At 36.6% G+C, this 72,089-nt stretch overlaps 1 long non-coding RNA gene across 2 annotated transcripts; it reads right to left on the bottom strand.

Annotated features, from left to right (window-relative positions):
* Positions 1-21,926: 21,926 nt before the first annotated feature.
* On the bottom strand, positions 21,927-54,037 carry LOC144340050 (uncharacterized). Of its 2 annotated transcripts, XR_013415779.1 has the most exons (4): positions 53,927-54,037; positions 44,096-44,250; positions 25,512-25,580; positions 21,927-23,283 (listed from the first exon to the last, which is right to left on the bottom strand). It is a non-coding gene; the product is annotated as an uncharacterized LOC144340050 (long non-coding RNA). The 2 variants fall into 2 exon arrangements; XR_013415780.1 differs by lacking the exons at positions 21,927-23,283; positions 25,512-25,580 and adding an exon at positions 37,461-37,722.
* Positions 54,038-72,089: the final 18,052 nt, after the last annotated feature.

The following is a 72,089-nucleotide window of genomic DNA, read 5'->3' as shown; positions in this document are numbered from 1 at the left end:
CGTGGTAGTGACTGAGTTCTTGCCCTTGTGGGACTGGATTCTCAGGGGAATGGATTAGCTTCACCAAGAGAGGGTTATTATAAAATGAGGATCTTCCCCCGTGTCATCCCTCTTCCCATATGCCTGCTTCCCTTTGACCTTCTCCATCAAAGTTTGATGCGGAACAAACGTCCTTCCCGGAAGCCGAGTAGTTGCTGGCGCCCTGCTTCAGCATCTTCTCTGCAGAACCTGAGCCAAAGAAACCTAATTTCTGTATAAACTACCCAGCCTCAAATATTCCTTAATAGCAACTCACAATGGACTAAGACATTAAACTTTCTCAAACACAAAATCACTTTCTTTTTGGAAGTCTTACAGTAATATAGTGCTGGTATTGTTCTTCTATAGACTAATAGAAGCATTCAGCTAGACACATTAAAAATGGTTTCTAGTATTCTTTTACCTTTGGCTTTTAGTGATGTATTCATTTGTCAAAGCAAGAAGTTCTCTTGGAATTAATTAAGTCCCACTGTTGTTTTGGGAAGCTGGAAAGTGGGCTCTCATACCAATATGCTCAGATTACCTTTTAACCAGGAAGCCTGTTCGTCTCCTTCCAATCCCTGTCCCCCACTTTTCTCTTTTTCTTTCTTTCTTTTCTCTCTTTTTTTTTTTTTTTTTTTTTTTTTTTTTGAAACAGAGTCTCGCTCTGTCGCCCAGGCTGGAGTGCAGTGGCCCGATCTCGGCTCACTGCAAGCTCCGCCTCCCGGGTTCCCGCCATTCTCCTGCCTCAGCCTCCCGAGTAGCTGGGACTACAGGCGCCGCCACCACGCCCGGCTAATTTTTTGTATTTTTAGTAGACACAGGGTTTCACCGTGTTAGCCAAGATGGTCTCTATCTTCTGACTTCGTGATCGCCCGCCTCGGCCTCCCACAGTGCTGGGGTTACAGGCGTGAGCCACCGTGCCCGGCCCCCACTTTCCTTTTCTAAAGCCTCACAGTTGGTACGTACATACTTTTACCATTGTGAAACCCACAGAGCTAGAGCTGTTTCTTAAGTGATATAGCATTCTTTATTCCTATGGCTTCTTCTGTCTCCTAGACCTCTGTTACAGCGGTGGCAATACTGCTCTGTGTGTCATACATAAAACTCAAGACGTTTTGGTTTCACAAAAGATAAGCACACATAACGTGGGAGAAATGCCCTCATAAAACTTCCTTTAAAGTAAGAAAATTACCAGTTTTGTGTGGAGGAGGCAATGAAAAGTGAAATTGTATGGTATGGCAACACAAACATCTTAGGAATATATTTAAGACGTTTTTGTTTTTTAATAACGTTCTTTAATAATGTTTTCTGGTCACGAAGAAATATATTTAAGAAGCTTTTGTTCTTTAATAATGTTCTCTGGTCAGGAAGACCATGTAGGTTGGAATCAACATGGTTTTGGCCACACCTCATTCCAGACACACCTAAGAGTTCTGTTCCTCCCTCATTTCCCTCTTCTATCTGCTCTTTACTCTGTCTTGTGATATCCAACTTTGTATATCTGTGCTAAGAACAAAACACCTCTTCCTAAAAGTGACCAGCGTAACCCTACAAAGTGATCAGGAGATAAAAGTGATTTCACTCCAGCATGAACTTCTTTCCTTAGACAGCCATTGTATTTATGTAAGGTGCTCAGATGTGCGCATTGTTTAATGTGACAATTGTGTGTACACTTCTTGTCCAGGGAGTGTCACTTGGTATTTGTTCGTGTGTGTTTTAAATTTCTAACAAAATATTTTTAGTGATTGCATAAGAACATATCATTTTGGGACTGATACCATTTACTTAGTGCTTTCAGCTTCTGCCTAGGATTTGGTATCATTTACTTAGTGCTTCAAGCTTGTGGCATGATATCATATAATTGCATGTGAGACTCGTGTGCAGTGAATGAGTTCTTACTTTCACTTGGTTAAATCTGAAAGACAATCACTCTTGACAACATTATCATCACTGAATAACTACACCTCGTTTTCAAGGATGGCATAGAGGTGCCTACTGATGAAAAGAGTTATACCCAGAATCCAGCTGTCAGGGACTGCTGACTTCCTACTATCTCAGGTGATGGTAGAAAAAATATTCCTACCGTCACCTGCTGCTCCCTCTGCCAGTCATTTGATGTGCCATCCAGGGCTCCGCAGCCCACGCTGTTGACAGCATGATACTGGGAAGAAGGGAACGTCCATGCCAGCAGTCCAAGGATCAGCAGGGGGAAAAAAAAAAAAGCCCAGAAAATTATAGATGAGCTATGCAGAACAAAAACAAGAAAATACAAAAACTCTCCTTGTAAACAGTCTGAGCAGCGTACTGTTGAGCACAGAAGTTGTGGGAATGCGTTTCCTGTAGTAGGATTGTCATTCTGTGGTGTACATCTGTATTTCCTATGTTTCACTGTTCTGTGGCAGTTTTTCACGTTAAATACTGCTTCTTGACTTTCAGAACAGGAAATCAGCATACAGACAAAATACAGAAGAAAATTTCAACTATGGAAAAGAAAGTAAATATTTTCAAGTTTGGCCTCTTTAAGAACACATTGTCATGTGTCAGCACTGTGGACAGAAGTTGGTTGTTTCTCACTCTTTGTTGGTTTTGAATAAATCTGCTATAAATATTTGTGTCGAGGTTTTGTGTGTGTGTACACACAATCATTCAAATCAGCTGTGCGATACCTAGGAGCATAGTTCCTAGAGAGCACGCTAAGACTGTGTTTATATTTGTAAGAAGAAAAAAAAAGACCACCCAATTGTCTTCTAAAATGTATCATTGTGACAAAAGATTATTACTCTATTAAGAATGTATAAAGTATCTCATCAAAGATTAGGGAAAAGATACTGACTTAGGTAACCTGGAAATGAATGGAGTCTGTAAATCTAAATGCAAAAGAACTGCACGTACGCACTAAACTCTAGTGGGAAATGTTCCCCACATGGGTACAGGCTAAGGATTATGAAACCACTACACATATACACCAAAATTTAACAATTAGGCAAATGGAGGCAATCTAGAGAATCATGTTTCTCACACTTGAAATGTGAAGTTGTAAACAAGCAAGGGAGGATGCGTTCCCAGTAATGACTTCAACTCTAATCCATTACCACCTAGATCATTCCAGCATCCTCCCGTGCTTGCTTATAACTTCACACTTCAAGTGTGAGAAACATGATTATTAATGTAGATACTAATAGTTACATTGATAAGAATGTGTAAATGTAAAGACTGGAATCAACACATTGTCTTGCTCTGTCAGCCAAGAGGACCTTGGAGCAATGCCACATCAGAACAGCATATCTAGTGCCCGGATCTTAGTTTCTAATGTCACTCTCCAACTAAAGGGTGCAGAGCTTTTTGGAGAAATGACTGATTCTAGGACAGGGTAAAGGATATATAAGATGGGACTGAAAAATATTTTAGTGCCAGAATAAAATGGCCTTCTTGGAAAAAATAAAGAAAAAAATAACAGAACGAAATGCACAATAATGAGGGAAAGACAAAGGGAAACAGGGCCAACTGAAAGAGTTCTCAATGGCTAAAGCTGGGATGATGTGACAAATGAAATAAATCAGTACTGGACTGTAACACAAAGTATAAAATAAATACTTATGAGTTCATGATAATATAAATTATTGAATAAATAAATTATGGAAAATACGCAAATCTCTCTTGTAAAACCATGAAAAATAATTCATGGGAATACTCAGCCCTTAAATAAATGGATCATAACTCCTCATTCCTTAAGTATGGGTTGCACATAGCGACCTCTTTCCAAGAATTACCATATGGAAAGGCAGGGGCAGGGCTAGGGTAAAGAGTAAGTTTATATTGAAGAAATCGGATAAGCACTATCTCTGCCAGGTGAGCAAGGATAATATCAACAGTGATAATTAATATTGATTGTATTTATACTTGCTATGATACAATGAGAACAGCACTTCACTTCTGTGGTCTTCCTCCCGAAAATTCACAATAAAAAATTAACCAGCCGGGGATGGTGGCTCACGCCTGTAGTCCCAGCACTCTGAGAGGCTGAGGCAGGCGGATCACCTGAGATTGGGAGTTCAAGACCAGCCTGACCAACATGGAGAAACCCTCTTTCTACTAAAAATACAAAAAATTAGCTGGGTGTGGAGGCACATGCCTGTAATTCCAGCTACTCGGGAGGCTGAGGCAGGAGAATCGCTTCAACCTGGGAGGCGGAGGTTGCGGTGAGCTGAGATGGCACAATTGCACTCCAGCCTGAGCAACAAGAGTGAAACTCTGTCTCCAAAAAAAAAAAAAAAAAAAAAATTAACTAATTAACTGAAATTACATTTTAAAAGAAAGTTAATAAGGAACATATAACTTGCAAAAATGTTTATTGCCATTTATATTCTACCATAAGGGCCATAATGAGACACAACAGTGATAAGATACAGATCTAGTGGGGAAACGTCAGAAGCTCTTTTAAAGTTTATAGTTATATTGAGCAAACTATAGCAAAAGTCATGGTGTAATTCACCTGTCACTGCTAACTTTACAGTTACCCAACACTGTAAAGCTGAAGTTTTTTATATAGAAAAACTGAATGTTTTAAAAATTAATTTGGCTTATTTTAAATTCCAAGGTTTCTTGTGTACACATTGAAGGTACATTACTAGTATTTTTAAATATGTTGACTCAAACAACAAAAGAAGTTTGCAAAGAATTAATATGCAATTTTATATCAGTGCCTTTGAAGACTGCAAGTAGAATATAAGTTAAGTTAGTGCCAAAAGTCATTTGATTTTAAGTACAATTTATGTCATCGAGTAAAATTTGTCAAAGTATTAACATATGCTTCTAAGAGAAAATACCTGATATTATTTTGAATGCTATTCTAAATATAGTTAAGAAATTCATTGTTGGAAAATAATATTGTTTTTATTATGGTAATACTAATAAAAGTTTTGATGGAAAACAACCTATGGTAAAAAGAATATCCTTGTTAATACATTCAAGAAGACAATATGAAACACACATAATCCATGGTTGCATCTAATGAAGCTGTGATAATCTACTAAATGAAATAGAGACCATGGACAACGAAAGTTTAAAAGATAATAATGTAGATAGTCTATGTATTATGTATATAAAGTTAAAAAATTATATATATGCTTTCATAAGTTTAAAAAGATGTCTTTTAAAAATATATAAATATTTGTATATATATGTTAACATATATTTTTAAATAAAGTACATATCTTGTAATTAAGCAGCAGATAAACATAAAAATAAAACCTTCATTATGGCACCTCTGATTTGGATGATAAATAATATGAGAATTCATTTTAGAGAAACCAATATTATTACCAATGTTAATTTCATTATATTTTATTTATTTATTTGTGTGTGTGTTTTTTTAGTGCTGATTGCCAGATTAGAAGTTGGTTGGATTCAACGCTTTATCCCAGAGAGTTAAAATTCAAATATCTGTACATCCCAGGTTTCAATCCTTCTGGTAATTTGTCTGTTCTAAAGTCTTGCTATTTGAATTAAAATATCTTAACTGCTCTCCATAGTCTGATCTTTGACAGACTAACCAATGCCGCGCTCTTAAATTATTCCTGGCACCCAGCTGCCGTGACCTCCTTCATGCTCAACCCAATCTTCACTTCAGGTCACCCTTACAGAGTCTACCACCAAATTAGGATAGACATCTATTTGAAGAAATTGAACATCACATAGATGCGGCAAGATGAATAAAGATGCCAGGTGACAAATGGCATGTGTTTAACATAGTCATGTGCAAATAGCAGGTGTTCAGCAAATGCTCACAGAATAAATGAGAGGCTGAATCTGAAGCACTAACTGGAAATTGAAAAATTGTTATTCCAAATAATAGGGATGTCAGTGTGTTTAAAGACATATGTAATATCATTCAAAAGCAAATCTATTCCACATAGACATATTCTTATTTCAATCTTCATAAAGTGCTCAACATCATTTTATGTGATTCTCCAATATATTCATTACCTTTCTGGTTATTTGTGTGGCTCACTTTCTTGTGATTTTCCTGGTTAAAATACATGTAAAGCTTAAAATATAGCATCTCTAGTGATCATTGGATGATCACTTCTGTTTTTTACACTGCATTTGCAAGCAGCTCTTAACATACACTATAAAAATACTCATATTTCAAGTATTTCTAATGGAATTTATCTTAAGTATAGCAGTTCCCCTCTTGAGGATTATAACACTATTTGATTTAATTAAACTGATCAAATTAAAGCAAATGGTGGCATAAGCCCTAGAGTGATGTATATTTCAGTTATGCAAACGGCCACTGGAGTGCTTATAGTCTCCATTTGACATACTTTCAGATCTTACTTTGTAATGGAGGGTTCAGTTATACCAAATGAGAGAAATGCTGACAATCTGAGCTCTTTTGTTAATTTAATATGCATTTCTTTATTGCTAAATGAATTTATTTATAATTATTATATTACTGCCCTAAGTTACAACTTTATACCTTGAATACCTATATGCATATGTGAGTTCAAAAAGTTGAGAAAAAATTTCCAGGTGTTGAAGAGGGTGTATTTTGTTTAGTTTCAAGTATATTGTGAAGGAACATATCTACTTAAGCTGATAAAATAATTGGTCACCTTCCAAATCTTAAACATATCAAAAGCATTAGAGCTCTGACTTTATTCTCTTTCCAATTTTTTGAGATCGAAATCAGTGAAGATGCTGTTATTTTGTCTGTGTTTAATATTTAGTTTTTTTCCTTAAAGTTTGAATATTTCAGAAAACACATGATTCATACAACTTTGAAATAATTCTATCCTTTATAGTAAGTATTGAAACAAGCTGCAGTATTAACTTGCCCATAAATGTAAACCATGTTTATTGCACTGGATCTCCACATTACAGTCTTCTACCTATATTGTATGTACTAGTATATAAATTATAAGCAGTATAAATACCATTTCTAATATCTATAACTTTTACGGAAATTGTACTAGGCTGCAGATGCGAAGACTGCTTTTATTTTCTAGCTTAACTTCAAGAATTAACTGCCTGTATAACTAGAAAAAGTCATTATATTTTCATTTCTCAATTTCTTCATATATTAAACTAGGAGAGTAAGGGCAGGGAAGATACATTAAAAAGAATGCAAATGGGGAGGACAATGACCACCAAGCACCCTAGAAAATGACAGAGGAAGAAATAAAATAACAAAGATTAAAGTAAATATCTGAATTATGACATAGTATTTCAGTGAATGTTGATGCTGATGAAGCTACAGTTATGAATCTTGTAGATTTACAAAACATTTGTATTCATTCTCTACTACTTTTTCATAGACGTCTATGACATAATCAAAGAAGAAATGTATTAACCTCATTTTAGAAAGGAGGATAATATCAGTTTGAAAAGTGAAACCACATATTAAGTTATAAGCTAGAGACTGGAAAACAGATTTTTATCGTACAAAGGTTGTTTGAACTGCTCGTTCTCATTAGCTGATTAATCTGGTATAATTGAAAATCGTCTCGTTTATTCACATGAGCAGAGGGCAGTCTTTCTCTGTGCGCATGACTGAAGAACTCCAGCCTGCCTGTTAGGTAAGTGCCAGGTGAGTCTTATAGATGCTGGGATGATGAACATGTGAAGTGTCCTACCTAGAGCAGGGGTAAGAAAAAACTTCTGAGACAACAAAGTAACTGTCATTCCAGCACCTTAAAGACAGGAGCAATGTTTGAAGTGATGGGTCACATATTAGGCTAGATAGGAAATAAATTGGTTTCCAAAAGTAGTAAATAGACCAAAAGTGAAGGAAGAGATAGAAGACTTGGAAATTCCAATGAAATTATAAAACAGTTATAGTGAAAATAGCAGAAAGAAAAAATTGGAAAGATATATGATTGCTAACAAATAATGGGATATTGATCTTTAAGGGTTAGGAATGATCACTATATGGGCACACCCATCCACAGTACAAAGTGATTACTTCACCCTGTGATGTGAGAAAAATTGCAGTGGGTGCTTTCTTTCTCTTTCTGTTTTTTTGATTGTGTGTGTGCATGCATGTCTTGACTGCAGGTGGTGCATTTTTAAATTATTTACAAAAGCTATGTGAAAGCAGCATTTATGTGAAATTGGTCAAATATACACAATGTGAGATAGGTTGGTAAGAAACTGAAATTGTTAAATTGCATCACCCTCTTCCATCCAGTTAGTTAGCCAAGGTAGAAATTTCTACTTCCATGCACTCAATTGCTATGTCTTCCAGATTTTGATTTGTAAACATTTCCAGAATCTGTTCACTTTTCTCAATTCCAGAGCAAACTACCATCATCTCTCACTGAGATAAGCACTTTTCTACCTGACTTAACTGCCTGTAATCTTGCCCTCTTCCATTTACTTGTTCCATATGCAGGAAGGGTCTTCATCCAAAAATGAGAGAGTAAGTTTGATATATCACTGTATTGTTTAAAAATTTTATTTACCCATTTTCTTTAATATAAAAGCATTCCCTCTTCCACGTGGATTTACAAGGTCCTCCATATTAACCTGTATCATTACCCTCTTCTAACCACTGCTCTCCTTACATTCTTTACTAGACTGTGAACCTTCCAGTTTCTTGAATTTGCCATACTCTCACTTACCTCGCAATTTGCTCATATACTATATCCCGTGCATGGAACTTTTTTTAATGATATGCTCCCTGTAAACCTTAAAATACCTAAGTTTCCTCACAGAACTCTTCCCTGGATGCTGGACTAACTTGATTATAGTAATTTATTTTCCCACAAGGTGTTGTATATTTCCTTTTATAAATCCCATCAGAATTTTTTGACTTAACACTTCTATCAAATATATTGTTAATTTTTTGCATATTTAAACTATTTTGTCTTTTTTGTTATCATTGTCAAGTTATCATATTAGAATTTCAGTATCTTCATAAACTTGTTTTAAACTCCAGAAAAATCATGAAACTATATCCACTGGATGTATTTCCCTAATCTCTTGAGACACTAGGAAACTGTAGAGCTGAGATTCATGCTGATGTTAATGTATCGTCCTGAGCAATGTTCTTTCCATAACAGTATGTTGTTTCCCAACCCAAAACATTTAAAGAAAGGTAAAAAGAAAACAGATAAGCAGGGACACCTTCTCAACATAGAAATTATAGGGGACAATGAAGACTTGCTCTTGTATAACTACATGCTTTGCTTCCAAAGTTCTTACGACGAATGTAGCTGTCCACTCAGTGACAAAACATGCAGTCTTACATCTTCTCTTTCAGGTTTTGCTATCTTTTTTATGGTCTTTTTTTTTTCCATGTCAGATATTTTAGAATGTTTAAATAAAAGAGAAAGATATCTGAAAAGTCTTGAAGGACAATGTAATTAATGAAATCCTTAATGAGTTAAGTTTTTACAACTGTGGATTCCTGCGACACCCTATTGAAATACCCAATTAAAGGATAATTAGGATAAATTATGGTGAGAAAGGAGATAACCTTACATCTTCAAGTACAGACCTTCTTGCTTCATATAAAACTTTCAAGGTGACTCTTACAGCTTCTTCCAAAGAGCAGGAATTAAGTACAAGGATGAGATCCATTTTAATATTAACAAATTTAATTTAAAATACATCATTTTAAAGCTAACGTGATTAGAAATATATTTTACAAGGTTATATGTTAATAAAATTTCTTGAAATGAAGTGGAAGATATCTGTCACTTGTTTTCTCAGTATTCACGTGACCAATTCATTACAAGTTTATAGTAGTCATAGCTCATTCATTCACTCGTTTATACATTGGGTGTCAGCTGTGAACCATGGCAGGACCAAGACGTCTGTGCACCATATAAATTTAAATTTAGTCTTTTTAAAAAATACATATCTATTAAAATTTTTCTCACATTTTCTAACCATTAGTAACAGATCACACTGTAGGAATAAATTATCTAAATATAACTAGCCATGAGAGATATCAATTATTTGGAATTGTATTGGATATAATTTTAAAAATTCTTAATTGCATCAACCTCTAAGTAAAACTCCAATATAAATTTCACTAGCCGAAATTATTAATAGCACCCTTCTAAATCATTAAAAACAAGGAAAGGAATGTATCTTCATATAAGATATTCATGCCTACAAATTTATGATATGTCTTATATTCATTCATGAATTAATAATCAGGCAAATCAAATAAAATAAGTTTAGGCATGCATATATTCATATGTGCTTATATATGTATGTTTGTTTATACATATATGTGTATGTAAGTGTGCTTTGTAAATGCATACATTTATATTCAATATATAATAATAGATCCAGATGATTTACATTCAAATCTGGGCTCATTTATTATCTTTGTGGCTTTACACAAGTTGCTGACATGCTTTGGTCTCATTTCTCTTTAAGATAAAAATAATACTAATTCTTACCTTGGAGAGTTGTTGTAACAATTAAATGAATAGATATATTAAAGTAATTAGAATAATGTCTGGTACACATCAAGCATTATAAATAATGGCAATTATATTGTGTGTGTTTTACTATGGCTGGACATGTGTCCACACCCAATGGTGACAGGGAGATGGAGAAGGAATGCTTTTTGAGATATGGAATTCTGAAGTCTTTATGATGTTGAGAAAAAATATCCCAAGGTATCATCCAAAGTTTTGTCTTAAGTTATTTAATAAACTGTCTTGTTTTAAGTAGAATTTGTGTGCAAACTCAATCATAATCAAAATTAGGAATTTTAGGAAATTTGATTATGTTTTACAAAACAGATTTTATATATGTTTATATGTTTATTTTATATATGTATATATGTTTATTTTGTATATGTTTATATATATAAGATGGCGTACCAGATTTTATATATGTTATAAGATAGTATACCAAATTTTATATATGTTTATATATAAGATGGTGGACCAGATCAATTGCTATTTGCCTTTTCTCCCCTGACTTTCATGTTCTTTTCTACTGACTGAGAGACATTTTCTTATAAGTGAAATTTTAAAATCATCTTTAGATTATTATAATCCTCAATCAGTCAATTTGTCTCTGAAATTCTGTCTGAAAGTCTTATTTACTCTCTGATAGCTGTATTCATCTTCCATTGTTGTCACATTTTTAGCTAGGCATATGGCCATTGATAATAAATATTATTTTTCCCAACCTTCCTTGCATCCAGGCATATCTATATTACTAGCTCAAGCCAATACTATGTAAATGGTCATCTGGCATCTGGCCATCTGGCAGCACTTGAGAGATGCTCTCATGAGCAAGTTGAGACGTACTCTTCACAGTCCTTTTCAACTCCTCATCTTTCTTGCTTCCAGAAGAACATATATGAGAGCTGTCTTGAAGCTGAGAGCCACAGAGTAATTAAGTGAGTGAAGTGTCTTACTGTAGGCAAAGTGCTAGATAAAATGAAAAAAAAAATAGCAAAGCATATTTTACCTAGTCTAGGAGCTTATTGATCTCTTAGCCAAGGAAATTATTTTAGCTAAAGAAAGAAAAATCAATATTAGCCTTATGGTATTTACTCTGCCTGTTGTCTCTGCTGGAATACTTTTGTTCCAAATATTCTCATGGCTAACTCCTTCACCTATTTTTAAGTTAGAACCTAAGACACTCTGGTACTCCTGTTCCCTTTAACTAGTCCTGCTCTGCCCCTTTCTTATTGTACTTATTACCTTCTGAAACATTATTTAATTTATTTATGTGTCATGATTATTGTACCTACCCTACTGAGATATAAGTTCCATGAGGTAAGATTTTTCTTTCTTTTGTTCATTGATGTGTTCCACATGCCTAGCACAGGATATAACACATAAGCTTCAATTAATAGTTTTTAAAGGGAGGGAAAGTAGTCAATCTAGATAGAGAAATATGTATATAAAGACAATGAATTAAAAATATTTTACAAGGACATATAATTAACCTTAGAATGGCTGCAACATGGAAAGAAAATAGAAAAGCAATATGAGCTGAAACTTGAGATATTGGGAAGTTCAAATAATGGATAAATTTCTAGGTCTTCACAAGATTCAGGGCTTTTAAGTAACATTAAAAGCCAATGGGGGAAGAATCATGATTGGACTGTTGGCATGAAAACCACTGAATTGATAAATAGGATTTACTTAATAAGGAGAGAACTGTAGACAATGGATAAGTATGCATAGCGGTGAAGAAGAGTTCAATTCAACAGTGGACTGGCTCAGCTACAGTGTCAAACTACAGGTATCAAGGGAGTAAGTGTGTAAACAGACCAGAAGTACAGGTAGTTATCAGAGAATAGAATGTATGAACTAATGATTTTGGTAACTTTGAATTTCAAGCGATGGCATTATCCAGGGTTTGGCTCTGGAATGGGGAATGTGGCTCAAGTGAAGGGAAGGAATTTGTGGAAGGGACATGCCAGTGGGAAGTCAAAGAAGTGGGAGATAACTGTGTGAGTTGAATCTTGGGCATTTACGTAACTCACACTATTTTTAAGGAAATGACTGGTACAGGCAATGAAGACCCAATACATTAAAGAAACAGGGAGAAAAGTGGCCTTATTCAAAATATCTGAGTGTGATATGAAAAACAAAATACATCACGCCTGTAATCCCAGCACTTTGGGAGACCGAGAGGAGTGGATCACCTGAGGTCAGGAGTTCAAGACCAGCGTGGCTAACATGGTGAAACTTCATCTCTACTGAAAACACAGAAATTAGCCAGGTGTGGTGGGGGGGCGCCTGTAATCCCAGCAACTTGGGAGGCTGAGGCAGGAGAATTGCTTGAACCTGGCTGGCGGAGGTTGCAGTGAGCCAAGATTACACCACTGCACTCCAGCCTGGATGACAAGAGCAAAACTCCATCTAAAAAAGAAACATATATATATATTTCTTTTAATACATATATATTCTTTTAAAACATATATATTCTTTTAAAATTGCTCTTTTCAAATATATATAAATATATATAAATAAAAATAACTATATAAATATATATAAATATATATATAAATATATATATATATGAAAAGAGCAGCTTTAAGGGAAAAAAACAAAACAAAACAAAAAACAAACAAACAAGTTTATAAAACCAGAAAATAGAAAGCCAAATTAACAGTTTTATATTTTGAAGAAAATTACAAATCATCACATTTTACGAAACAAGATGTCAAGAGTAGGTTACTAGAATAATCCAGTGAGATGGGAAAGGAACTTGTGAATACCACAGAAATCCATTTAGGAAAGAAAATGCCACACTGAACAAGAACAGACTGAATCATCAGGAGAGAGAAGTAATCACTGACAAGAAGAAGATTAATAATTTTTACAACAGAATTTTAACATAGCCATTGTCTCCACTTTCCAGAGGAAGAAACCAAGGCCCAGACAAGAAAAGGATTGAACAGCAAGTAAATCACAGAGCACTTCTTACCTGGCTAAGTATCCATTTTTAATTCAGGTAAAGTCGTTTCACTGTTAAAGCACTTGGTTTGATGTTCAGGCTTTTCAATTAATTAGTAACATTCTCTAGGGATTATGGTGAGAATGCAGTAAACTAAAATATGTGAAGCCCTTAGAAAGTGACTCACATTGCATTCAGTGATGATAGCAGATGTTATCATTTTTGTTGCCATTAATTTACTACTATTGTTATTAATGAGTCTCTGTTAAAAATTATCTCTTTAAAACCTAGTTTTATAATCAGTAAAATGAGAAAACAATGCGTATTTTTGGTAAATGAGGGAATAAAGCCCACCTTGAAAAATCATAGTAAAGATTAAGTGTGATAATGGACGAGAATGTTCTGAAAAGCACTTCACTTGGGAGGCTAAACTACTCAGTAAAATGTTTGACTCTCATGCAGTTGAATTATGCTCTCCTTAGAATAATCTTTCTGGACTCTTCAGTACATAGTCTACACCTCTCTATTCAGTTGTAAAATACAATTCCAAGGCTTGAATACAATATTTCAGAAGCTGCTGGTGTGGTCCTTGCTTGTGCTTGATGTCATCTCTATCTCCTAGTGCAGTTTCACACCACATTTAGCAGCCACAGCAAGCTGCAGTTTCATATTGAAGTCATGCTCAATTAAAACTACCTGGTCTCTTGGTTTTTTTCTCACCAACTTTTTGTCTTTCCTTTCCTCTGCCTGATGTTTGCTAGGACTATTACAAAGGAAATCTTACAGAAGCTTGTGTTGAAACATACTGGACAAATTATTTTCACTACATAAAGTAAATTGATACGTGAGGTGTGCACTTGTGTTTGGACCAGAGTTAACACCCGGTTGAAGTGTGGACTCTTTTTATCTTTGGAGATTCCTGTTCTGTGTTCATTCTTAATACTCCATCAACAAAGCTAAGTCATTTCTCACTTATAGCTGTTAAGGTCACATGGCTACCTATCTGATCCTTTTTCATGGACTCATCTTTACCCTCACTGGAAGAAACATCTCGTATTAAATTGTATACTTGAAAATAACGTTGGAAACTGTACATCCAAAACCATCTTATGAATGGAAAAAATATGTTTTCCTTAAAATAATTTCACAGAAGGATTTAGGTTATTAGTAAAGTAACTCTTTTTATTATTAGAAAATGAAAATATATACTGTGGAAGCATTATGGTGAGTGCTGCAGTATCCATACTCAGACATCTAGGTTACTAGCCTCTCTGCCTCAATTTCCTCATTTGCAATATAAGGATAATAATAGCACCTCCCATTTAAAATTCTTTTTTTGTTGTTGTTTGTTTGCTTTTCTATTTGAGAGGGAGTCTTGCTCTATCACCCAACCTGGAATGCAATGGCGCAATCTCAGCTCACTGCAACCTCCACCTCCCGGGGTCAAGAGATTCTCTTGCCTCAGCCTCCCGAGTAGCTGGGGCTACAGGCACGTGCCACCACGCCCAGCTAATTTTTTGTATTTTTTTTAGTAGACATGGGGTTTTACCGTGTTAGCCAGGATGATCTCGATCTCCTGACTTCATGATCTGCCCACCTCAGCTTCCCAAAGTGCTGGGATTACAGGCGTGAGCCACCACACCAGGCCTAAAATTCTTATGATAAATAAATGGTACAAATATCCAAAAGTGTTTATGAGTGTGCTTAATAAACACTAATGTTAATTATCATTATAAAATTTATATAATTATTAATGTCTGAAGTATGCATGCCACAGTTTTATATGACTCAAATATTATTATTTTCTTCTTAATATCACTTATTTAATATTGAAGGAGAAGTTTTAGTAATATTTTTACTGGCAATTTTTACAAATAAGTAAGTTCTTTTGAATACTATGTCAATTTATGGAAAGTAGCATTGCACACTCTAAAGAATATTTGTAATTTCTAGGTCAGAAGGAAATCAAGGGAGGGCTTAGTGCCCACAGTTATCCTTACATAACTTCTCTGTCTTCTCCACAACTTCGATCAGTCATGCATCAATTTGCTTTTGAAGGAAGAGGAAAGAGTTTGCATTTTACAATGAGAACATATCAGCACTTGTATTTAATTTACATAGTGAAGCTTTAAGTATTTTTAAAGGAAACTGAGAGTAATCTAATTGAAAAAGCATCTTCTGACATTTCGCTTTCTGCAAATGCACATTCATCGTGATGATGGATGGCTTGCTTGAAATGATAACTAATTTGGAATTCAGTTGGAGAGAATATGTGCTAACTCCACTAAAAGTATCGCTTATATGTTCTCTATTCCTCTTCCCTCATTTCTTTATACATTACAAAATACCTGACATTTTCTGACCAGAAACTTAGCATTGCTTAGACAAAAAAATTTCATCAATTATAACATAAGGTGTGGGTGGTGTGGGGATGGTCACTGAGGTTTTCTTTTGTTTTTTGTGGGTTTTTTTTTTTTCTTTTTTTTTTTTTTCTTGAGATGGAGTCTTGCTCTGTCGCCTGGACTAGAGTGCAGTGGTGCGATCTTGGCTCACTGCAACCTCAGCCTCCCGGTTTCAAGCAGTTCTTCTGCCTCGGCCCCCCAAATAGCTGGGATTACAGGTGCCCCCCTCGCCTGGCTACTTTTTTTTTGTATTTTTAGTAAAGACGGGGTTTCACTATGTTGGTCAGGCTGGTCTCGAACTCCTTATCTCATGATCCACCTACCTTGGCCTCCCAAAGTGTTGGGATTACAGGCGTCAGCCGCCACACCCGGTCCAATTTTCTTGATTATGGTATTTGAGTGTACACTAGAAGGGTAACAGGCAAATTTAAATCCCAGTCATTTTGTGAGGGAATTTCAAAGCTTCCCTGTTATTTTCAGCTTTGAAATTTTTTCCTCACATCTAAAGTAAGAAGGAGATAAAATATATTTTCCCTGGTGAAAACGTTCCCCATTCTGAGTTTGAATGAACATTGATGTCCTCAGTAGAAGCTCAATAAATACAACTAGAATGAAAGGAATCTGAACATAACAGACCATCTGTAATAAACCACATGAATTTGTTCTCATACTAATAGATTTTTCTTTCCTAGTGACAATCTCAGAGGATATTCTTTTTTGTTGTTCTTTTCTTTCCTTTTCTTTTGTAAACAACAAGGCCTACTGCCTTTTCTCTTAGTGTTTTGATTTTATTTATTTTGATTTATTTTATTGGGGATATAAGTGTCATTCTACAGTCTCTACAATGTATATGATATGTAATATTTGTATAGTTGATGTCCAGAGTCTACTTTCTTGCAGTCGTTTCAGCCCAGCGAATGTAGGTTACTGTCATTACAGACTCATGGCATTTATGCAAAGACGCAGAAGGTGTCACATATATACATTACTACATGGCAAGTATAATGAATGATATTGGTACCTGTCCCACTCCCCATCTCCAAGCTGCTGTGAGAGTTGACTGATAACAGCTCACAGATTCTCCCTTGTATGAAGGGTTGCCCTTGGCCAGATGGGAGACACTTGCCTGGAAAATTACAACCTCCTGAAAACCCTCCTGTAGACCTGCTTTGCATTGGAATACAAGACTGTTCTCTTGCCTCCAGGTGGGACTGTCTTATCTCTTAAGTGCTAGTGAGATCTAAGACTACACTGCTGTTTAGCATTCTTACATTCTCCATAGCATAGCCTTGTCCCTTACATCTCTTCTGCTGAGAGTACTCCAGCAGTAAGACATTGAACAAAATTCCTTATCTCAGGTTTGCCTCTGCAAAACCCAACCCGAGCTAGCAAGGAACACTTCCTTATTTATAATCATGCAAATATATTCTACTGAGGTTCACCATCATTCTATCCTTTCTACATTTTATTTTTATTTACAATCACATATTCATGCAGAATATTATAGTAAATTCATACTCGTATTTATATTCTCATTGAATGTTAAATTAAAATCACTTAATATTTTTTAAAGATATTTAAAAACTTCTTTACATATATAATTTATTTTCTCTGTCTTTGGCTACCACTCTAACACTCGAAAACAAACAAAATATCATGGAATATTCTACAAAATTAATTTCTGAAGCATTAATATAAATAACTTAAAAAGAAAACATTTCTAAAAGTTTAAAATCTTTTTTTTTTAATCGCAGAAAGTGGGACTAAAATAATCAAGAACATAGAGCTCTAGTACTTATCTGTCATAAAGACATAGGCTTACAACACATTCTCCACATGTGGCATTTCTCCATTCCAAGTTCCACAATAGAACTCTAAATCCTAGATTTCAACTTGCATACCAGGAACCACACTACTGAGATGAGTTTCAAAATGGGTTTTGAGTAGATTTGAGTCAAGGATCATGGAGAAAGAAACAATCTTTTTTTATAGTGCAATATCAGGATTTTTAAAATTGTTATTGTTTTTTAACTTTGATTTTAAGTTCAGGGGTACATGTGCAGGTTTTTACATAGGTAAACTTGTTTTATGGGGGTTTGTTGTGCAGATTATTTCATCACCCTGGTATTAAGCCTCATACCAATTAGTTATTTTTCCTGATCTTCTTCCTCCTTGCACCCTCCACCCTCCAAAAAACCCCAGTGTGTGTTATTCCCCTCTATATGTCTGTGTGTTCTCATTATGTATCTCACTACTTATAAATGAGAATATGCAGTATTTGGTTTTCTGTTCCTGCATTAGTTTGCTAAGGATAAAGGCTTTCGGTTCCATCTATATTCCTGCAAATGGCATGATCTCCTTGTTTTTTATGACTGCATAGTATTCCATGGTTTTGTGCCACATTTTCTTTATCCAGTCTATCACCAATGGGTATTTCGGTTGATTCAATGTCTTTGCTATTGTGAATTGATCTTAAGCATTAAGAAGGGATCTGTCAGTTTCAGTGTGACTTTACATTTCTATGATTACATATAGGTTATGGCTGTCATACTGTACTACTTTAAGATATTTAATTTAGAAAGAATGCAACATGCAGCTTAGTGGAGCTCTTATAAGTAATATGATCTTAGCCTGAGCTTTTCAGGTTCTAGAGGTTTGCAGGAAAAGGAGACAGGGAGGTTTTGGCAATATCACTTGTGCTCTATGAATTTAAAACATTTATACAGTTTTAATAAACAAATCTATTTTTTTTTTTTTTGAGACTGAGTCATACTCCATTGCCCAGGCTGGAGTGCAGTGGCGCGACCTCGGCTCACTGCAACTTCTGCCACCCGGATTCAAGTGATTCTCTGCCTCAGTCTCTGGAGTAGCTGTGATTACGGGTGTCTGCCATCGTGCCAGGCTAATCTTTTTTTATACTTTTAGCAGAGACGGGGTTTCACCATGTTGGCCAGGCCGGTCTTGAACTCCTGACCTTGTGATTCACCCACCTCGGCCTCCCAAAGTGCTGGGATTACAGGCATGAGCCACTGCACCCAGGCACAAATCATCTTTTATATTTGAAAGAATAGAGAATAAACAAATTGCAAACCTGACTTCTCAATCCAAACTTGTAAGATCTTACACAAGTCAGTTTATAGTTCTGAAATTTAATTTTCTTTTCTTGTTATAAAATGAAGGACTTACTGTTAAATGTGCAAGAGAACACATGCATTTAAATTAATTTCCTCTCTAATCTCCACTAAAATGTCACTGAAAAAAATTAACCCGTACCCAAACCCCCTAATAAAAATGTAATTCCATGAAGACAAAGAGAACAGGAAAAGAGATGACCCTCTACAAGGAATGTGATTTAAATTTTGGTAGCCAAAACACTGATGCACAAGCAGTAAGGAAGTAGACAGGAGAAAGCTGTAAATTAGGCTTTGAGTGATAAAGGTGGTGAAGTCAAAAAGAAATCAAGATGCAGAAGGTCAGGAAATTAGAGTGCTAGGCCTACTTTTGCCTACAAATACAGTTAAATCCGGTTGCTTTCCAATTTTGAGCCTGTTTCTACTCCCATGTTTATCCAGCTTGATTCTGACATTCTCTAGTTTTGAGGTCGAAAAGAATCTCTAGGGGCAGAAGAACAGTATCACAACAAAACCTGGGGAATGAATGAAAGTAGATGTAATAAATGTCAAATCTCTATAATAGTTTATAGTTATTGTAGAATGCTGATAATTTATATTTATATACTGGCTGGGCTTAAGACTAAATGCTTCCTGGTTAAATTAATCAACCTGAGGGAAAATTCCTAGAGATATTGAGATTTCTTGCCTACCCCCACGTATTGCAATGGAACCACTGGGTTCTCAACTGATATGCTTAAAATACAGCTCAGTAATAGGTAAGCCTGAGCCATGGATGCAGGTTTTCAATCACATCTTTTGTGCTTTATTGTTGAAAAATATTGATAACATCAAATAGAGGGTCATTAAATCTATGAAAATAAAGGTTGTGTCTTTAAAAGAGAACACTGGAACACTGGAGAAAAATAAAGGATATTCAGTGGGGTGGGGGGTGGGGGATAAAGCTATTTAGAAATAGCTGACACTGCAAAGGCATCTACAATAAGGGTTGAGGTAACCTCCCTGGGTTGCAGTGGCAGTTGGGGAGAGGCACAGGGTAAGGATGACTGCTGCTACCCTTGCAGCCTTCTGGTGCTATAGACCACAGACAGCATGTGGTATGAACACTGATGGACCAGAGTGAAAACACAGCTCACACACATGTGGAAAAATCAATGACAATATAATATAGGAAACTAAGTATAGTGTTCACACAGGGAAAAAAAGTGATCAGATGTCTGTATTAGTTTCCTGCTATAAAGTTGGCCAGAGGTAGGACTGGGATTCTAGTGAGTATGTAACTAGAAAAGCTAATGAAGAACAGTAAAACTTACAGATGACACAAAGGTCCAAGAAGGACTCCTTGGATTAAGTCAGGCTTCTAAATTAAGAGTTAGGAATTTTCATTAGCTGAGATACAGCAGATGGCTTTCAGAATGAATGGATGTCAATGAGTAATTGTTGCAAATGATAGAAGTGAAATGACAGCTGCAAGACTGAGTGTTCTTATCTGTAGACTCAGACAGATTCAGAAAGATGACATCCAATATCTTAGATTGCTCTCAAGAAAAGCCACCATAGCAGCATTAGAAGTGAGATTTAGAATTTGTATGCTCAGAGCATAAAGATCCTTAAATCAGTCTTAAAGCTCCAAAATGATCTTCTTTGATTCCATGTCTCACATCCAGGTAACGCTGATACAAGAGGTGGGTTCCCATGGTCTTGGGAAGCTCCACCTCTGTAGCTTTACAGGGTACAGCTCTGCTTCTGGCTGCTTTAATGGGCTGGAATTGAGTGTCTGTGGTTTTTCCAGGTATACGGTGCAAGCGATCAGTGTATCTAATATTCTGGGGTCTGGAGGACAGTTACCCTCTTGCACTAGACAGTGCTCCAATGGGGCTCTGTTTGGGAGATTCAACCCCAGATTTCCCTTCCACACTGCCCTAGTAGAGGTTTTCCATGAGGGCTCTGCCACTGCAGCAAACTTGTACCAGGACATCCAGACGTTTCCATACATCCTCTGAAATCTACATGAAGGTTCCCAAACCTCAATTCTTGACCTCTGTGCACTTGCAGGCTCAACACCATATCGAAGCTGCCAACAGTTGGGGCTTGCACACTCTAAAACCACTGCATGAGCTGTACCTTGGTCACTTTTAGCCATGGCTAGAGTGGCTAGGTTGCAGGGCACCAAGTCCCAAGGCAGCACACAGCAGAAGGGCCTTGGGCCTGGCCCATGAAACCATTTTTTCCTCCTAGGCCTCCAGGCCTGTGATGGGAGTGGCAGCCACAAAGGTCTCTGATGTGCCCTGGAGACATTTCTCCCCATTGTCTTGGCCAATCACATTTGGCTCCTCATTCCGTATGCAAATTTCTCCAGCAGCCTTAAATTTCTTCCAGAAAATGGGTATTTCTTTTCTATTGCATCATCAGGCTGCAAATTTTTTCAACTTTTATATTCTGTTTCCCTTTTAAAACAATTCTTTTTTAACAGCATCCAAGGCGCCTCTCGAATGCTTTCTTGCTTATAAATTTCTTCTGCCAGATATCCTATGTTATCTTCCTTAAGTTCAAAACTCCACAAATCTCTAGAGCAAGAGCAAAATGCCACCAATCTCTTTGCTAAAACAGCAAGTGTCACCTTTGCTTCAGTTACCAACAAGTTCCTCATCTCCATCTGAGACCACCTCAGCCTGGATTTCATTTGCCATGCCATTATCAGCATTTTGGTCAAAGACATTCAACCAGCCTCTAGGAAGTTCCAAACTTTCCTACATTTCCCTGTCTTCTTCTCCACCCTCCAAACTGTTCCAACTTCTGCATGTTACCCACTTCCAAAATTGTTTCCACATTTTTGGGGTATTTTTATAGCAGCACCCCACTCTACCGGTACCAATTTACTGTATTTGTCTGTTTTCTTCCTGCTGATAAAGACATACCCAAGATTAGATAATTTATAAAGAAAAAGAGGTTTAATGGACTCAGTTCCACGTGGCTAGGGAGGACTCGCAATCATGGCGGAAGGCAAAAGGCACGTTTTACATGGCAAGAGACAAGAGAGAATGAGAGAACCAGGTGAAAAAGATTTCCCCTTATGAAACCATCATATCCTGTGAGACTTATTCACTACAACAGTATGGGACAAACTGCCCCCATGATTCAATTGTCTCCCACCGGGTCCCTCCCACAACACACATCAAGATGAGATTTGGGTGAGACACAGCCAAATGATATCACTCTCTCATCGGAAAACTCTAGAGGTTAAATGTGGCATGAAACCAAGTAATGAGCCTCTTTCCTCCTTCCTCTCACTCCAACAGTTGCAGTATCACCTGGCAGGTAGGTCATGAAATCCATTCTGGCTAGAGCCTACTTTTGGTGACCACACCATCTTAAGGTCTTGAAGGCTGCTCCTAGTGGGGGACTCCATGTAAAGAAAAGTAGGATTTCTGGTTATTATCATTATAAACTAAAAACAATTAGGAAATTTCAGGTGAAGACTATAGAAATTACTACCATCATGATATAGTCTTGTATAAATCCTGCGTTTAAGCAAAATCAGGAAAACTCTGTCTTTGAATGACATCAGAAGACTGTGATAATAATTATTTAAGTGTATTATTTAGTAAGTCTTTAAATATATTTTAACAATACATTTTAGATAAAAACAGGGACCATGACTGCATCCATGTGTACCCTGGGCCCCAGTGGGATACTTTTCAATCCTCTTCCCAATCCCCAGACTTCCTCTGTACATATGGTTCACTGGATTCCCCCAAGGATACCTGATAATCAAGTTTACAATGTTGTCCCTGGGCTACGTTTCCAGGCCAGATCCAGAAGGGTGGTTTGGAGAATAGTTCATGGCTAGTGTGGCCACTGTGGCTGGCAAAGAATTTCTTCCTGGGATCACATGAGATTCATCACTGGGATGATACTGACACACTGATTTGGGGTGACTCTCACCTAAGTCAGAATCTGGAAATGTTCAGGATTCTGATCTACCAGTGGTTCAATTCTGAGCCTTGAACATGAGCCACATGTGTAAGCTGTGATTTAGCTCTGATCCATCAGTGTTCCAACCACATTGCTGTCTGTGGTCTATAGAATAAGATGGATGCAAGGATAGCAGTAGGCATCCTTTACCCTGTGCCTCTCCCCATCTGCCACTGAAACCCAGAGAGGTTACCTCAACCCTTACTGCAAATGCCTTTGCAGTATCAGTCTTCCCACCAGGTATGGTTGTGCTTGTTTCTTCTGAAGGTTTTGAGACATGTCTTGCTCTGCAGCACTCCAGTCCTTCCAGTCAATGTCCTTTCTTGCTTCTGGTTTATGAGGTGGTGTGGTGACATCATGATCGACTGGGTAGATATTAAGTTATGCAGAACAAAGTATAGGCATTCATTATGCAAATGGAATTGCTTTCATGTATCTATCAATGGATGCCCACTTATCTTTTCCATGGATGGCTCAACACTGAAAGAGATTATACTCTAAAAATAAAGTAATCTCAGGCTAAAGAATTCAAGGACATATATGGCAGGAAGATGCATTGCTTAGATTTATGTTGTCAAATCTAAATAGTAAATTTAAGGTAACCAGAAGATAAACCATCTTTCACATTTTCCTGCATACTCTAGGTGATACTTGCATTAGTGATTATCATCAACAAACCATTGTAATGATCTTTTATGGAGTCATTTGATGCCAGTTTTAATGGTTAGCATAGATGATTCAGTATTGTGAGTAGCAGTGTAACCAGCATTAAATAAATGGCATCAGGGCAAAAAAAATCATATCGTTTAGAGGAAAGGGATTTATCTTGAATAAAATTAATATAACACAACTACCACAAATGAATAGAAATTTAAGGAAGGCAGCAGAAAAAAAGTAAGAAAAAGCATTAAAAGAAGACAAAATGATCTCAGGAGGAAGAGAAGGGAGATTTCTCCATTGTATCAGGAGAGAAAGCAAAGGATGATAGCAAGTATTTATTCAATTGGAGGTTTCATTGAAGGAAGTTACAGGACATCTTTTTTCCTGGCCTTCAGTTTTTCTCTGTGAATTAAAGATACAAGCACCTACTTCTAGATTGTGGGAAATGTTTAGCTTAGAGGTACCTGGTCTCCAAGGAGAATTCCAAATGTAAAATTTAGCTTTATAACTTAAGTGTTAACACAATGAATAATTCATTTATAAAATATATCCACTGGAAACTTGGCTGTCAGGGAATGTGTATGAATAAAAATTAATGTTTTAATGTTTATATCCTGATTTATATTAAAAATTAATGTTTATATCCTGAGGATATAAACAAGTGACTGTGTTGTATTTACTTATTATAATAAAACTCTAGGAAAAATAACTATTTCATCCTCAGTTAAGTTGATCAAATACCGAGATTCCATTATGAGCAGGGAACTTTGTGTATATAAGGACGAAGCATATTAATGACAGGTTCTGTCCTTAGGAGACATTATTTTGGAGGAATACAGACTATAAACATAATTTTATTGTAATGGCAACACTCTGTATATAATGGTATGAATAGATACACTGAGCCCAGAAAGGAGTGGCCACATCAGATCTTTCTAGTGAATGTTTTTCTAATTGAGTCTTAGAAAGAGTTTCTTATATGAAAAAGTGTGGAATAAATGTGGCAGTCAAAGGGAAGTACATAGGAATATTGTGTAGCTATGTCTGTGTAACAGACCACCCAACTTAGCCCTTAAAATGTCAGCTCTTTATGGTCGCTCTCAATTATGTAGACCTCAATTCATTTTACTGACAATTTCCATTTGGAAATTTAGACTTGGCCTAGATTTCTGGTCCTTCTGTTCTTAACTGAACCACCACATGCATTTACAGAGTTCTGGGCAGCTCTGCCTCTGAGGAGGTGGCTAGCTTTTCATTGAGGGAAGGGGATGGTAGAGGAGACTCAGCCTCATGTTTGTCAACATTAGGGGACTATCCCAAATTTGTTCACATAAAGGCTTGGCAAGAATTTAAGAGGGATGATGGAATCCAAGCCTATTCAAGCCTAGGCTTGGTATAATGCCTTTCACATGTTGACCAAAGTATTGGCGACAGGCAGTCATGAGGCCAGTCTAGATTTGAAGATAACAATAGATCTACCTCTTAATCAAAGGAACTGCAAAGTCTCATTAAAACGTGGCATGCATTCAGGGAAAGGTGGGAACATGTGGCATGTATTTATTTATTTATCCATTTGTTTATTTAATGCATTTAACCACAACACATTAAGTTTCTAAGCATAAGATAATTTTGTATACAATTAATTAACTTTACTAATACAACCGAACTTTTATTACAAATGAAAACTTTAAGTAGAATATAAAGTAGGAAATTAGAAAAGATGAAGCTGGAGAGGAAACAATCCTGAAAAAGAACGGTTAGCTTAACAAGAGGTGACACTTTATGTAGATTATAGTATTTCCCAGCAAATTCAGACATGCAGAAATCTCCCGCGGAATAAGCTAGATACACACACACACACACACACACACACACACACACACACTCAATTATTTGCTCAAAGACAAAAGGGAAAAACAACTTCATACTTTACCCGCTACTCTTAGAGATTTCTAAGATAAATTAATACACCATATCAATATACTGAAGGTGCCAAAGAGTCCTGCAAGAAAAAGAGAAATCTTTATTTTCATAAGAGTTATGCTTATTAAAACAAAGACTATTTTTTTCCTGTTCACCAAATACTGATATTGAAAGGTGAATAATGCTTTTGAGGGGAAAGTAAAATATTTTCATCAGATTGTTACAGGTAAAAGTTTTACTTTAGACAGATTACCCTGGCAGTGGGCTTGATGAAAAATAATTTTAAAAAATGATTAAAACCAGCAAGATGAAAAATAGATGACTATTGTGATTATCTAAAAGAGAAAAAAAACTCACAAATTTCCAATCTCTGACATTGATTGCAAGAATGAAGAAAGGACAAACAGATTTTAATAAAACATAACTTAGTCATAGATTGGATGTGGGGAGTGAGAAAGAATAGAAGTTTGAATGACAATCAAGCTTCTAGATTGAGAGATTAATGTTATCACTAAGATAAGGAACAGGAATACCTTTGATTTTGTTTGTCCACTAAACATGTGTTTTTACCCACTCTCAGACTCAAGATGAAATATGAAAGGAGATTTAGATTCTGCCCAACTAGAACTCATATTCAAACTAAAAGTAGAAACTAATCAAAGAATTTGTCTTTTGGGAGCAAGAATAAGAATGAGGTAGGTATGGTGAGAAAGAGAATTTCTTATAATATTTATCTTATAATTTTTAGTTTCTTTCCTACACAAGTATTAATATGATTTTTTTTTTTTTTTTGAAATGGAGCCTCACTCCATTGCCCAGACTGGAGTGCAGTGGCACATTCTCAGCTCACTGCAACCTCCGCCTCCTGGGTACAAGTGATTCTCCTGCCTCAGCCTCCTGAGTAGCTGGGACTACAGTCACCCACCACTACACCCAGCTAATTTTGTATTTTTAGTAGAGCTGGAGTTTCACCACGTTGACCAGGCTCGTCTTGAACTCCTGACCTAGTGATTCTCCCGCCTCGGCCTCCTGAAAATTTTAATGTAAAATAAAAGAACAAGAAAAGACTTTCTGCTTCATTCAACTGTGACTTTATTTAACATCATTGTAATTAAATACATATTAAATTTTTATACAATAAATAAACACATTAGCTAGAAGCAAGTTTGCTTATGTCTGGAAATTATTTTAAAACATGTCCAGGTTTACATAGGAATCTATAGCCAAAGCAATTTTTGTGGCACATACTTTAGGATAGATTTGAAGATGTGTGGCCAAGTAAAGAATAAATACTATATGGGAGAAAGTGGATATGCTGTTTTATGACCTGAACCTGAGAAAACAAATTATGGAGGGAAAAAAAAAAAAACCTTGAAATTTATTGACATAATCCACATTTTCCAAGAGTTTGCATCGTTGATATTTCACATTTCAAAGACTAAATGCAAAATGTTTTCTAATGTATAAAATTCATTTAACTGATATAAATTTTTTCATATTAATATCTGTGCGAAAAGGCAGTACACATTATTTTATTTGTAGGGAGATCTTCTCTGTTCATTTTCAGGTAATAATGTCAATAATGCCCTAATACCAGGGTTTTGTATTATTTTATATACCAAGATCAATATCAATACAAAGGATCTTGATATTATTGACTGATTGGTTTAATAGTTTCTAAAAATACATATATCCAGAAATGCACCATATTGCATACACTATACACATTCGTGTGCAGGTCCACATATAGGCATATGTTAATTAGATACAATAACCAGAAACTACTTGCTTGAAGGCAAAAATTTTTATGTCATCCGTTTCTTAAAACAGTTTTCTGATACAACTTTGGCATTCACTGACAACCCAGAGTTATTCTTTTTTACACAACTGACTAACAAAATGGTTTCAAGTTTATTTAATATATTACTGACAGTAATTCAGAGACTCCTGGGATAAAGCAAATGGAATTCAGTGCAAAAGAATAATATGGTAGATTATTAGCTTATAAGTAACAAAAATCAGGACATATGCCTCTGCATTTAAAAAAAAAAATCAGTTCAATGTCTAATCACGAGGCAATGACATTGCTGGTTTCCATAGCAACCAAGTCCTGAGTATTCTTCATTCATCTCTTTTCTACCAGAATCCACCTGATTATGGTAAAGAGAAAGTCAGTGTCATATCAATGAAAACTCTAATATTTATAGATCCAAATACATTTTTTCTGTCCAGGGCGACTAAGTAAAGATGCTAAAATCCAGCATTGGCTTGAAGAAGAAAAGTGAGAAGAACTGAAGCTTTCTTGAATTTTACTTATGTATACAGCATTTATTATTTGAGCATTCGAGAGAGATGCTTTTTGCATCTACTTTGACAGGCTCAGCTCTTTGGAGAGTTTATTTTATCTCCCCTAGTCAGAAGTTGATTTCCGTGGCACTTCTGCCTCAAACTTAAAAGTCAAAATACAAAAGAACTAGCACACTTATTCTCATCTAGCAAAGATAAGATTTATTCTGTGTGGTGTAAAAACACCTGACAAACTATCTACTTGATACTGAACTTTCAAAATACTTTCATACCACATTTTTGAACGGGAAAATATGTTAACATAATTGACTATGAGTTGCGTTTCCTGTGATTATGTATAAAGATATATACATTTTAGTTACAGCTATATTACATAATTTGACAACACTTCCGTTTTGATTGATGCATTGATGGATTTTTTTTATCACAAGTTACAAAATAATTATTTTATTTTAGAAGCACAATTCCAATCTCTCTAGCTTCGTCATATACTAGTTACACAGTTCAAATGTGTGGTTTTGATGTACTTATCTTGTACAGTGTATCACATTCTGTGCATATTCTATTTCACTGGTGTATTTCCATAGGACTCTGTACAGTATTTTGCATAACCATTTAAATAATTCTTTTCTCTGGTTGTTGATCTAATATCTGTAATCCTCAGAATTCTCCAGGTTTCATGCAGGAAACAAGTCTCCTGTTTTATGCTGGATCTAAGCACTCAACATAGAGGCTGGCACACAAGAGAGGTCAATACATTTTAATGAATGAAAGGATGAATAATGAGCCAAAAATTTACTGTTTATATTACTTATTAATTATATAACCAAATTCCAATGGCTCTGTTATCATTATTGCCTTTAGATTTACAGTGCATAAGCATTACATTTTGTGTAAAGTCATAGGCAAGTGGGTAAACACAGCTAAATAAAAGTATCCATCATGTCCATGACTTGCTACTGTTTATAGATATGACACAATACATAATATATGGGCGAACTGACTGGATGGAAGAAAAAATGTAAATTTATCTTGAAATTAACATTTTTAGCAAAGAAGGGAGAGAACCAATAAACCAAAGTAAGAGACTAATAGAGATCAAAAGTAAACAGCATGTTTTCTTCCAGTTTTCTCCCATGAAGGCTAGAAGTTTTAAGTAGAGTTCATAATCAACTTTGCATCAAGCAATTAGCTGAATAGATATCATAGACAGGTGCTTTGTATGATGCTTAGAGATGATATTAGTCCATTTTCTCACTATTATTAAGATGCTACCTGAGCCTGGGTAAAAAGAAGTTTAATTGACTTACAGTTCCGCATGGCTGGGGAGGCCTCAGGTAACTTACAATCATGGTGGAAGACAAAGGGGAAGCAAGTACCTTCTTCAGAAGGTGACAGGAGAGAGACAGCAAGAGAGAAAGAAAGTGGCACACTTTAAAACCATCATCTCTCCTGAGAACTCACTCACTATTGCAAGAACAGCATGGGAGAAACTGCCACCATGATTCAATCACCTCCCACCAGGTCCCTCCCTTGACACGTCGATATTACAATTTGAGGTGAGATTTGGGTGGGGACACAGAGCCCAATCATATCAGAGACTATTTATTTATTCAGTATAAAGCATCAACTATGTAGCCAGCATTTTTCCAATTGCTTTGCTTCCAGCAGTAAACAAACAAATAAATTTTCCATTCTCAATATTACTTTTTAGCGGGATTAAATTCCATGAATCTTAAAACTTTTTAAAGGAAATATACAGAAGAATGAGACTAGTAGAGAAAAAATGGAATAGGAGATATTTTATAAAGGGTCATCAAAAAAGCATCACTGATAAGATACAATTTGAGCAGAGAGCTCAGGAAGTAAAGCATTGAAATAGGCAGACATCTAAGGAAAAAACCCAGACAGAAAAAATAACAAACGCTGAGGTGAAAGTATGCTTAGCACGTTCAAGAAATAGTGAGAGAGTCCTAGAGCCTGTATGACTTGTACAGAGTGAGGCAAGGGGAGAATATTAGAATGTGAGATCACAGATATAATGGTGAATCTAATCATCAAGGCCTTATAGGTCGTGGTTGGAAATTCAGGTTTGACTCTGAGTGAGTGAGATGAAAGCTGTTGGTTGGTTTTGAACAGAGGAGTGATATGTTCTGATAGACAATTTAATAGGATAATTTTGCCTGCTCTCTGGAAAGTAGGCTTTCTGAGGGCAAAGGTGGAAGGGGGACCATCCAACAAGCTATTGCAATAATCCAGTGGAGAGATTATTATGTTTGGGCTAGGATGGTAGTAGACCAAAGGTGGAAATGCGTTAGACTCTGGACATATTTTAAAGATAAAATGAAGAGTATTTGCTGATAGATTGGATGTGAGACGTGAGGGAAAAAGTAGAGACAAAAATAAGTCACGGTTCTAGGTCTAAAAAATGAAAGACGAAGTGTCCATTAACTCATGAGGAAAAAGTAGTAAGTGTGAGGGCCATAACACACATCTTAAATTCGTTTTCGTTACTGCTAAATTTGAGATGCTCATATATTTAAGTCAAAATGCCAAAGGAGTATTTTTCTATGTTTTATCAAATAATGAGAGGAACAAGGATAGAAGGGTGGAATTTGGAGTTTGAGTTTGGTTTTAGATATAGGATCCTGAATTCTGGGAAGTAAGGAAATGTTGATTTTTAAAAAGTTAAAACCACAGTGGCAAATAAAAAAGGTAGCCACAGCTATGCCACACTTCTTCACCCAACATAAATTGATGAAAGGCGGTCATAGGATGAAAATGTTCTGTCATGCAGTCATTTATCCAAGAACTGATTGTGGATTTACAAATCTATCATCCATTGTTTTTACTTTTCTTTCTTTTTTTATGGGGGATGACTGTTAATAATTCATGCATTCAGCATACATTCCGGTCCTAATTGCCTGATCATTACTCAACACTCTGAACCTCTGAATGCAGGCGATTTAACAAGACAGATCTATAAAGATTCTTACAAAACTTACAACTTTCTATTGGAGACTATAGACAAATAGTCATTATAAATGGTTGTACATTTTATGATAGGAAAAATAAAGTATTAGGAAAGGATCCGTAGCATCCATGTACTCCATCTAGGAAAAAAAATCTTCCAGAACAAGTAGCTCTTAAATTAAAACTTACCCTCTGATTCCCATATGATTTTAAAAACTTCTACTGTCTCTTTTCTTACCCCTTCCAAGCTTATCAAAATTTGAGAATGTAAGAAATCTTATTATCTAAATTAAATTTAAAAGAAATTACAAATGCATCTTTATTACTTTTTTTTACTTGCAAACAAAATGTCACCATTGTGTTATCTTGTTCAGTGAGAATTTTCTTACGTTGTTATGGACTGAATGTTTGTGATCTCTTCCCCAATTGCATATGTTGAAACTCTGCCCTTCAATGTGATGGTAATAGGATGTGGGGCCTACAGGAAGTAAAAAGTAGCTTTATTGTTGATATGGAAAATTAGTTTTAGGTGTCTGGATAGGAGATTAAACCAGCCACAACGTTCCCATAAACTCAAACCTAATCTGGAGCAAGACCCTAACTCTCTTCAATTCTGTGAGTTCCAGAGAGGTGAGAAAGCTTCAGAAGCAAGGTTGGAAGCTAGCAGAGACAAGTTCTTAAATTTTAAGAAAATAATGATTTCTATAACATAAAGTATAAGATGAATTAGCAAATGCTGGTATCGAAGCTCTACAGCAAGTTATCCAGGCAATCTAGCTAAGATCTTTGATGATGGCAACTACACTAAACAACAGATATTTAATGTGGACAAAACAGCCTCTACGGGAAGAAGACGCCATCTGGACTTTCTAGCTAAAGAAGGTAAGTCCATGCCTGGATTTAATGCTTAAAAAAACAAGCTGACTCTTTAGTTAGGGGCTAATTCAGCTAATGCTCATTTACCATTCTGAAAAATCCTAGGGCCCTTAGGAATTATGCTAAAATATACTCTGCCTGTGTTTATTAAATAGAACAAAGCCTGATGGCAGTACATTCGTTTACAACATGATTTACTAATTATTTTAAGCCCATTGTTGAGGGCTACTGCTCAGAAAAAAATTTTCCTTTCAAAATATTACTGCTCACTGACAATGTACCTGGTCACTCAAAAACTCTGATGGAGATGTACAAGGAGATTAATTTTGTTTTCATGTCTACTAATAAAACCTCCATTCTACAGCCCATGGATTAAGAAACAATGTCAGATTTCAAGTCTTTAAGTATAAAACTGTTTACAACTTAATTTTTTAAAATTCTTTTAACTTTTATTTTAAGTTCGGGGATATAAGTACAGATTTGTGACATACGTAAACTTATGTCATAGGAGTTTGCTGTACAGATTATTTCATCACCCAGGTATTAAGCCTAGTACCCATTAGTTATTTTTCCTGATCCTCTTCCACCTCCCAGCTTCCACCCTCTGAAGGACCCCAGTGTGTGTTGTTCCCCTCTATGTGTCCATGTGTTCTCATCATTTAGCTCCCACTTATAAATAAAAACATGCGGTATTTGGTTTTTCATTCCTTTGTTAGTTTGCTAAGGATAATGGTTTCCAGCTCCATCCATGTCCCTGCAAAGGACATGATCTCATTCTTTTTTATGGCTATGTAGTATTCCACGGTGTATATGTCTTATTATTTAAAGAACACATTTTGTAACGCTATAGCTGCCATAGACAGTGATTCTTTTAATGAATGTGAGCAAAGTAAATTTAAAGCCTTCTGGAAAAAATTCACCATTCTAGGTGTTATTAATAACATTCATGATTCATGAAAGGAGGTCCAAATATCAACATTAATAGGAATTTGGAAGAAGTTGATTCCAAACCTCATGAATGACTTTGAAGAGTTCAAGACTTTAGAGGAGGAAATGACTGCAGATGTGGTAAAAATAGCACGAGAACTAGAATTAAACGTAGAAGCTGGGCTGGCACAGTTGCTCATGCCTGTAATCCCAGCACTTTGGGAGATGGAGATGGGCAGATCACTTGAGGTCAGGAGTTCAAGACTAGCCTGGGCAACATAGCAAGACAAAAAATATAAAAATTATCCACACGTGGTGGCACACGTAATTCCATCTACTCAGGGGGACTGAGGTGGGAGAATCACTTGAACCCGGGAGGCAGAGGTTGCAGTGACCAGAGATTGCACCATTGCATTCCAGCCTGGGCAAATAAGTTTGGCATGATGTTGAGGCATCTTAAGTAACAGTGAATATTGATCACGTCAATACATTTTAACGTCAATACATTTTAAAAATATTTCCACCAGTAGCAATGTGAAAGATGAACTAAGAATGGAGAAGGAGATGTAATCAGGAGCTGAAAGCCCGGAATGGAGAGATCAATAGGAAGGTCGATATAGTAATTCCAGCAAGAAATCATATAATCTTAACCAAAGCAATGGCATTGGAGAAGGAAAACTAAAAAGATCAGAAATATTTAAAAAGGAGAATACAAAAAAAAAAAAAAAAGGGTTACTACAATGAAATAAATATAGGAAATAAGCCAGGAAAAGTAAAAGCCACATGACTTGTCAAGTCATAAAATCAACTTACCAGATTTCAAAGTTGTGTCTAATAATATGAAGTACAATTTGAATGTGTCCTTTTTTTTCTCCTATTTTTTTATCCAGCTAAATCTCATTCACAATTTGGCTCTTAGTGCAAACATTACATCTAAATGGAAGTTTTGTTTAAATGCAATGGCTTATGTTAGGTCCACATTTGTTTGTTTCCATATTACCTTTCTCCAACTATAATCATAGTATTATATATATTTTTCAATTTTATTGTTCTTCACTGGAATATAAGTTCCATGAATAAAGGGTCTTTGTCTATATCAGTTCACTTAGATCCCCTAGTTGCTAACATGGCAATTTAAGCAGTATAATCACGATAAATATTTATAAAAGAAATAACTAATAAACTAAGAAATTAGAAAAAAAATCCTGAATATTGTAGATGTATAAATACTATAAATTATGCTTTTAAATGTAAGAGGCAAAATCTACATTTCCTGTGACTTAAATCTGAATAATAAATTCCTGCAATTTATACTTTGGGGGCAATCCTAAAAGGACATTTTGGACGGCTATGCCCATGATATATGTGATTTCTTTAATCATGTCTCCCCTGTGAGTTATATTACTTGCCTTAAAGAGTGTGGGGGCAGCCATTTTGCTTCTCAGAGCAGTCAAGTGTTAGTTTTGATATGTAGCTTAGTCCTTAGCTATCTTTAAGATCATTTTTCTTCACATATGCAGCTATAACCTTTGAGAATTTCGAGTGTTTCTAATCTAATATTCCTTGAATTAGAGAGCTGAGAGCTGAATGAGAAGTATTCAAGGAGAAAGATGCTTACCATAATATGATTCTTAGTTGAAAAATTCATTCATCCATAGCTTTAAAAGACCCAAGACACTGACCTTCAGGTCAGGGGAGCAAGTCACATTTTATTGAGAAGGACGATTTGAGCCTATAAAAATGTCCTGTAGTTTATCATTTCTCTTTAAAGAAATAATAGCTTTAAAACGTAGTAACTGTGGACCCAAAGGAAATATTTTTTTTTTTTTGGATCATTTTACCATAACATTTTTTAAAAGGCCCAGAGAGTAATGGAAAGCAGATAACCCCCTCCTCCCCATATCTGTCTATTGAATAGACAGGCAAAACTGCCTCCTTCTTTATGTAGCAAATCATTATAAGTCTGATCAGCTTTCACTGGTATAATTGCTAAGAAATATGGTCTATTTCTTTCTTTGTAGCTTTGAAGCCACAAAGGAATTTATTTCTTGATCAATTTTAACTATGCTAATAAGACAAAATAAGCAAAGTAACAAGGTTATAAATTTATTTTGAAAGTGTTAAGTAAGATATCCAGATATTTAGATATTTAAAAGCACCTGGATTAAAAACAAACAAAAAACATTACATGTGTTGTTTTCATGGGAATCTACAGAATTTGCATTTGAAAGACATGGCCCTAATCCTGATTTTGTTTGTTCCTGGCTGTTAAGTGGGTAAAATAAAATCAGTCCCACTTTTTTACTTTGTATAATAAGAGAAATTTATTTGTTGTGTCTAGTCAATCAATTTCTTAGTCATAAGAAACGAAACCTATTCTAGTTTGTTAACAAAAAAAGAAAAATATTGAAGGATATTATGTAATATACGTTATCACCATGAAGTCATGAGAATTATAGAGCCTCACTAGCTGGGAGTAATACCCCATTGCCACTACAGGAGCATCATTGCTATTGAGAACCAAATGGCACCATTTCTGTCTCTGCCACTGCTGTGTCTGAAAGAGGTGTGTCGGCTGGGCAGTGGTTCATGGCTGTAATCCCAGCACTTTGGGAGGCTAAGGTGAAAGGACGGCTTAAGCCCAGGAGTTCAAGACCAGCCAGGGTAACATAGCGAGATTCAGTCTCTACAAAATAATACTTTTTTAAAACGGAAAAAGAAGGGTCTCTGCCACTTTTACCAGAATGAGCTCCACTGTTGCTTCTGCCTCAAAATCTCACTCACTCACGAGATTAAAGAAGCCAGTTCACACACCTATGAACTACGTAAAGTAATTTTCTGGCCTATGCTTTGGGAAGGCATGGACTCAGGTGGCTATTTCTACAAATATATAAAGGGTGTTAGAAAGTTTTGGTGGCTACAAAACGCAAAGTCAAGCTTCACCGTACACCTTTAGTCCTAAAATTATGGGTATCTATTAATACATAAGGGATGTAATTTACATGTAATTAAAATTTTCACTTTGAATGGAGCTATTTTGACATCATAGAAATGCAATTTTGATCAACTACACTAGCTAGGACTTGGACATATAAAGAGGTTTTTGTGCTACCCAATACATTTTGCTACCTCAAGTTATGACAGTGCCAATGCACTCAATTGAATGGAAAAGCTGTCAACCAGTTCTTCTGTCAAATGCTTCCTCCAGCCAATTTAAGTAAAAGACAAAGGCAGATAGTTATCTATTAAATGATAAAGACGTAATTTTAATTAGACTTAAAGCTAGGAGTAAAAAATTTTGATAAATATCCACAACCCCAGAGCTGCATAAAGAATCACAAAATAAAATTCCTTTTTAGATTCTGATAGTTTCTAGTTTGTTTTTTAATTTTTGCACATTTTTGCATGTCAGGTAATCTATAAACATTTTTATGTTTTTTTAACTAGGATACTTTAATTAGTATAGTGAATAAAATGTAAAATATAAAATTATGAGATTAATTTGAGTCTAGTTGGTAAAATTAGATTTTTTTGCTATTCTATGGAAATACTTACAATTGTTCTAAAATTACAAAGTAAATTTTATTTAGAATTTTCCTGTGCATATCAGCTGCATTTTTGCTAGAGTTGTGTGTTGCTCAGTTGGTATCAATTTGGGTCCTTGTGGGTGCCCAGCTGTTCTTCTCTTGTTGTACATCTTGCAGAGTGTATCTGAGCATGGAACTTCTTTGCAGCTAAGGTAAATCTCACGCTAGGACCAGTTCAAAGGTGTGTGCACTTCTTTCCCTCCTCTCTACATCACACCACTCTTATGCCTATACTTTTATTTTATATTAATTTCCAGAAATATTCCTGGTACAAAAATAAAGCCCATTAAGGCCTATATATGTAGTCTTTTAGTCAATTTAAAAATGTATCATTTTAAAGAATATCTAGCTCATAATTTAATATTACAGATTGAGTTTGCAAATAAACTTTAAAATTATTCATACACACACACACACATATATATACATATATATTTCAGATAAAAGAAATAACTACATCATTGGTTATATTCATAATTTAAAAAAATTTTTTTAATGGAGATCAGGGTCTTGCTATGTTGTCCAACCTGGTCTCAAACTTCTGGCCTTAAGCAATCCTCCCACCTCAGCCTCCCAAAGTGCTGGTATTCCAGACATGAGCCACCCACACCTGACCTGTATTCATACTTTGCCATACTCCTTTTATGTATTTATATTGCAGGTAAATGAAATAATTGCATTGTTGGTCATATTCATACTTTATCATATTACTTTTATATATTTATATTTCCAATAAATTGAATAATTAAATCACTGGTCATATTCAATCTTTGTCTTACTTCTCATTTCAGCAACTATGCTGAATTCAATTGTCATTAAACATGAATCTTGGGTCCCAATTCTGACAGCCCCACCAAGATCATAAGAATAAGGAAGCTTAAGTAATGCTTAACTGACCGGGTGTGGTGGCTCACGCCTGTAATCCCAGTACTCTGGGAGACTGAGGCAGGCAGATCATGAGGTCAGGAGATCAAGACCGTGCTGACTAACACAGTGAAATCCCGTCTCTACTAAAAATACAAAAAATTAGCCCGGCGTGGTGGCGGCGCCTGTAGTCCCAGCTACTCGGGAGGCTGAGGCAGGAGAATGGCGGGAACCCGGGAGGCGGAGCTTGCAGTGAGCGGAGATCATGCCACTGCACTCCAGCCTGGGCGACAGAGCGAGACTCGGTCTCAAAAAAAAAAAAAAATGTAATGCTTAACCAAATAGGCAAACAAACAGAAACAATATCTACTGTGTAATTTCTTTAGATATCCTTTCTTTATTTAATTGTTGCCTTCTTTCTTTTTCTTTTTCTTGATCTCCTGACCTCAGGTGATAGCACCTCGGCCTCCTAAAATGCTGGGATAACAGGTGTGAGCCACTGCGCCCGGCTGCCTTCTTTATATCTTTGTAGTAATCAGTGAAAAATCTTTGATTTTTTTTTTTTCAGGACGTGAGAGAGATTGTACCCTAGCAATGTAGTAAATTTTGAAGAGATTGGAGCCCTAAGAAAAGGGACAAAAGGAGGTAGGCCTGCAAAGGAGATGAAAACAGGTAGCGTCCTTGGATCTGTAAAGGAAATGGAATGAAAAGAAGTATTACAAGATATCATCCCGAGATATGGGAATGAAACCAGACAAAAACCAGCACACCAAGTTAGCTTTGTAAGAGGCTTAGTCTACTTCCAAATGTTTCCAAGCATGTAAAATTATTATTTTTATGAAATCTCTTCAAAAAGTGCTTGTGTACACAGTAAAAGGTGGCCAAATATGCCTGCAAAAATATACCGTTTTGGTATAAGAAATATTTTGAACTAAAGACATTTGAAAAACAACAGCTGCAAGAAGGACATTCTAATTTTCCTCATTGCTTCTTGAAAACAGATGAAATCTCCCATGTGGAAGATGCGCTTCCTGTATTAGGAGAACACATTCTTCAAGGGGAAGTCATAGTCAAGAGACTTCGGCACAATAAGACTTTGTTAACATGATTCCTCTTTTCCTTTATCCTCCCCACATAATTTAGTTACTTTTCAACAGTTACCTCTCTTTACTCCATATAATATAAAAGCTTTTGGGTTTTGCCACTTCTTTGGAACTTCATTTCCTTTTGAGTGATTCCATGTCATGTAAACTTGTATATTAAATGTGGATGTTTTTCTCCTCTTATCTATCTTACATGTCGATTTAATTCTCAGGCCTGGCCAAGAACTTTAAGAGAGTAAGTGTCAGTGTGTTATAGACTCAGTTGATGATTTTCCATTCCTTCCTTTAAGCATGCTAAGTTTAGCCTACACCTGCCTACTTACATATTTTAAGTCTGGCTTGAAGGTTTCTCTGTACTTAGTGAACTGTAACTTAACTGGATGTATAAACAGATTGTAACTTTCTCTTGGGCCAATCACCATGTTTCAGCTGATCAGAGGCTCAAATTGTGTTCAAACAAGGCAAAGGCTGAGCAGTAAGCAGTCTGGCTGTTTCTGTTTTGTGTATGTCAGTTTTCTTTTTCTATTCATAATTCTTCAACCATGTGGAAACCCTGGAGTCTTTTTGAACCTATTCTGGATAAGGGCCTGCTCAATTCTCCAATCATTTTTTGCTCAGTTAAATACTGTTAAACCTGATTTGTCTAAGGCTTTTCTTTTAAAAAACTTAAATTTAGTTTTCCTGGTTTGAAATTGAGTGTAGAGAAAATATTTTTGGGTGTCTGCACAGTCATGGCTTTCCCAAAACATTTTCCTGAAAAAGTGGAATCCTGGTCTTATAGCAATACTTGCAAGTTAATTCGCAGCTGTATTCATAGTGAAATAACTCCATGGAAATTTACTTAACTCCAAAGATATTTGTTTATATTTCAAGGACAAATGAGGCCCATTACCTTGGAGACAAATCTGGCTGGAGATACTGGACTTACTAGCCCTTTGGAAAATCTATTTTCTTACCAAGGACTGGAGTAAGGACCTATTCTCTGCACGTTTCCAAGAAGCACTCTCAGCAAATAAGGAGGTAGAATAGTCTCTTTGTCTTCAAAAAGCAAAGAACAATTCATTTTTTATTCTTTGTCCCTTGTGTAAGAAGGATCTGACCACTTGCATAAGAGATTTTTTCATTTGGTTTTCCTCATATCATACTACAGATAAAAATTAAGGCAAAAAGGATCAATAGTTATTAAAATGTAAATAATAATAATCTGTGTCTAGCCCAGAACACTTTATGTTGACATTCACTGTAACATTAATATTGATGACTATTAATAACCCAATGTTTTGGGAAGAGGAGTGTCAGAAATGGTTGCTACATTAAAAAGTTTCAGCTGTAGGACAGTTCTTATCAATAGAGGATTTAATAAAAGTTGCAATGGAATAAATTGTTTTGGACAGTAAAGCAAAACAATAAATAAAGGTAGAGGAAGCAAACTATTATCATGTAAATTAAGAATTTATTTCTTTATCGTATTAGAAGTTAATTTCCAGAAATGAACAAGGTTTAGAAAGGTTGGGGAAGAAACTGGAGGGTGAATTCAGTCAGATGGAGACAGATCATGTGTGCACTAATAAAGGCTTCAAATTTTTAAGATAATAAGGGCTAATATATAATAAAGATAATAATAATAATAAATAGTAAATAATGTTAGTGGCAGGAGGTAATCAAATGCCTAGACAGATAGAGGTGGGTCCCTGGTGAAACTCCACCTTCAAGCCAAAGACAGTTTAAAGTCTGAAAACCAAGCCATGAATCTTGGATGAATCACTAAACTACATTGGGAACCTCTCTTCCAGTTTGGCATGCTTTCCTCAGTTTGATCCCCATCCTTCACCTATTTTACATATACTACCTGTCTCTAATTGGTTTTTAACACTGTCATGCCCACCTTTGAGTGGTGTCTTTCTTGGATACTCGCAGAACAATTAGCACACACTCCCCCATTATGAGTCCATAAAAGCCTCAGACTCAGCCATACTTGGAGGGAGACTAGCTGCCTTTGGTCAAGGGACCACCTGCTTCGAGTCTCTTCTCCACTGTGAGCTGTTCTGTCACTCAATAAAACTCTTCTCTGCCCTTCTCACCTTTCAATTGTCAGTGTAACCTCATTCTTTTTGGACACAGGACAAGAACTCGGGGCCCATCGAGTGCAGGTACAAAAAAGGCTGTAACACTGTGGCTCTCTGTCCTCTGCCAGAACCCAGCAGCCACCCCACATGATGGGAAGCAGCAGTGGTGCCAGGCCAGCCCTGGAGTCATGGGCGAGAGTGGGGCAGTGGGACTGAAAGGGCTGTTAGCATTCTGTAACACCCACTTTGGGGCTTCGAGGTCACTGGCATCCCTGTTCGGTTGCCACTGTGTTCCCCTTGTCTGGATGCCAGAGTCCCCCATGGGAGTTGCTTCTGACATGCCTGATCCAGTCACAAGTCCTGCACAGAGCCCACTCCTATGTCAGAGCTTGGAGTGGCCGGCTGGACCCTGCACTCTCATGCTCACACACCCACTCCCACCGCAGGCTGAGCGCACAGTCATAGTGGCCACGGGATCCATGCTGGAGTGCAAGGTGGGCACAGTCTGGGGGGCCGAGTCAGCAGGGTACCTCTGTGGCAAGCCACGGCCTGAGCGAGTCCTGAGTGGACACATTGCCAGTCACACTGGCCTCCAGCTGGCAAAGTAGCACCAAAAAAAATCCTGCATCAATAACAAACATACTAAGGACTTTTTAAAAAAAGTTTTGAGTTAATATTTATGATTCCAATATATGGAACTAATAATAAATAAATACTAACATATTTTTACATCAGTTTTCAAAAAGGTAGTAAAGTGAAAATTCTGCCATTTTTCAGAGAACAAAAATGTTAAATATACAGATTTATTTCCTAATCCATCAACTTCCTTCCCCCGTCTGCTCACAAAACTACTAGTTTAAGTCTGATGTTTGTATTTCCTATGCATTTCACTAACTGTACTAAATATATGGGTCAAAACCAATATAGAGTATAGGTTTTAAATGTAAAATTAACTGGTGGTATTTTATGGAAAATTTCTTTTGTAATTTGCTTTTCTACTCAAATTAGACTTTTGGTTTGTTTTGTTTGGTCAAATATGGAAATGATCTAAGTTCCTATTTATTTATTCCATCTTTTTTGTTTTATTAATGTGTCTCTGATGAATGTTGGACCAAAGGGAGTAAACAGAACCCAAGACACCTAACAGGATGTTCCCAAGAATTAAGATGAACACCAAAGAGAACAGATAACTTTATGGAAACTCTGTTGGTGGGATCCACTTCCAGCTGTGTGGTAAAAGTCAAATAGAAATCAATTTGTATTTCAACATAAAAATGGAAGTCAGTATTGAATAATAACAATTACCTGAGTAGCTGGGGATTTTGCTCTTTTCTATATTCATTTTTATTTAAAAAATTAGGATTATTGTAGAGCTAACATGTAGAAGTTATAAGAAGTAATACTGAGAGAATACCCTTTACCCAATATTCCTCAATAGTAACATCCTGTAAAACTGTAGTACAGTATCACATCCAGGACATTAGCATTTAATAGTCAAGGTGCATAACAATAGAGTTACATGAAAATACATATAAAGCAAATTATGCTTCCTTTAGACTTATTTTGCTCTTTTTGTTTTCTAGGCACTTGTCATGGTACCTTATATTTTGAATTGGAGACTTTTATTCTAATACATGCATAGATTTTCCTCTCTTTGTTGCTTTAGCTTTATTCAACACATGTTAATGTTTTATTTTCATTTATATTCACTTTAATGTAATTTTCAGAAATTTTATCTAAGATTTTTTTTCTTTAACCCTTGGATTATTTATTTCTAACGCTGTCACAAAGATGAACTCAGAGTGTCTTCTCATAGCCTTGTAAGGGTAAAATTGTAGGTGACCCACTTGATTGTTTTTTCAAGGATGGAAGTTGGGCCATAGGTATTTTCTGTGTTGTTTACCTGGGTAAAGATGTTATTTTCTAAAAGTTGTCTCTCCTGCTATGCTACCTGTTTCTTGGCCCTTTTGCTTCAAAAAAGGAGGCTTTTTGGGGGGATATTTCTCTGTTTTCATTGATGTTTACAGATTGCTGGTTTCTTCAATTTCAGGATTTTCATATATGATGGAAAAAAAAACAAATCCAGTGGGCTCATCACTGTGTCATTCCTTTAGATCCAAGTTTCTAGTGGGTCCAGCTTCTCTCCACATTTCAGAGTCATAAGTGTCTTTTAAATTATTATTTATTTATATATAAATTAATTAAATAATTAAAAGACATTTAAGAAGACTTTGAATTTATTTATTATTTTTAAGCTCCAGTGTTTTTAGCTGTACATAACAGAGGGAGTAAGAAAGATTACATCTACTTCATTGTCCCAGAGGGTGAATAATAAAGTTGCTCTTAGTATTGCTTTAAAATTTCAAAGAAACAACTGTCTCTTTTTGTTGTACTTTACCATACACATCTATTATTCTGTTTTTTTTCTCCCATCTTTACCCAAGGCTTAGAATTACATTTTACTTATGCTTTTCACAACTCAGTGAAGGTAACTTCTAAATCATGCATAGTCATTAAAATGCCTCCTTGCTGTTACATGTTATTTTTCCCTTTTCCAATATGGAACAATATTAGTGTAAATTAGACATTAGTTTATTTCTTCCATACTAAGATGTTTCTATAATTTTTATTATCTTATTTTGATCATTTATTGAAATATTATTTATGTCTGAGTAGGAAACGGAAAGAAATTTCTGAAACTTCTAATGACCCATACTTTGACTACAAATATTATCTTTAAATATTGCTGTCAATGTTTTATACACACAAACTACACAAGAAAAATATGAAAGACATTGATTTTGGAACCATTAGCAGGGTACCCGGCATATGGATGTTACAATATATTTAAAATACATTGTTACATTATCGCAAATGCAGAGGAAGAAAATGAGAAACTTCTACTTGCTTATTGAGAACTACTAATGTTTATACAACTTGCTCTAAATTTACTACATTTGGTAGTAAATTATTTTGAGGACCCAATGTAAGGAAACTATGTTAACCTATTTTAAACATAAAGTTACAAAATATCCTAATAGTAAGTTTTCTGAACTACACTTTTGAATATAACTTAATGTACTATAAATATAAAATATTACTGGAAAAATTATCCTAAGATTAGATTGAACCTCTTGTGAACATATGTAAGTGTACTAATGGCAAGCGTAGATTTCCATTTATTTCTATGTTTCAGTGGTAGATAGACAAATTTAAGATGTAATACCTGTTTTTATCTTATTATTTCAAGTAATTTTTAGATGCAAAAATGTCCTATTTTTAACACTTGTGGTTGAAAATAGTATTCCATCAAAGACACAAATCACAGTTTTCTGTGTCTCAAACTTAAATAAAGCGTTGTTATAGTAAATCAACCAAATATACTTTTTTTTCTATAAATATATGGAGTGGTCCTAGAAATAAAAGCATCATGGTGCTGGATAATATAGCTGGCCAAGTATATACATTTTAAGGTGTATGTAAGTTGGATTTCTATGAAAGATAGATGAATTGATAATAATAGGAAATAGAGGTAAACATTCTTTTGAGTAAATTTGCATTTATTCAAAATCGTAAAGTTAATTAACAATTATGAAATTCTTTTTCAAAAATATGTATTCAATTCCTGTTTGTAGTGAAGATTGTGACTTCACTTCTAGAATTCCCAAATAATTGTTGGAAAGAACCACAGTAAACATAAACATAAGTCAAATTATGATGAGTTATGAAGGAAAGATGCAGATGGCTTTGAAAATATGTTCAAGGGGCATCTGCCATCCATGAGTAGATAATTAAAAAAGGCTTTCTTAAGACATCTAGAAACAGCATAACATAGTGATTAAAACATTAACAAAGCTGGAATGGCTCATTTGGTACTCTGTGGTTCCTTACCATGGCAGCAGGCTAGGTTTCTTCATGTTGCGGCCTAAGGGTTTTAGCGAGCAGGAGGATGACCTGTATTTGAATTCTAATTTTTTTTTTCTTTTTTTCAGTTCGAGACCTTAGGGAGGGTATGAAATCCCTTCGTGCTTCCATTTTTATAATCTCTGAAAATAGAGACAATAATACCTGGTTATTAGGATTGCATGGTGTAATATTTGTAAAACATTTAGAAATGTACCTCACACATAGAAAATGTCTTTTAAGTTCTGGATTAAAAAATAAAGCTGATCAGGACTTAAATCTAAGACCTGAAACTGTAAAAATTCTAGAAGATAACATTGTTAAAACCCTTCTAGACGTTGGCTTAGGCACGGATTTCATGACCAAGAACCACCCCCCTACCAAGAAAATGCAATTAAAAAAAAGATAAATAGCTGGGACTTAACTAAACTAAAGAGCTTTTACACAGCAAAAGGAACAGTCAGCAGAGTAAAAGACAACCCACAAAGTGGGAGAAAATCTTCACAATCTATACATATGACAAAGGACTAATATCCAGAATCTACAATGAACTCAAACAGATTAGCAAAAAAAAAAAAAAAAAAAAAGAACCCAAAACTTCCATCAAAAAGTGGGCTAACACATGAATAGACAATTCTCAAAAGAAGACGTACAAATGGTCAACAAACATTTGAAAAATTGCTCAATATCACTAATGATCAGGGAAATGTAAACCAAAACTATAAGGCAATACCACTTTACTCCTGCCAGAAGGGCTGTAATAAAAAAAAAAAATCAAAAAATAATAATGTTGGCATGGGTGTGATGAACAGGGAACACTTTTACACAGCTGGTGGGAATGTAAACTAGTACAACCACTATGGAAAACAGTATGAAGTTCCTTAAAGAACTAAAAGTAGAACTATCATTTGATCCAGCAATCTCACTATTGCGTATCTACACGGAGGAAAAGAAGGCATTATATGTAAAAGATACTTCTTCACACATGTTTATATCAGCACAATTCACAATTGCAAAAACATGGAACCAACTCAAATGCTCATCAATCAATGAGTGGATAAAGAAACTCTCTGTAAAAATTGTAATGAATTGCATTATTTATTACTTCTAATATGATTGCTTTTTGTCTTACAATGTTATAAATATTTTTCTAAATGAATAATATTAAGAAGATAAACAATATCCAAATCATTTTCTTATTTGTACTTCAATATGTCATTATAATAAATGTAATAAAAACAAAATAACATAAGGTTCTGTTGTAGTAATTTTCTTGCTGCTACAAAAAGGCATATGTTCCCATTCACTGAATAAATACTAATAATAGTACTGGAAGACCTATATTTCATTTCTGGAAAATAACAGTAAATATAGGTACTAAAGTGCCTTTTAAAAAGGTCTCATTATTGCAAATTATATGGCATTTTTTAATCCATTTTACTTCTAAGATCTGGAAGATGTGGAATGGTAAATAATAGTTAACTGTATCTATATAATATATCCATTTTTATAATACTTTTTACTATGTTATTTACTTCATCAGCTGGATTTTGCTGTATAATCAACTATCCAAAATGTAGTGGCTTAAAAGACCAGTCATTTTAGATAGATTCTGATACTTTGGGCTGACTGGGCTATGGTCTGTGTTTAATTTCCACTGAGTTCTTTTACGTGTGTGTCTGTGGTCAGCTAGCAGGTCAGTCTGTGGCTGCGTGATCTGCATAAATGTCTTCATATGTCTTGTAGTTGGCAGGTTGTTTGGTCTAGGGACCTCAGCTGGGGTGACTGATTTGCAATCTGTGGTTTCTAACCATGCGTTAAGTTAGGCTTGGTTGTTTCACATCATGGCCAAAGTGTTCCAAGAGCAGCAAGAGAGGTTTGGGTCCAACATAAGTTATTTTCAAGTCTGTGCGTATGTGACATGTATTACTGTCCTGTTGGCCAAAATAAGTCATGTGGCAATGCAGCAGAGCATTGTGGATGAGGACAGTATCCAACAGCAGAAATATAGGGAAGAAGACTATTACATGCACTTTTTAAAACAATAATCCTCATGGTTATTAACTTTTGCTCTAAAATGTACTACATAAGAAAATATATAATATCAAAACATATCTGCCTGAGCCTTATCTATACTTTTAAATTAAGATCAGAGATGAGGGTGTGGGAAATTTAGGATGGAAAAAGCCACATCAGGAATTATATAGTTGATATGGTCTGGATATTTGTCCCCAAGGATGAAGGTGGGGCCTGGTTGGAGGTGGTTTGGTAATGAGGGCAGACCCCTCACAGCTTGATACTGACCTTGTAATAGTGAGTGAGTTCTCATGAGATCTAGCCATTTAAAAGTGTGCGGCACCTTCCCCCACTCTCTTTCTCTCTTGCTACTTCTTTTGCCATGTGAAGTGCTTCTTCTTGCTTTGCCTTTCTCCATGATTGTGAGCTTCCCAAGGCCTCTCCAGAAACCTAGGAGATGCCAGCACCCACCATGCTTCCTATAAAGCTTGTATAACTGTGGGTCAATTAAACCTCTTTCTTTATCTATTACCCAGTCCCAGGTAGTCCTTTATAGCAATGCAAGAATGGACTAACTGAAAAAATTGGTACAGAAGGCTGGGGCTTTGCTATAAAAATACCTAAAAATATGGAAGCAACTTTGGTACTGGGTAACAGGCAGAGGGAGGAAGAGTTTGGAAAGCTCGGAAGAAGACAGGAAGATGAAAGGAAGTTTGAAACTTCCTGGAAACTAATTGAATGGTTGTGACCAAAATATTGATAGTGATACGGACAGTGAAGTCCATGCTGCTGAAGCCTCAGATGGAAATGAGGAACTTATTGGGAGCTAGAGCGAAGGTTACACATGCCATGCCTTAGCAAAAAGCTTTCTGCTTTCTGCTAATGCCCTAAGGATTTGGGAAGTTTGAACTTGAGAGTGATAATATAGGGGATCTGGCTGAAGATATTTCTAAGCAGCAAAGCATCAAGAGGTAGCCTGGCTGCTTCTAAGAACCTAAGCTCACATGTGGGAGCAAGAAAATAACTCAAATTAGAAATTTATATTTAAAAGTAAAGCAAAGTATAAAACTTTGGAAAAATTTGCAGCCTTGCAAGTGGCAGAGAAAGAAAAAACTTTTTTAGCAAAAGGAATTCAAGCAGGGCGTGAAGCAACTACTTGCTAAAGAAATTTGAAAAAGTAAAAGGGAGCCAAATGCTGACAGCCAAAACAAGGAAGAAAAGGCTGGGAAGGTATTTGAGAAACCTTCACAGCAACCCTCCCATCACATTCTCTAAAGCCTAGGAGGGAAGAATAGTTTCCTGGGCTGGACCGAGGGCCCCTCTGGCCTGCACAGCTTTGGAGCACTGCTTCCCTCATCCCAGTTGCTTGGGTTCAGCCTGGTCTCAAATGGCCCTAGATGCCGCTTGTGCCACTGCTTTGGAGAGCACGAGCTACCTTAAGCCCTGATGACTTACATTTGTTTTTAAGCCTGTTGGTACACAGAGTGCAAGAATAAATGAGACCAAGCACCCTCTGCCTAGATTTCAGGAGCTATATGGAATAGCCTTGGTGCCCAGGCAGGAACCTGCATCAGGGAGAGACCCTTCACAGAGAATCTTACTAGGGCAGTGTGAAGGGAATTTTGGGGGTTGGAGATCCCATGCAGAGCTTCCAATGGAGCACTGTCTAGTGGAACTATGATAAGGGGGCTGATATGATTTGGTTCTGTGGCTCTATGCAAATCTCATCTGGAATTGTACTCCCATAATTCCTACATGTTGTGGGAGGGACCCCGTGGGAGATAATTGAATCACGGGGTCAGTTTCCTCTGTACTGTTTGCATGGTAATAAATAAGTCCCATGAGATCTATCGGTTTTATCAGGGGTTTCTGCTTTTGTGTCTTCCTCATTTCTCTCTTTGCCTGCTGCCATCCATGTAAGATGGGACGTGCTCCTCCCTTTCTTCCACCATAATTGTGAGGCTTCTCCAGCCACTTGAAACTGTATTAAACTTTTGACTTTTGTAAATTGCCCACTCTCGGGTATGTCTTTATCAATGGTGTGAAATGGACTAATTCAGTAAATCGGTACCAGTATAGTGTGGCGCTGCTGAGAACATACCCAAAAATGTAGCAGCAACTTTGGAACTGGGTAACAAGTAGAGATTGGAACAGTTTGGAGGGCTCAGAAGACAGGAAAATGTGGGAAAGTTTGGAATTTTCTAGAGACTTGTTGAATGGCTTTAGCCAAAATGCTGATCACAATATGGACAAGCTGAGATGGTCTCAGATGGAGATGAAGAACTTGTTGGAAACTGGAGCAAAGGTGACTCTTGTTATGTTTTAGCAAAGAGACTGGCAGCATTTTGCCCCTGTCCTGGAGATTTGTGCAACTTAGAACTTGAGATGGATAATTTAAGGTATCTGGTAGAAAAAATTTCTAAGCAGCAAAACATTCAAGAGGTGACTTGAGTGCGATTAAAAGACCTAAGTTTTAAAAGGAAAACAGAGTATGAAAGTTTGAAAAAGTTGCAACCTGACAATGTGATAGTAAAGAAAACCCCATTTTCTGAGGAGAAATTCAAACAGACTGCACAAATTTGCCTAAGAAACAAGGAGCCAAAGGTCAATCCCCAGACAATGGGTAAAATGTCTCCAGGGCATGTCAGAGGTCCTCAGCCAGCCCCTCCCATCACAGGCTCAGAGGCCTAGGAGAAAAAGTGATTTTGTGGGCTGGGCCCAGGGTCCCTGTGCTAAGTGCAGCCTAGGTGATTGGTGCCCTGCATCCCAGTCACTCCAGCAGTGCGATGAAAGGGGCCAATGTAGAGCTTGGGCTGTGGCTTCAGATGGTGCAAGCCCCAAGTGTTGGCAGCTTCCACGTGGTGTTGAGCCTTTGGGTACACAGAAGTAAAGGATTGAGGTTTGGGAACCTCCACCTAGATTTCAGAAGATGTATGGAAACACCTGGATGCCCAGACAGAAGTTTGCTGCAGGGCTGGAGTTCTCATGGAGAATCTCTGTTCAGGCAGTACAGAAAGGAAATGTGGGGTTGGAACCCCCATACGGAGTCCCTACTGGGACACTACCTAGTGGAGCTATGAGAAGAGGGCCACCATCCTCCAGACCCGAGAATGGTAGATCCACCAACAGCTTGCACTTTGCACCTGGAAATGCCGCAGACACTCAACACCAGCCCATGAAAGTGACCAGGAGGGAGGCTGTACCTTGCAAAACCACAGGGGCAGAGCTGCCCGAGACCATGAGAACCCATCACTTGCATCAGTGTGACCTGAATGTGAGACATGGAGTCACAGGAGATCATTTTGCAGTTTTAAGATGTGACTTCCTCACTGGATTTCAGACTTGCATGGGTCCTATAGCCCCTCTGTTTCGGCCAATGTCTCCCATGTGAAATGTTGTATTAACCAATATCTGTACCCTCATTGTATCTAGGAGATAACTAGCTTGCTTTTGATTGTACAGCCTCATAGGCGGAAAAGACTTGCCTTATCTCAGATGAGACTTTGGACTATGGACTTTTGAGTTGATTCTGAAATGAGTTAAGGGTTTGGGGTACTGTTGGGAAGGCATGATTGGTTTTGAAATGTAAGGACATGAGATTTGGCAGAGTCCGGGTGGAATGATATGATTTGACTCTGTGTCCCCACCTGAATCTCATATTGTGGGAATTGTACTCCCACAATCCCACATGTTGTGGCAGGGACCTGGTGGGAGAAAATTGAATCATGGGGGCATTTTCTTATGGTAGTAAATAAGTCTCATGAAATCTGATGGTTTTATCAGGGATTTCTGCTTTTGTGTCTTCCTCATTTCTCTTTGCCTGCTGCCATCCATGTAAGATAGGACATGCTCCTCCTTGCCTCCTGCCATGATTGTGAGGCTTCCCCTGCCACGTGGAACTGTAAGTCCTATTAAATCTCTTTTTTTTGTAAATTGCCCAGTCTCCAGTGTGTCTATCAGCAATGTGATAACAGACTAATACAGGGACCACCATAATTCAGACTCTAGAATAGGAGATCCACCAGCTGCCTGCACTCTGTACCTGGAAAAGCCACAGGCATTCAGGCATTCAACTCCAATACATGAAAGCAGGCCTGGGGTTGAACCCTGCAAAGCCACAGGGGTGGAGCTGTTTAAAGCCTTGGGGGCCCACCCCTTGACCAGTGTACCTGGGATGTGGGACATGGAGTCAAAGGATAAAGCTGCCATTGCAAAATTGTAGCTGAGACAGTACAGGAGATCTCACTTATCCACCTCCATCTTGTTTCTAACCTTCAAGCAGTCCTTGTTCATTCCTAGGCATAGGCTGAACTAACTTTGGAGGAACTTAGTTTACAGTTTAAAGCAAGTAACAACTCTTTCCCAAAACAAACCTCTTTCTTGCCTGGGGACTAAACTACCTTTGTAAAACTAACAAATTAGCCGCCAGATTAGAAATTATAGTATAGGAGTTATTCAGCTGGAGGTGACAAGATTCTGACAGTCCCTAAACCGGTCCTAAGATCAGTGCTTGAGCTATTTTGCAGACCCTGTACTTGATGGATCAGCTGGCACCACCCGGATTAATCAACTGGCTCATCTGATCTTGTGACCCCCACCCAGGAACGATTCAGCACAAGAGGACAGCTTTGATTTCCTATGATTTCATCTCTGACCCAACCAACCAGCACTCCCAACTCACTGGCCTTCCTCCAGCCACCAAATTATTGTTAAAAACTCTAAACCATGAATGCTTTGGAAGGCTGGTTTGCGTAATAATAAAACTCTTGTCTCCTGCACAGCGGGCTCTGTGTGAATTACTCTTTCTCTATTGCAATTCCTCTGTCTTGATAAATCAGCTCTGTCTAGACAGAGGGCAAGGTGAACCCACCGGGCAGTTACAAGGAGATTATTTTGAGGCTTTAAGATTTAATGGCTGCTCTGTTGAGCTTTGAACTTGGATGCAGCTTATAGCCCCATATTTTGACCGATTTCTCCCTTTTGGAATGGGAATGTTTATCTAATGCCTATACACCCGTTGTATCTTGGAAGTAGGTAATTTTTTTTTTTTTAATTTTACAGAGTGATAAGTATAAGGGACTTGTTTTGTCTCAGATAAATCTTTGGACTGTGGAATTTTGAGTTAATGCTGAAATGAGTTAAGATTTTGGGGACTGTTGGGAAGGCATGACTGTATTTTGCAATGTGAGAAAGACATAAGATTTGGGAGGGTCCAGGGGTGGAATTACATAGTTCAGATATTGGTGCCCATCCAAATCTCATGTTGAATTGTAATCTGCTGTGCTGGTGGTAGGGCCTGATGGGAGATGTTTGGGTTATGGAGGCTGTATTATTCTGTTCTCACATTGATATAAAGAAATGAGACTGGGTAATTTATAAAGAGAAGAGATTTAATTGACTCATGGTTCTGAATGCTGTACAGAAAGCATAGTGACTTCTGCTGTGGGGGAGGCATCAGGAAGCTTCTCATCATGGCAGAAGGCAAGGGGAAGCAAAGCATCTTTCATGGCAGGAAGAGGAACAAGAAAGAGAGAGAGAGGGAAGAGGTGCCACACACTTTTAAACAACGATATGTGGTGAGAACTCATTCATTATCACAAGGACAGTACCAAGGGAATGGTGTTAAACCATTCGTGAGAAATATACCCCCATAGTCCAATCACCTCACACCAGACCACACTTCCAACATTGGGGATTACAGTTCAACATAAGATTTGAGTGGGAACATGAATCGTATCAGGGTTGGATCCCTCAGGGCTTGGTGCTGACTTCAAAGACAGTGAATGACAAAGGATAAATGCTTGATGAAGTGGATACCCTATTTTCCATGATGTGCTTTATTTCATATTGCATGCTTGTATCAAAACATTACAGGTACCCCATGAATATATACAGCTACTATTGTACTCACAAAAACTAAACATTGGAAAAAGAAGAAGGAAAAAAGGATAGTGATTTCTCATATAACAGTGTGTGGCACCTCCTGCCCACAACTTCCTCTCTCTTTCTCCTGCCTCCCCAGTGTGACATGCCTGCTCTTGCGTCACCTTCCAGCATGACTGTAATCTTCCTGGGGACTCCCAAGTAGCTGAACAAATGCCAGTGCCATTATTCCTGGAAAGCCTACCAAACTGTGAGCCAATTAAATCTTTTTTCTTTGTAAATTAACCAGTATCAGGTATTTATGCAATGCAAGAATAGCCTATTACAATAATTATTTTATAAAATCTTCTTTGTTGTAGGATCTATCAAATAGGCTAATAAAGACTGTAGGTACTTCTGGCCTGGTTGTCATAAATGTTAGCAATGTCATTATCAGTATATTCTTTGTTATCAAATCAACAGGCATATCTCAGTAGATATCAGAATAAAGATAAGAAACAGAAATGGGCTGAAGTGTTCCTCCCAGGAGAATATTACAATGTGTTGAAATAAACATAATGATATTCTGAAATAGGGGTCCCATTCCAGCTTCAGCTGCAGATGCTAACCTTTCTAGGGACATGTTCTAAACATTCCTACTCCAAACAAAGCAGAGAGATGTGAAAAGAATTTTTTTTTTTTTTTCAGATAGAAAAGACATACTATCATGTAGTCATTTGTGCTCACCAGCTCCAAATCAGACCTCTCTGACACTGGTAATGAGGGCTCAGATAAAGAGATAAATATGAAGAACTGAGTGATTCATGCTACACTACTGATGGTAGTAAAGCTTGTGGCAAAGAAGCAGTATCCAGAATTTGGGGAATATAAAATTTGGAAAAATAGAATCCATCAGTTCATCCTTTCAAGCCACACTGAATTCTTCTGTTTCTGAGTAACTGCTCTACCAAAGAAGATTTCAGAATTAAATATAATACTGCTGACATTCTAATTTTATTTATTTTATTTTATTTATTTTTTGATATGGAGTCTTGCCCTGTTGCCCAGGCTGGAGTGCAGTGGCACGGTCTCAGCTCACTTCAACCTCCACCTCCCAGGTTCAAGTGATTCTCCTGCCTCAGCCTCCTGAGTATCTGGGATTACACATGCCCGCCACCACGCCTGGCTAGTTTTTTGTATTTTTAGTAGCGATGGGGTTTCACCATGTTGGCCAGGCTGGTCTCGAACTCCTGACCTCGTAATCTGCTTGCCTCAGCCTCCCAAAGTGCTGGGATTATAGGTGTGAACCACTCACTGTGCCCGGCCAACATCCCAATTTTATTCTGCCTCAACACAAAGTAATTTGCTCCCATATGTTCTTTTCTGTACTATTATTCTCTTGCCAATGTGTAGGTTTTCACTACTGAAGTCACCTTTCTACTCTCCTACTCTTCCCTCCAACTAAAGAACTCCTCAGTTAGTTCAGGCTCATCTCCTAAAATTTCTTCTCCTGTCTTAATTTAAATTTGATAATAATCTAGTAATAAAGTGTTTCCTGTTAAGTTTTGGCTAAAGGCTGCTTTTCATTTTATTTTATAAGGAATTCAATATTGAAAGGCATTTCAGTTTTTTTACTTTAAAATGTCCCCATTACTTCAATAATTAAAACAAAACTATGCACAAACAGTATATCCTTTGAGATTCTTATGTCCAGCTTCATCCTAATTTGCCCTCACCTCACTTTACCTATCTGCTCACCAAAGTGTCTCAATTATTCATTATTTTGCATCCTAACTTATACACTCTGATATTACTCTTGTCATTGTTATAGATACATTCACCATTCAACAGAGTCACTGTATTAGTCAGTTTTCTCACTGTTGACAAAGACATACCCAAGACTGGGCAATTTACAAAAGAAAGAGGTTCAATTGGACTTACAGTTCCACATGGCTGGGAAAGTCTCACAATCATAGCAGAAGGCAAGGAGGAACAAGTCCCGTCTTAACATGGATGACATCAGACAAAGAGAGAGCTTGTGTAGGGGAATTCCTCTTTTTAAAACCACCAGATCTCTTGAGACTTACAGTCATGAGAACAGCATGGGAAAGATTTTGCCCTCATGATTTAGCTACCTCCAACTGAGTCCCTCCCACAACACATGAGAATTCAAGATGAAATTTGAGTGGGCCTCCAAAGACTGTTTCCTTCGTAGTTTCTCCTTAATAAATAAAATTTTATATTTTTGAAATACCAGTTTAAAAACTTTGAAGTCATCTTAGATTCTCCTGTTACTTTCACACTACACATGCAATTTCACAGCAAATGATGCTGGTTTTGCCTTCAATAATATATCTACAATACAGCCAGTACTTATCTTGTATATACTAGCTGAAATCACCATGATCTTACACTTAGATTATTGCATTAGGACCCTTACTGGGTTTTTTTTTTTTTGCTTCCACCTTACGGTTTAGTGTATCTCAAAAGAGGTATCAAAATACTTTCTTTAAAATAAATATCACATTATGTCACTTCTCTGATCAAGACCTACCAAGGACTTCCTATTCATTGAAAGGAAAATCTAAATTTTGTAAAATACCTACTGGCTTTTACATAATTTACATAAATACATACACACTTTATGATCTGGCCTCAAGGCTGTAATATGCAGAATATAAATTGTGTAGTACACAATGCAAAAGGAACCAGCAGACAGAACCTTTATAACCATGCACGGCAATCCTATATCTCATTATGTTCTTTTCCCTATTTTTTTTTAAAGTTCAGCCACACATACCCTCTTGATTCTCCTCAAAATCATCAGAACTTCCTCTTCAAGTGATTTACATTTTGTTCCTTCTGCTAAAAAATGAATGCTCTTATTTAAGTTAACTATATGACTTGCCCATTTAGTTCCTCATATCTTTGCTCAAATGCTACCTTATTACACAATCTTTTCTTGACCACTATGAATAAAATGACAACACTGACTGGCTCACTCAACCCCCTGAATCAATTCTGGAATTGCTTGCATTAGGATTCTCTTTTGTTCTGAAGTTTATGCCTAGAAAGCTGATGCCTGCAGGCTCTGTTTTCCTGATTCCTGGGCTAGCTGGGTTCAGTTGAGTTTGTTTCATGAGAGGGACCAATAGGATTTTTGGAGACCACAAAAACAAGAGAGGCCAAGTTAATCTTTTTCTCTGCCTTTATCATAGTGAGTCTTTCTAGCAGACATTGACTCCCCTGTGTGGCTATCTTAGTCCACTTTGTGTTGCTGTTAAGAAATACCTGATTGCAGAGAGCCAAGATGGCACCACTGCACTCCAGCCTGGGGGAAAGAGCGAGACTTAATTTCAAAAAGAAAAAAAAAAAAAACACACCTGAGGTGGCATAATTTATAGAGAAAAGAGGTTTATTTGGCTCATGGTTCAGTATGCTGTACAGGAAGCATGACACCAGCTTCTGCTTCTGGGGAGGCCCACAGGAAGCTTTCACTCATGGCAGAAAGCAAAGGGGAAAAGGAATCACATGTTGAGAGGAAGGAAGCAAAGATGTGGGTAAGAGGTGCCGGGCTCTTTTTAGCTGCCTCTAACAATCAGTTCTTGTGGGAACTAATAGAGCAAGGAGAACTCACTCATTCTCAGGCACAAAGCCATTCATAAGGGATCCACCTCTACAACACAAACACTATTCGCTAAGCTCCACCTCCAATATTAGGAATCAAATTTCAACATAAGATTCGGAAGAAACAAATATCCAAATGATATTAGTGGTTTTTAGCCAGACCCAACCATGGGTTTATTTTTCACTGGGTGTAAAGTCTTAATAATGACCCGAAATAATAACCTGGAGCCTATGAATGTTATCTTTTAAAGCAGAAGAGACTCTGCATGTATGATCAAGTTAAGAATCATAACTGGCAGAGAGCTTAGGTGACTTTTGTCCTAGTTATGCGGAAAACAGAACTTGTAAGCAATAAACTTATATATTTAGTTTAGACGATTTCTAAGCAAAACGTTGAAGTTGCAGCCTGGCTTCTTTTTGCTGCTTATAGTAAAATGTTAAAGGAAAAAGATACATTGAAGAAAGAACTGTTAAACAAAAATAAACCAGAAGTTGATGACTTGAGAAATTCTTTTATTTATTTCTTTACTTTTTGAAACAGAGTCTCACTCTGTTGCCCAAGCTGGAGTTCAGTAGTGCTATCTCAGCTCACTGCAAACCTCCACCTCCCTCCTGCCTCAGCCTCCTGAATAGCTGGGATTACAGGAACATGCCACCATACCTAGCTGATTTTTCTGTCTTTTTAGTAGAGACAGGGTTTCATCACATTGGCCAGGCTGGTTTCAAAGCCCTAACCTCAGGCTACCTGCTGTCTAGGACTCCCAAAATGTTGGGATTACAGGCATAAGCTACCATCCTTGGTCAACAAATTCGAATGCTATTCAACTTTCAAAAGATGCTAAAATTAGGAGATTCACTATCCGAAAAGCATGCTTGAAAGGAAAATTCAAGGACGTGACCAAACAACTTTTGAATAGTGCTGCACAGTATTAAAAGATCACCATATACATTCACACAGAGGGCTCTTTAGAGACATTAAGAATATGATTGGTGAGTCCTTTCAACTATCTTAGGAGAAACCAGAAATAAAGATGGTATTATCCAAGAAATATCTTGGGAGGACACTCCTGTTTAATGGAATAAATCCACATGAATTACACAGGAGATCCACAAGTTACTTGAGATGTTATGTTGGCAGAGACACTGCCAGTTAGTCCTGAAAAAAATAAAGAAAGGAAAAAAAAAAGAAAGAAAGAAAGGCAGGCTGTCAGACTCCCAAATTTCCATAAGCAGGAAAGAGGGATAAAACTTCTCAGCAGTAAACATGTGCACCTTTCAAGGGAAAAGGAGGATAATTCATGAGCAGAGTCTCCAGACCAGAGGGTGGATCCTGGAACCAGAGAATGCAGCTGTGGGTCGAGAATGGAGCCAAAATTCACAGAGGTTTGCTGCCAGGTCTTGAAACCTAATAGACTCTACTAAGGAACAGTAGGATTTCAAAATTACTTAGGACTGGAGTCTCCTTTCTTCTTTTAGTTTTCTGTCATTTATAATGGGAATGTCTACAATTATTGTCTTATGCCTGTTTCTCCATTGTATTTTAGGGGCACATTATTTGCTTTCTCATTTCCCAAGTCTACAAATGGGTAAAGGATTTTGCTCTAGGAGAGATGACTTAGATAATGAGAGTTAGGACTATTGAGGTAATAACATTTACATAAGATTTTGGACCTCAATGATAATGTAATAGGTTAAGATATTTGGTGATTTGGGGATGGGGTGAATACATTGTGAATGTGAAATAAACAGTAATATTTGGACACTAAAGGGAAGACTATTGTAGAATGAAAAATGGCTACTCAAAATAATTCAGGTCTTAATTCCTGGGACCTGTAAATGTCAACAATATGGCAGGACTTTGCACATGAAACTAAGGTAATAATCTTGAGACAAAGAGATCATTTGCAATTATTTGGATGGGCCCTAAATCACAAGTGTCCTTGTAGGAGAGAGGCTGAGTGGATATTTTTCCACAGAAGAGGGAAGCAATGTCACAACTGAAGCAAGATGCTAGCTGAGGTTTTGAAGATGGAGGAAGGGATTGCCAGTCAAAAATGTAGCTCTAGAAACTGGAAGAGGCAAGAATATAAACTTTCTCTTACAACCCCTGGAAGGAGTATGGCACTGCCATACCTTGATTTAGATCTAATGAAACTGATTTGAGACTTATTACTCCAGAATCGTAAAATAATAAATGTTTGTTGAATTAAGCCAATAAGTTTTCCTTAATTTATTACAGCCAAACGTGTGAACAAATACATTGAGTAAACTTGACCCTTCTGCTGTGATAATTCCCCCTGCTCCTTTTGTCTCTATGGCCTTGCTGCTATAAAAACTCTTGGTGGCATCTCAGTCTTCTATTTAGGCTCTCATCCCTTCCCCTAGTTGTGTTATCAATTCCCTACATTAAATTCCCTCTTTTAAAAAATAATTAGATTTTTTTCTTCTAGTTTATATCCTGCATGATATACTTCTTCCCTTACTTTATTATTTTCTATAGCACTTATTTATTCGATATGTCACGAAGTGGAATGAGCTACCTAAATGAATATCGAAATGACTTGGAATGGTCATTAGAGTAAGAGTAAGTCAGAAGATCCTAAAGTGGTCACGTCCTTTGAGACCACAGACAGGGGTCCAGTATCAGATAGAAGTAGAAAGGAAATAGATTGTCTGAGAGCATGCATCATTTGTGAGATAATTTAAATACACGTGGTAAAATAATAAAGTCTTGACATGATAGGGGAGGAAAGGAGAGTACCTAATCTCAGTCGATGACTCCTTCTCCCTAGTACAAAGGAATAGTTTAATGGGCACCTAGAATGTGGTGGAGGGGAACCAGGATAAAAATAGTATAGTCAAAATAAGTAGACTTCATTTAAGGCTGTTATTTGAAGTTCTCTGAAATAGTTGTCAGTGTTGACTTACAATACAAAGAGAGCTTAGCAAGCACTCTGGATAACATTGGCAAGTAGGAAGACAATGAAAATCTCAGTTTGAAAAAGTTTTAGGATGTTTTTAAAAATATCTTTTTCAAAGACATAAATTCTATGAATGTTGAAAGTTAGAAGCTAATATCTAAGGATGATTTTATTCCAAGCTAAATTATTGTTTCATTTATATCATCTCAATGATTTCATTATGCGTTAAGAAGTAAATATTGTTATTATTCCCATATTGCAGTGTGAAAATTGAGGTAAGAGAGTGAGCTAACTTGTCCAGAATGACAGGTTGTAAGTGGAGTGGACTTACCAGTGCAGTCAGATATTTTACATTTTCTTTTTTTCCTTAGAGATAACCTTCACAACCACACTAATGTATTGTCCCCTCACTTGTCCCTTCTATCTATATCCATATAAAGGTTCATAACATCTTGAGGACCTTCATAGGAATTTAATAAATGTTTGTTATTTATGAATGTTTTAGTTCCTTTGATGAAGAGACCACATAAATACATGAAAGTTATTAACAACAAAATATTGATGTAAGCATTATAATACCATCAGAGCCACTCACAAGGAACAAACATAATTATGAGAATTATTTGATATTCCTTCAGAGGTCTAGTGATTCCTTATGCTTATTTATTATGTTTATTTTACCATAATGTGATTTAAAATGCAACAATAGTGCTGCTATAATGTCTCTGTTCAGTCACTCTTCTAGAAACTCTCCTTGCACTTCTCATCTATTTTATTTGCCAAGCAGTAAGCAGTTTATGTAATGCATGGAGGCACCTGACCTGCAAAACGATTAACATTTACTCTTTGGATGACCAATTCAGGTACAGTAATTAGAAAAGTAACAAGGTCAAAAGGAAATCCATTTATTGTTTCCTTATTTGCACTTTGTAAAATGCTTCAAATGATATATATTACTTGAAGCATATACATAATCACACTAAAATTTATTTTTATAAGCAATGTCTGCACAAGAACATGTATTAAATAAAATAATAAGTGTTCTTAATTCTGCAAAAGGAGAGGCCACAGTTAGTGAATAACTTTCTATTACCCAATATCTTCCCAGTCAAGTAGCTCAATTTTAAACAAAAACTTCCATAATTTTAGATGCCTTCAGAAGACGATTGTATTTTATGTCGCAGAACATACATAAAGACTAGTTAGAATACATATGTAGAGTATTTATGAAACAACTATTTCTCTTTCAATATTTGTTATAAAAGTTAAGCTTCTCATGAATCCATTTTGTATCCAAAACAACTGAAATACCTTAGGGCTAGCAGGAATCCTGAAATAAAGTTTGTTACAACAAACAACTATTGGGACCATTAACAACGACAAAGTTAATGACAAAATGCACTAAAGTTCTGAGGCTTAATTTAGTTTAAATTTATAATACATTAATTTAAATATACAAGGTGCTTCTTGACGTATGATGGAATTACATCTTGATTAATCTATTATAAGTTGAAAATGTTGTAAGTTGAAAATGTACTTAATGTACCTAACCCACTGAACACCAAAGTGTAGCCTAGCTTGTCATAATTGTACTCAGAATGCTTACATTAGCCTACAGCTGGCAAAATCGCCTGGTAACACAGTACACGGTAGAATATTATCGTGAGGCTGACTAGAGCTTTGGCTCACCACCACTGCCCAGCATTAGTAGAATATCAGATCACTTTATACTGAAGACTTATCACTTTTGCAACCATTATGAAGTTGAAAATTTTTGAGTCAAAGCATTGTAAGTTGAGGACAAAGTATAGGTGACAAAACAATATGATATTTTAAATAACTTCAATGCTAGAAACAATAGCGTTAATATCCTATGCAGCTTTAATGTTAGAAGATTTTCTTGCCTCAATATAGGTGTCATGTGAAAATGTGTTTGTCTAAAACAACTTAGTCGAATATGGAATACTTTTACAATAAATTTTAATACATACATTAAAAAAGAGTAAAAGTTAAATATTATGTGTAATGGTTAATTTTATATCAATTTCCTAGATTATTTTACCCAGTTATTTAATCAAACAATAATTTGTGAAAGTATTTTATAGGTGCGGTTAACATATACAATCTGTTGACTTTAAGTAAATGAGATTACTCTTGATCATATGAGTGGGACTCATTCAATCATTACAGGATACTACAAGAAAAATTGAGCTTTCCCTGAGAAGAAAAAATATACTGCTTTAACACTGTATCATCAACTACTGCCTGAGTTGATGGAATGCTGGCTTGCTCAGCAACCCAATTTGTCAGCCCCGACAATTGTGTGAGCCAATTTCTTAAAATAAATTTCTTTATATCAATCTATATCCATATTCAAATATAAATCTATACATTTATTTCTAATTGTTTCTGTGGAGCCCCATAACTGATACTGATTTTGGTACCAGGAAGTGGGGTGCTGCTAAAACAGATACCTAATATTATGCAAATGATCTTGGAATTCACTAATGGGTAAAGGCTGGAGGAGTTTTTAGAAGTATGATTAAGAAGCCTAGGTTGCCTCAAAGAGGCTGATAGAAATTCAAATAAGGTGATTCTAGTAAGGACTTAAAAAAAGAAGTGAATAAAGTTGTAGAGAAAGCTTCTATCATCTTCAAGAATACATATATCATCATGGACAGAATATTGGTAGAAAAATAAATGTTAATGGTGTTTCTGGTGAAGTCTCACATAGAAATGAAGAGAATATTAATAAACACTTGAAGAAAGTGATCCTTGTTAATGAGTAGTGGAAAAATTGACTAGATTGTGTTCCAATATTGGATGTAAGAAATGAGTTTTTATGTTTAGTGGAGGTGATTTCCATGCAAATTATAGAAGGTGTGTCTTAGATTCTGCTTGCTTCTTATATTAAAATGTGAGGTGAAAGAAATAAACTAAGAAGAAAATGCTAAGCAAAAAGTAACCAGAACGTGATCATTTGAAAAATTCTCAGCCTGTATTGCAAAAGGTGTTACAGTGTGCTCTTGAGGAAACACCTACAGATGGTGGAGAAACTTCTACTGGGGAGATTAGGTGTGTGACTTATGTGCAGTGGTTCAGATGTGCTATGTTTGCCCTCAGCAAAACTCATATTGAGATTTGATTTTTAATGTGGTGGTATTTAGAGGTGAAGCCTATTGGGAGGCATTTGGGTTATTGGGGCAGATCCCTAATGAATGCCTTGCTTCTGTTTTTGCAGTAATTAGTTCTCACTCTCATGAGACTAGATTAGTTTTCACAGGCATGGATTTGTTCTCACAAGAGTAAGTTATTATAAAGCCAGGACGTCCTTTAGGTTTTCCTTTGTTAAGTGTTCACTTCCCCTTTGACCTCTTTCATGTGGTGACGCAGTACAGAAACTCTTGGCAGAAGCCAGGTACATGACCTTCAATAGTTTAGCCTGAAGAACTGTGAGCTAAATAAACCTCTTTTCTTTATAAATCACCCAGTGACAGGTATTCTTTTATAGCAACACAACACAAACTAGGACACTCGTGTATTCAATAAACAATCTCATCAGAAGCTAGGAGTATAGTTGAGGTCATCCAGGAAGGATCTATGGAGAATCTTTGTGTCTGATAACATGGATCCCCTTGACACATAGAGATGGCCTGCAGGGTTTTAAGAATGTTATACCAATTAAAAAACTGCAAAATTGGACTAAAGAAGACAGATATTGAATAAAATGAAAGAAAGACTCTCAGACTCTAAGGGTTCTACTGGTAGAAAATGGACTGACAGGGCTGCTTGGTTTTGAACGTATGTTCCCATTTTAGGGGATGTTGGGGTGGGGTGAAGGTATTTTGCACAAGGGACAGAGATGAATTTTGGAAAAAGCATATTGTACTGGAATGCATAGTGTCCCCCAAATTTAATATGGTCCCCCAAAGTTTATGTCTACCCAAAGCCTCAGAATGTGACCTTATTTAAAAATCAGGTCACTACAGATACAATTGGTTAAGATGAGGCTATACTGGATTAGAGCAGGCCCTGAATCTACTCAGGCAATCTTATAAGGAAGGGGAGCTTAGGAAACACACAGATGCACAGAGGAAGGCCATGTGAATGTGGAGGCAGAGACTGGAATTATCTACAAGTCAAGGAATTCCAAAGATTGCTGAAAATCACTAGAAGTTAGAAGAGAGGCATGGAACTGATTATCCCTCAGAGTTTCCAGAAGAAACTACCTCTACTGATACCTTGATTTCATAGTTTTGACTTCCTGAACTATGAGAGAGAAAAATCTGTGTTGTTTTAAGTCACCCAGTTGGTGATATTTTATTACAGCAGCCTTAAGAAACTAATAGATCATGATAAAATTATTTGAAATTAGAGCCCATAATCAGTACATTCATCATAAGATGCTTTCTTAGGTAAAAGGAAAATGAAAATAAATGTCTTGTATTTTCTAAATCTTGTGCCTGACAAAGATTAAAAAGCATGAATAACAAAAATTAAGATTGTTAGTATTTTCACATTCAGTGAAAACAAATATATTAAAATAATAAAATAGTGGTAAATGATCATGTCAATTTATTACATTTTGATAAAAACACCTGTTTACTTTGAATAGAAGTAAGTCAACACGATGTCTTTAAACATTTCCACCTAAGCTGCTTTTTACCTATAATCAATCTTTTAAAATGTAAATATGTTTTGATTTTAGATCTTATCAGTTTGCTTGAGGCGCAGATGTCAAAATGAGATATTTTTTAAATGAATGATCATGAGGAATTTTAGCTGTATTTTTCAAAAAGTATAATTTGAGTCTAGCGATAACCTTAATTAGAATAGCTATTATACTAGTGATAGAAATAATTACTGATAGCAGAATGTAATATATTCAATAGGATATAAGGTCCTCTTAGTGTTTTGATAGCTAAAGAAGCATTGAGGCCACATTTTCTATTAAAATAAATGCAACTTATTAAATATATGATTCAAAACATTTTGCATTTTCTCTTGGTAAGAAAAAGAGGCACATTTCATTATCAAACGTTCTTTTTATCTTTTCCAATTACCCTGCAGCATTAAGAAAACACATTTTCCCACATTTAATTAACGTTACACATGATCAGCTTTAACTGGTAAGCACAAATAAACCTTTGTAACTTCTATGCTATTCAGTTCATCTACAAATATCCAGTCTCTAAAGTATCTTGTTGCTGATAATAGGCTGTTAAAATCAATTACTGCAATCTGTGAGGTGAACTAGACTAATTTTTTCTTAATATATATATGTACTAAATTCAACATGTAATAATTCCACCCAGCGTAACAACATTTTACATTTTTTATGCATCACTTTCTAAAATAGAAGAGGCACACTTTGACCTTAAAATTTAATTCTATGTTGTGGAATTTTTAAAATATAAATTGCAGAGCTTACTCTCATATTCACTGTTAATACTAACTTATTAACCATTTACTACACCCCACACTCTGTTTTGTGCACATAATTTAAGTAATATAAATCCACACTCAAAAAAACCAGTATAAAAGATAGTCATGCCTGTTACATTACAAATGAGATAAATATATGTATGACATAACGTTTTGGAAGCTGTTAAGAGTTAGAAATGTACCAGATGAGTTAGAAATAATTACATAGAAGAGGGATTGAATTAAAATATTTCACGTCAAAAGAATGGATTCCAGACAATGACTACGGCCTTAACATAAACAAGAGATGAGGACAGCTTGGACCAGTGTAGGTGAGAAAAACAGGTTTGATTCTGGATATACTCTGAAGGTTGAACTGACAGGAAATGCTGGTAGAACACACGTGGATTTCTGTAAGAATGTTTTTTATTTTTTTGCTTTAAAATATTTTGACCTCTACCGAAAGTGGTCATGCCTTGGAAGAGATGGGAATGGGGAAATCTCTGTGTACATATTCAATTTTGAATTCTTATTCGGCATCCAGGTTGAGACAAAGAACAGACAGCACATTCATGCGTCTGAATTCAAGAAAGACTTAAATATAGGAATCATCAGCTCTTTTTGTTTGTTTGTTTTTGTGACGGAGTCTCCCTCTGTCACCCAGGCTGGAGTGCAGTGGCATGACCTCGGCTCACTGCAAGCTCCGCCTCCCAGGTTCAAGCAATTCTTCTGCCTCGGCCTCCTGAGTAGCTGGGATTACAGGCATGCACCTCCAAGCCTGGCTAATTTTAGTATTTTTAGTAAAGATGGGGTTTTGCCATTTTGGCCAGGCTGGTCTTGAACTCCTGACCTCAGGTGATCCGCCTGCCTTGGCATCCCAAAGTACTAGGGTTACAGGTGTGAGCCACCGTGCCCAGGCCATCAGTTTTTAAGTAATATTTAAAGCCATGGAAGTAAAGGAGATCACCAAAAAATGATTCTGGATCATGATTTTGCAATGTTGGCAATATCGCTATGGAAGGGTGGATAATTCTTGGTTTTAGAAGACTGTCTTTTGCATCGTGTGATGTTGAGCAGCATCCCAGGCCTCTACCCACGATGCTAGCAGTGGTAACCCAAAATGTCACCAGACATTGCCAAATGTCCCATGGGAGCACAGTCATCTCCAGTTGAGACCACTGACTGCTCTAGAATATAAAAAAGAAGCTCCAGGACTAACTTTTAGGATTCTCCAACGTTTAGAAGTTAAGGAAAACAGCTGGGCTTGGTGTCTCAGGCCTGTAATCCTAGCAGTTTGGGAGGCTGAGGCAGGTGGTCACCCTAGGTCAGGAGTTCAAGACCAGCCTGGCCAAAATGGCAAAATCCCATCTCTACTAAAATACAAAAAATTAGCCAGGCATGGTAGCGGGTGCCTGTAGCCCCAGCTACTTGGGAGGCTGAGGCAGGAGAATCACTTGAACCCAGGAGGTGGAGGTTGCAGTGAGCTGAGGGATTGCGCCATTGAACTCCAGCCTGGGTGACGGAGTGAGACTCTGTCAAAAAAACAAAAAAACAACAAAAAAAACAGACCAGGTGCGGTGGCTCACGCCTGTAATCCCAGCGCTTTGGGGGGCGGAGGCGGGCGGAGCACGAGGTCAGGAGATTGCGACCATCCTGGCTAACATGATGAAACCCAGTCTCTACTAAAAATACAAAAAATTAGCCGGGCGTAGTGTCGGCGCCTGTAGTCCCAGCTACTCGGGAGGCTGAGGCAGGAGAATGGCGGGAACCCGGGAGGCGGAGCTTGCAGTGAGCTGAGATCCAGCCACTGCACTCCAGCCTGGGCGACAGAGCAAGACTCCGATTCAAAAAAAAAAAAAAAGAAAAAGAAAAAGAAAAAAAAAGAAAAAGAAAAAAAAAGAAAAAGAAAAACGTTAAGGAGAACTGAAGAAACTAGCACTACCTCTGCAGGGAGGTCAGAAAGGGAAACAAAGAATCAAACAAGCATAGGGCTCTGAAAGCAAAAAGAAGAATTTGTTACCAGAAAAAAGGAGAAATAATCTGTGCCAAAAGTCATGGTTTGGTTAAATAATAGCTGAGATAAGACTTGACCATTGTTTTACTAACATCAAGATGACAGGAAACCTTATCAAGAAACACTTTTGGTGGAGTAGTGTGGGGACCTGTATATTTACACTATGCTAAATTATACCCCACAGATTACATGGAGATTGCAGAATAAACAGTTCAAATTGCAATTTGGATAGCTGATTGTCCCCTCTTGAACCAGCAATTAGTCTTAGAATCTTTTAACATGAAATAAGCAGATAGCATATTCCTTATGATTTGATGAAATGTAAAGTATACAGTGTTAGGTGTAAAGTATTATATAATATTCTATCTATAATGTTGAACTCAAATATGATAAGGCCTCTACAGGTAACCTGCAATTTACAAATAATGCAATTAAAGGGATAAGTCAAATGACACTACAACCAAACAATGAGAAAAATTTATAAAATGTGACATTCTACAACATCTGACATCAGCAACAATTTCATGACATGAGTATAAAAGACAGAGGAAGATGCAAGAATGAAACAGTCTTACAAAACATTAAAATGCAATTTGTAGACCTTGTGAAACTCTGACTGTTTAACAAATCAAATGTAAAGAAGAAAGAGATAACTGGAAAGATTTGAGTATAGACTGACTATTAGATGACATAGAGTTAATGCTGTTGCCTGACAAAAGAGTATGGTTGTATTATGGAATGAAGTATTGAGAATATAGAACAGCCTGACTCTACTTTTTGATGTTCAATTGCTCATATCTTACAAACCGCACTGCTCCCTTCTCTTCTTAGGCCTCACTATTAAGCAGCTTGACAAGAAAGTCTGAGTATTCCTCTTTCAGCTGGTAGAAGATTCAAAACACTCAAGCCTCTTGAATATTCCTGAGGACCCTCACCTCACCCCCAATTCTTAAACACAATGACATTCCCAAGCTAGTCTCTTTTTCTTACTCTTTCAAACCATTTTTCAGACCAGCTTGGAAAGTGTGCCTTGTCCACAGAATGCTTTATCCTGTTAGTAATAAACATTTTCATACTGTCTTGGGGGTGTTTTGGGGGTGTGTGTGTGTGTGTGTGTGGATGTGTCTGTACCATTATCATTAGAGACATCTGGATCAAATTTTGGGTGGAAATCTGTCCTTCTCAGAGTGTCAAAAACAAGATGTAACGCTATAATGTTTGAAATTTATTGTAGTGTATTTTAAAAGAATAAAAGAAGAGAGAGAGAGGAATAAAGGAGAAAGGGGAAGGAAGGAAGGAAGGAAGGAAGGAAGGAAGGAAGGAAGGAAGGAAGGAAGGAAGGAAGGAAGGAAGGAAGGAGGGAGGGAGGGAGGGAGGGAGGGAGGGAGGGAGGGAGGGAAGGAAGCGAGGAAGGGAGGGAGGAGATAAAAGAAAAGGTAATAAAAATAAAGGAATAAATTATAAGTGTGGCAACTACTGTGCTCAAATTTCTTAATTCTCCTCTTTCTGACTGTTACCCCAAGGCTGCAGAGGAAGTTTAAGTATTATTAAAATGCTGGTGGAGAGGAGTATCAACTACTGCTCTTCTTCAGTTTCTTGACAGACTTTTACTGTTACAGCATTTCCTACTTTTCCATTTCTGTTCTCACTACACGTACTGGGCAAGCCCAAGCATACACTGCTATGTCCTTGTTACCTTTGAAGTTAGAACACTATACGTTCTAAAAAAAAAAAAAAAAAAAAAAAAAATCACAGATGTATTCCAATGCCTAAGTCCTGTAAGTATACCCCTGGCGTAACTGCTATCCTGAGTCATGACCATTCCCGCAGAGTATAATCAAGTTCTACCCTCTAACTTTAAATCCACATACTCTTCTCGTCTCTAACTCTGGTTTCTCAGGTGGCTGTGAAGCACTTTGAAAGAGTTCCCTTCCTGCATTTCCATTCAAGGGGATAGAATCATCCTCCTTTACACTGGAATGCTCACGTTTGCCCACGGGTCTGTGTGTCACTGCCACAGTCACAGAAGATTAAGAGTCATTCATCACTTTCTCAGTTCGTTGTTTCCCCTTTCACTGGGCTTTTCCACAGGCTCAAAAAGATCTGTAAGTGCTTTCCCAGCCTTGTAGAATGCTGAGTCTTGTTTTGTGCTTTATGGTACCACTTTGCAATTTGAGTTTGCCAAATGTTGGTTATTGCCTTTCCCAATTCTCAAACCATTACAAAAATGTCTTTCCATTTGGTCCTAGGTTGCAACACAATAAGAATGACCACTGATATGGTTTGGCTGTGTCCCTACCCAAGTCTCACCTTGAATTGTAATAATCCCCGTGTGTCAAGGGTGGGGCCAGGTGGATATAATTGATCATGGGGTTGGTTCCCCCATACTGTTCTAGTGGCAGTGAATACATCTCACGAGATCTGATGGTCTTGCCTGCCACCAAGTAAGACATGACTGTGCTTCTCCTTTGCCTTCCACCATAACTGTGAGGCCTCCCCAGCCATTTGAAACTCTGAGTCCATCGAATCTCTTTCCTTTATAAATTACCCAGTCTCAGGTATGTCTTTATTAGCAGCGTGAGAACAGACTAATACAACCACAAATTAAAAATACATCAGAAGACCGGCCTCATGACTCACCCATGTAACCCCAACACTTTGGGAGGCCAAGGCAAGTGGATCACATGAGATCAGAAGTTCAAGACCACCCTGGCCAACACGGTGAAACCCTGCCTCTACTGAAAATACTAAAATTAGCCAGGTCTCGTGGCACGTGCCTGTAATCCCAGCTAGTTTGGAGGCTGAGGCATGAGAATCGCTTGAACTGGGGAGACGGAGGCTGCAGTGAGCCAAGATTGTGCCACCGCACTCCAGCCTGGGTGACAGAGCAAGGCTCTGTCTCAGACAAAAAAAGGAAACAAAATACAGCTGATCTGATTTCAAATCTATTCTATCGCATGGACTTCTAGGCAATCACATTCTGCAACTACAGTAAAATCCTAGATGTTCACCAAACTTGACATTATTCATGTAAATTAACCAGTAAATAAACTTAACTGTATGTCTAATAGGATAATATTTTATTTTTTTACTCATACATATATTAATTCATTGATATTATGTAAGAAAATAATTATATATCATTCACTATTTAGGTATCATCAAAAAGTTTTGAAGCTATAAAATAAAATACAACACTTCTTTCTTCCTTCAAAGAGATCACAACTGACAGTGAAAATAGATAATTTTGGATAACTATGAAAATAGACATATCCATATGGCTTTGTGAGAATGCTGAATATTTGTAACTAACCCAGCAGAGAGGAGTTAAATGGATCTTGACCTTGTCTTGAAAGGACTTTGGCCAGTTAGTCTAAATCTGCTCCTGGCTCTCCGGATCATGCATGGTAGGAAAAATTCCACAGGAGAGGACCACAAGGGAATGTGCTCTCAGTTGAGGACCAAGTGCTGTCAAAGCAAGCAGGTAACAGAAAATTATGGTAAAAAGGAGAAAGTAGTTAAGTTTATTTCCAATGGTACAAGGGTTCCATAAAGCAGAGGAAAGGACTGAAGGGGAATCCATTTTAGGAGCTTCCAGGAAATGGAAGTTTTTGTGCTCTAAGAAGATAAGAAAATAAGAGGGCATAAAATTTAGACAAGATTGGGAAGAATGGCTTTCAAAGGAATGAAAGGATGAGAGTAATGTTTAGAAATGACTGAATTCAAATATTTTATTTCTGGCAGAAATACTATGGGGACAGAATGAACAAGGGTTGTTCTCAAATAATACTTGGCCTATGAAGCTTGTACAATGGGTGACAGTAGCCATGTCCTTAAATACAGATGCCCTATTCTCATGAAAGCAATTTAGGAACAAATTAGACAGAACTCTTTCTGTGCAAAGAATGTTTCATGGTGTTCAGAAGAGGAGAGAGAGTATGTCTCCAAGTGGCAGACCCTGTTAAAACTTGGGAGAACAGGTAAAATCCTGTCCTAGGATATGGGTTAATGACTTGTTTTGATTAAGAACCATATTCTAAGAATTCTAGTTACTTGAGAAGGTAAATATCATCTACCATAGATTATAATTTTAAAAATTAATACTAAGACAATTTAAAACATAAGTATCTAATGAAAGGTAATAGTGTTCATAAATATAAAATTTCAATATTACATAAATTCAATTTCTATCAGTTTTAATATGATTTTTTTACTGTATAATTCATCAGAGTTCTCTGGAGAACAGGACAAATGGGATATTTTTTAATTTACTGATTTACTTTAAGGAATTGGCTCACATGATTATGGAAGTTTGCAAGTATAGAGTTCTCAGGATGGGCTGGCAGGCTGGAAACAAGAGAGAAGCTGATACTGAAGTTCAGGTCCAAATGCCATCTGCCGAAGAGTTCCCTTTTGCTGGCAAGAGGTCATTCTTCTGTTCTATTCAAGCCTTCAACTGATTGGAGGAGGCCCACTCACATTATGGAGGGCCATCGGCTTTACTTAAAATCCATCACTTTAAATGCTGATCTCATCCAAAAATATCCTCATAGAAACATCCAGAATAATGTTTGAACATAGGCACCAGCCAAGTGGATACCTAAATTTAATCAGGCTACAGTGGAATTAGCCTACTATCATTGATCATTGTTTAATGTTATAGTTTGCGTGTCTAAGATCTGAAAAATGCCATTTTTTAAACATTTATGTAGCAATATATATGTTATCAATAGCTGTAACATGGATAATTCCAGTTTATCCTCAAAACTATGATCTGAAGGGAGAGAGAACTAAAAATTTAAAGGGTCCATTATAAGAATTGGCAGTAGAAATATTACTTTTACAGGTTTGGAGATAATGAGTCCTACGTGGTTTAAACAAATGGGCAAGATAAAACAGCCAGTAAATTAGTGCAAATAAGACTTGAATGTCAGCCTTCTGACTACAAGCCTAAAACTTTTACCACCATAGCTGTGCTTTAGAGAGAAATGTTTCTATAGTTGGAATCAATTTGTAGGATCAGAGCACTGAGTACCTTTAAATTTAGGCAGAGCATCATTCTTCATTAGTGGGCCAGCATGTGGTAGGAAACTGATTAACTTAAAGCTCTTTTAAAGGTACCCACAGGTATTCATGTCAGCAATGTACTATTTACCAGTCACTAATCTACAAGTGATCTTAATATGGAAATCCTTAATTTGAAAATAAGGACGATTTCATATTACATTCCAAAGACCGTAATTGTCTTTAAATTGCCCTTCTTTACTCTGAAGATTTGATCTCTGAAGCCTGAAATGAAACTTTAACATTTTCAATTAAATTCAAGCCTTCAAGGTTTGGTTGAAACTAAGAAAATGATTTGTGAACCTCTTTTTAAACTCCCTCTGAAATCAGCTTCGAGCTAGTAAAGTTCTAATTCTTCACATTTAGTCGAGTTAATAAAAGAGAAGTTCCTCAATGCTAAACTTTAGTCATAAAGTTCAAGCTATGCCAAAAAAAAAATAAAGTATTTTTTCCAATTAATCATTGGCTTTTATTTCAATATCTAAAACGTTTTTATTTTTTTAAAAAAGAACACAGCTTATTGTTTGCATGCATTGTTTAAGAGGTGAAGGCAGTAAAACAAAGCAAAGTTAAAATAAACAAAATTATCTTGCCTTCTATTACGTGGCATCTAAGAGTTACATATCTGGCAATTATAATACACAGTACCTATTTTTAAGGTTCTCCCAAATTCTGTGAAATATTTTGGGATGTTTCGTTTAAACATCTCAGAAAACTTCACTCCCTTGCATCTTCAATTTACTCTTTCGAAAGTCATAACATGCTGTGCTCCTTTGAGGAATAAACTGTTATTGTGATGTATTTTTTCAAGATGTTCAGAATGTGAGACTATCATGTAATGACATGCATAACTTCTATTATCTGCCCTATTGTAATAGGAAATCGGCCATGAAAAGTGATCATGGAATCCCCCAAGATGTTGCCTTCAGTCTTCATGCTACAATATATTAGTATATTCCTCTCTTAGTTCCTCCCTCTTTGACGTTATCATTCATTAGAAATCCTACTCTCCTATTTTTATAAGACTTTTAGAGAACTACAGAATACTTCTGAA

This window comes from Macaca mulatta, chromosome 3 (assembly GCF_049350105.2).
Source record: "Macaca mulatta isolate MMU2019108-1 chromosome 3, T2T-MMU8v2.0, whole genome shotgun sequence".
NCBI lineage: Eukaryota > Metazoa > Chordata > Mammalia > Primates > Cercopithecidae > Macaca > Macaca mulatta.
This window is presented reverse-complemented; position numbering and strand designations above follow the sequence as displayed.